Source organism: Carassius gibelio, chromosome A6 (genome assembly GCF_023724105.1).
Source record: "Carassius gibelio isolate Cgi1373 ecotype wild population from Czech Republic chromosome A6, carGib1.2-hapl.c, whole genome shotgun sequence".
Taxonomy (NCBI): domain Eukaryota; kingdom Metazoa; phylum Chordata; class Actinopteri; order Cypriniformes; family Cyprinidae; genus Carassius; species Carassius gibelio.
In genome coordinates this window covers 17,889,073-17,961,161 of record NC_068376.1, presented here as the reverse complement: position 1 = coordinate 17,961,161, position 72,089 = coordinate 17,889,073, and the positions used below count along the sequence as shown (strand labels likewise).

Below are 72,089 nucleotides of genomic sequence, written 5' to 3'. Positions count from 1 at the left end.
ATTATTATTGCAGTAAGTGCCTCGGTTTACAAGGTTTTCTGAGTGGTAAAACTAAAATGGCGAGAGCCTTCTAAAAGTCTTCTGAAGCCTGATTAGTTTCTCACCCATCATGCTCCTCTCTCACATTATTCCCCCGTCAAAGCAGCTCACAGTGAAATACCCATCGCCTTCACAAAAGCTCTTGACACTTCTTCAGAGAAACCATGATCCATTGCTCTAACGAGCAGGGTGCCCTGGAGTCAGGCAAGTGATTTTTGAAGAACCCTTTAATGCATCGTGGCCTTTTGACTCTTTTCATTAAACACATCAGTGAAACTCCGTTAATCAAAACAGGTCCTGAAGAAAAACAAGGCCTTGTTCTAGAAAATGTTTTTTTTGTTACTGTACTTGAAATACAAAGTCATATTCTAAATATTAAATATGATTAATTACATTTGATAATCATTAATGATCTTTATCACATGAAAGATTTGTATGTTCATTTCTGACATTTACCTTCACGCTGTTCAGTGCATATCAAGACATGACACATCACATGACACTACAGTCATTTCCAGTATTATGCAATGGAGCTGAGTATTCAGAAACACGAGACTGTGAAGTGGCCAAAACCTTGATTGTGCCAGGCAGAAATCAGATTATTTACTTACATTCTTGAAGTTGATCATTCCTCATTAAACAAGTTATTGTATAATATGACAAATTTTAGCATTTGGTGGTGTCATGATAATATTTCCCAAAGTGATTGCTTTGAAAATGTTATCAGAAAAGATCTTCACTGAAGCAGACGGGTGTAATTCTGGTCTGCCATTTTAAAATAAAGGAAGCTGGGTCATGGAAGCATTAGTTAAGGTCAGAATTCAGTATGTGTTGAAAGAATGATACAGTAATGAGCCCTGGTGCATGTAACTGGATGGGAAGAAGTCTCTTATGCCTGCCAAAAGGCAGCCATTACTCCAGTGTCATGTGATCCTTCAGAAATCATTCTGATAGGCTGATTTGATGCTCAAGAAACTTGTTTTATTATTCTAATTGTTGAATACTGTCATGCTGCTGAATATTTTTGTGGAAACCATGATATATTCGTTTCAGGACTCTGATGAATAAAATGTTCAGTGTTTATTTGAAATGGAATTTTAGTAAAAGTCACTTTTGACATTTTTTAACATACTAAATCTATAAACATACACACACACAAAGATAAACTGAGGGAAGGAAGCATGTAAGCAGAAGCAGTGCTGGTATGTATTTGGGTCAAAGGGGTGGAGATGATTGTGTGCAGCCACATTAGGGGGGAAGCACTGCCGTTTTCTCTTCCTGAAAGTGCTTCACTTAAAAGAGAGCCGTGTAACGTATTAAAACCACAAACACTCACTCGTGCAAAATGGCTTTCCGCAGCCACATGTACCCTACTTGCAAACCTATTGTGGCTTATAATGTCATTTGTCAATTTTTCAATGCTGTCAGTAGCCAAAGCAAAGCCAAAAGAAATGACGCTTCAGTTGTGTTGTAGTGCAGATTATGATTTGCAGGACTACAAATACATCTCTCTAATGCTTTGCTGTGACTAAACAATTATATTAAAAAAAAAAACTGTGCGAGTACAGGACACACGCTATTTTGACACTGCAAACTCTAAAAAATTCATCACTATGACACTGAAAGGATTTGGCTTATTATATATTTAGTTGTATTAATTTCATTTATAGAGTAGCAAGACGACACAACAGAGAAAGAATCACACAAGCTTTAAAACAGTTTTAATGTAACTGAGCATAGCTAATAGTTCCTTGTTCTTCTCTGATTGTTCACCACCAGATCTCTTCAGTTGTAGAGTAGCCCTTGCACCTTTGGTTTGTAAATTATATGTCTCAGTTGTGCCAACCCAATCTCACGGCAATTCGTACATTTTTCACAAGGTGGCTTATTCGTACAAATTCGTACAACCACACTCATACAAATTCATACGATTGTTGCCAAATCGTACGTATTTTACGAGTTGCACAATTCTTATGACCTACACCTAACCCCGCCCCTAAACCTAACCGTCACTGAGGTCGTATAAAATCGTACGAGTGAGGTCGTACGAGTGGGGTCATACAAATTCGTACGAATTGGTCGTGAGATAGCGTTGGTTGTGCGGGTAAGTAGAGAAACTAAATCTTGATCCATTAACAGCTTTTTAGGCTAATGTTCCATTCAGGGCCTATATTTTTGCTCCTCTGCAATACTCAAGACATTATGTTCACACATCAATCCATTGTAAAAACTATGCAGCGTGATATAAAGAGTGATCAGTCCTTCTCCATTATAGAATACCGGATTCTTATTATACAACACAGAAATCCATTTTTTTAACACTTTATTATGGGGACAAATTAGTTGCTTAATAGCATGCCTATTATAAATACACTGGCTGTTTATTAGTACTTATAGAGCACATATTCTGTATGTCCATATTCTACATCCCTACCCAATGCCTAAACCTAACAACCACCTTACTAATTATTAATAAACAACAAATTATGAGTTTATTGAGGCAAAATTAATAGTTAATGGTTTGTTAAATACAAGAATTGGACCTTAAAATAAAGTGTCAAGTCAAGTCACCTTTATTTATATAGTGCTTTCAACCTGGTCTCACAGAATTCCGTGAAATGTCCACGGGCCCTTAACTCAAAATCCGTGAAGCCATCACGGAATTGCCCCAAATTCCGTGACCCGGCCACGGATATTTCTCCAACGCAAGTCAATGACACTGACCTCCCGTGGGCCACACACGGATACCCGTTTCAATGACGGAGTACAGAACTCGCTGAACGGATGTGCTTTCTCATTTGGAAACGCAACATTTGAAGTATTTGTTTATTTTCCAACATTAAATGCCATATGTAGTTGTTGTAAATGTAGTTATTGCATTGTCCTGTCATCATACAAATTACGTTTGTTTCAGTTAGATAACCAAAGTCCCGTGATGGCACGGACCTCAACAACCTGACCTCACTCACTTGTTTAGGAACTTGTAAGCTTTTCGTCGACTCTGTTGCAATGGCATGTAATTAACTTGGCATTTTTTTCTCGTCCTGTCATCATAAAATCCATTTTGATGTCGTTTTACACACATTTTGGCTATAGTCAGAGCTAAAATCTGATACGAGCACGGAGTGAGTCTGTGCTGAGATCACGGATAACTCTAACGCAAGTCAATGACACTCTTCTTCCGTGGTCCACACACGGAAAGGCAGTTCGTGATTTTGTCACGTAATTTAATCTATTTATTCGTGGCAGGCACACGTTTATTTCGTTATTTTCGTGATTGCAGCACGTTTTTTTAAACTAATGCATTTCAACTGGAGGCATATTTCGTGCATCAGCACGATATTTTCTGATTAATTATTATTATTTTTTTTTTTATTTTCCACAAGACAACAGAAGAAACTCACTGAAACTTGAAAAAAAAAAAATCGGAGCTTAACTTACTGTAACAAAACTGAGCAACATACTGTATTGCTGGTGACAAAAACACATTAAAACTTTTTTAGCTGTAAAATGCGCAATGGTTCTTTTTTTACTTTTTCATTGATTTTTTTTTTTTTCATAGGCCTAGATTTTTTTTTTTTTATTACAGAAATCAAGTCCTTGACACATAACTGTAACACATTTTCACATTAAGAAACAATTTAGTTTAAATAAAAAGAACAACAATAAATAAATAAATAAATAAATAAAGAATTTATTTATTAGAGATAGGCCTACTGATTTTTTTTTTTTTTTTTTTTTTTTTTTTTTTACTCTAGACTCTAAAGTTAAAAGTTTTTATTAAGGTTATTGTAAAGGCTTCTTAAAAATGCTGTCGCTGATGAGCCGCTGATCGCTGTCAGATTCTGTGATATGAATGTCCGCTAATGGGCTTAGAATGAGCCCCGCTCGGCCCGTGTTCTGGCTTAATGTAATATTTCACCGGTAATAAGACCGAAATAATATAATTAAAATAAAGAAATGAATGAATACATGATAACATCTAAATAAATGTTGATAGATTTAGCGTTATAGTTTTAAAAATATTAATAAACAGCAAATCAACACAGCTTCGAAATAATAACCGAGAAAGACCTAAATAATAATAATACATAATTAATAAACAGCGCCGCCCCCCCCCCCCCCACCACTCTTTACTTTTTATTAGTAAATGCTCTTGTCTTTGGTCAGGAAAAAAAAAAATTATCTTTTAAATTGAATGAAATTAATCTTTTGGTTAGATAAGATAAAACTGTGACTGTGCAGTTCACATCACGTGTTACACACACATGTACACATCGATATTGCCAAATTGTTGTCTGAATAACAATAATAATTCTGTATTTGCATTATTGTTGGAAGAAGGTGTAGACGTTAATAAAACACTATCTAATAGGTGGCAAATTTAATTTATTGTTAACCAATCTATCCCTTTCGCCGAAAAACGGAAAACAGCGTTCCTGAATGACAATAAATGGTTAAGGAAGTGTGATGACGCTGCTCAGCTTTGATGTCATTGGCTGTGAATGTCCCTTGTCATCGCAGGACTGTCTGTGGTTGGATTATCTTTTAACCCATATTAAACAGCGGATCGTGTTACAAAAGTATGTTTTGCTGCTATTATCACATTAGTAAATATATTAAGTCAATGTTGGGTGTTTCTATGTTGAGAAAAATCACCTTTTTATCGAGATCCTAACACTAACCCTAAGAATAACTTCAATGAACTACAAAAAACAGCGCCTAGTATTCCCTTTCCATAGATAGAAAGATGGAGGCTTATGGGTAATGTAGTTTAAAAAGTTTTATTAACGAAATGAAATAAATAATATATTTAATGGTAAACTGGACATATAAATATGTTCACTGTGTAAACCACTATGATATATTTGAGAGGCATGGTGAAATTTAGTATTTTAGAGTATGCAATATGTAAAATGCCTTTATGCCACCTTTCCATTTATTTCTGAAAACTGTGCCCAACATTATTTTATCAGCATAGCATAAGTAGTAATCATGCTGATTTTCGCTTTGATACGTTAATTGGACTCTGATTTACAGCCATTTGAATTGTACAGTTTTGGGCTCTTCCGGGGGGTGCTACTGGGCCCCTGGGGGTAGAAGGGCAGTAAAACCTACATATATGTATTCTCCTCATCATGGACAACAAACTGAGCTGAGTCACATTTATATCTGACAGTTTTCACAGTCCTCTGTTTTCTAATTCTTACATCATTGCTATTATACCTTTTGACAGGACATTGTGAGGCCATCTGATGAAACATGGAAAAATTATAAAGAAATGATTTAGTAATGAAAATAATAGATTATTTATTTGATTTTTGAAGTAAACATCAATAAATATAATGGATGAACCCAACATGCCATTATCTATTCCCCACTGTTAAGCAGTAATCAAGGACAATGTATACACATTGTGATACTTTCATGCAGTGCTAAGAATATTAATTTATATATATAGAGATATATATATATATATATATATATATATATATATATATATATATATATATATATATATATATAACTAATTAGCAAAAATCAGTGTAAAAATGTCCTCTCACCCCTGTATCTTGCTCCTCATGTGCTGGACATCAGTAATGTGTGTGCTCTTGGTTTTAATGCAGTACAAGATCCACGTTGATCATTCCTGCTACATTCTCAGTTATCCCTCAAGTGTTTGTAACTATAAAGCCCATGGCACCATCTTGTAATGCAAAATAATTAATCTCGTAACTCCCTTTCTTTCACAAAACAATTGGCATTTGTTACTAAATATAAACAATAATAAATTTCTGGTGTATTGATGTCCCAGATGTCATTAATCTGATCAAATATTTTTATGTCTTAAGTAAAAAATAATCCCAATAATGATTATGTCGTTTTTCCAAGTCTAAAATAAACACATATGAGCCTACCTAGTAAAATGATGTATTTACCAAGAATCTTCACAATATTCATCATATTCATTTTATTGAAGCATAGACTATAAAGATGATAAAGTACCATCAATACAAATAAGATTCAATGAAAATAATTATTCATCATCAAAAATACATTAACCTCATATATTAATCAGTTCACACAGATGAGTGATGAAATGTCCTTAAAAGTCACAGTCCCATCCAGTCAGCTGTGATACAGATCATGTGATACATATAAGACATTGGATACTGTTTCAGAAAATAATGATTCCTTATCAACACATCTAAACTGGTTTCATCGTGATCTTCTCTCGTGTCTGGAAACAGTTTGTGGTTGATATCCAGCACTGATGTGGTGTAGCTTGTTCTCAGCCAGAAGATTAGATTAGATTAGATTAGATTCAACTTTATTGTCATTATGCAGAGTACAAGTACAGAGCTAATGAAATGCAGTTAGCATCTAACCAGAAGTCCCAGAATATAGGGTTTTATATACATAAAATTGCAGAGTAAGTAAAGCTTATGATATACAGAATGTACAGTGGAGTTGCTATATACAGTATTGATCAGAGTATACAGAATATAAATATGAATTTAATGTAGGGATTGTATGTACATTATGAACAAAGAAGAATTATATATACACATTATGAATAGCAGGAACTTGAGAACAGTGGTAATAAATACAGTTGAATGAGTGTGCAAAAGTATAGTTTAACAATTTATTATATGCAAAATAACAGTAGTGCAATGGTATTTTTTGTAGAAATAGTTTACTGTGCTTGTACAGTAACAGCTTTAGACAGTTTATAGTGTAATAGATTTAACCATGTGCAGTCTGTGCAAAATATGAGTAGTGCAATACATGTATGTAAAGTACTGTGACCAGTGCAGTAAAAGAGCAGGTGCAGGTTAGATTGGTGGTGCGGCATTCAGAAGTGTCACAGCCTCAGGAAAGAAGCTCTTCCTGAGCCTACTTGTTCGAGAGCGTAGGCTCCTGTAACGCCTGCCGGATGGAAGGAGGGTGAAAAGTCCATGGTTAGGGTGAGAGGCATCCTTGATGATGTTTCTTGCCCTACCCAGACAGCGCTTCTGATAAATGTTCTCTATGGAGGTTAACTGGGTGCCAGTGAGATCTCTCAGTCCTAAGATCCTAGACCTGGTCAAAGTGAAACAAACAATCCAGATGAAGTTGTTTAATGACAGAGAGCTCAGCTTATGTTCTGTGTGATTTTACCCTTGTAGTACTGTACACTTACCATTCTTCAAGCTGTTTTAAGATCTTTTGAGAAGCTTTTTCTCTGAAGACAATTTACCACATCCTCTTCTTTCACTCCTTTCAAGAGCAACACTTGGTCAAAACCCCTCATTTGGCTGATGAGATCATCTGTACAAAGTAAAATTGTTAAAATACTGCAATAAACAATTTCATTATGCAAGAATTTAGAAAAAGTTACAGAGGCTTGCTCATGAGACTGCATTAGCATGTGTACTTCTCAGAGACTCTAGAATTCATCTTTTGTTGCAGTAAATGTGTTTTCTTCTTCTAGAGTCTTTCTCCAGAGCTAATGACTTCTCTCACAAATGTGTTTAAATGTGTGACAATGCAATAACTACATTTACAACAACTACATATGGCATTTGATGTTGGAAAATAAACAAATACTTCAAATGTTGCGTTTCCAAATGAGAAAGCACGTCCGTTCAGCGAGTTCTGTACTCCGTCATTGAAACGGGTATCCGTGTGTGGATCACGGGAGGTCAGTGTCATTGACTTGCGTTGGGGAAATATCCGTGGCCGGGTCACGGAATTTGGGGCAATTCCGTGATGGCTTCACGGATTTTGAGTTAAGGGCCCGTGGACATTTCACGGAATTCTGTGAGACCAGGTTGAGTGCTTTATACAAAAAATATTGCGTCAAAGCAACTGAACAACATTAATTAGGAAAACAGTGTGTCAATAATGCAATACACAGTTAAAGGCAGTTCATCGTTGAATTCATGGATGTCATCATCTCAGTTCAGTTTAAGTGTGACCTGTTTTTTATGTTTGTACATATTTGTGCAAAACCTGATCAGATATAAAGTGCATTTTGTGTAAATATCTGCACTGCAAAAGCCTGTGTTTATATATGGTGGCTGAATGATAATCTGTGAAAAAAGAAGGGCTAATAGCAGCATGCTATTACAATTCTGTTATTATTGATAGACTGATATTGTCTTTAATTTAATGCTAAATAAAAAATGCTCTGTTCCACTAATGGATTTTGGGTCCTGTATAAATAAATAATAAAAAAAAAACCTTTATTCCTATAAACAAGGGAAAATTAGTTCATAGCCATGTTGCTTCAGTGATGCCCAAATAAAAAGCAGATGTGAACTATCTTGGTTCCTTTACTTTAGTGTAGCAGAAAAAATTATGGTTTGGTGGTGTTATTGTTGAGCTTGGATTCGCTGCAATGTTTTCATTAATTACCTTTCAGCTTATTACGCATTGAACTGTAAGTTACATACAAGTGCTCAGCAAAACTACAGGACAAAACAGCAGAAGAGAATCAGTGAATGAATACTCACAAGATTGTATCCCGTTGTCCCAAATAAAGGTGCTTTTTATGGAATAATCAATCTAAAAATACACATCTCTGTGATCTGCTCCATTTAAACTGATAAGAAACTCCACAAGATGACTCACACACTATTTCTGAACATTATTAGCTATTTATTATTTTACTCTTTGAGAGTGGCACTCCTCCAAGCAGATCAAAGTTACTGTGCAAGATGAGGACAGACAGAATTAATCTCTGCAACGCAGATTTGAAGTGAAACATAGTCCAAACTGTGGAGAAATTTTTAATACAAATTTTTGCATGCAAGATGTCTCCACATATCACTGTAATTTTTTTATTATTATGATTTTAATACTTACACCAAAAAAAAAAAAAAAAATTGGTTAAATGTAGGCTACCTTAGTATATAGGGTAAAAATTCATACTATATGTAACAGATGTTAAATATCACTGTAAAAAAAGATGTTCTTTTAAAAAAAAAGATAACATCATTAAAGTTGACAAATGTAAAAGTATACAAAATATCAAACAGCAACAACACAGTACTTCTACTATTATATATAATATCCATGAAAAATTATTAATAGCCAATGACCTCTATTTTTATTTCTTGAATTGCAGCTTTTTAATCAAGTTACATTGCAGATACCTGCAAACATACTTTCATGCCATTCAGTGCATCAATACATAGGAAGCACCCTGATAATCTTGTTTGGATTATTAAATGTTTCTGAGGATTTTGCTGTAGCGAGAGGCCCTACACTTTATCTTATTATTTGTAACTTGAATTGGACTTTACATCCAAGCTACTGTAGCAGCAAGTATGTATGCACCATAGGGGTGTAACGGTTCACAAAATTCACGGTTCGGTTCGATACGATACACTGATGTCACGGTTCGGTTCGGTTCGGTTCGATACGTTTTAGATACAGCAAAATGTAAAAACATCTCAACTTTTCAGAATGCCGCAAGCGCACCGCGGGTCATGTGACAAGAACCAACCAATCAGCTTCATCCTTTCCCGTAACAAGGTTGAGAGCTCAGCCAAGATGAAGGAACAGCTGATCATAGTTGTATATGGATTGCAATTTTGAAATAAATTTAGTAGCAGAGCTACTGCAAGCGATTTTTAGAGCTGCAAATCCATTTATCCTTCGCTGAAATTTCCGCGTCTCATGGAGAGAGCACGTCATTGTTGCTTAGCAAAGACAGACGCCTCATGAGCGCTTCTGCCCAAGCGCTTTGGAAAGGAGGAGAAAGACGTGCTTAGCGTTTTCCACGCGTTTTTAGGAGCGATATGTGAACGGCCCCTAAGGCGCTCGCTCACTCAGCACGCGCTGAAGGCTCGTTGCAAAATGTCTAATGCATTTAACAGACCAGAAATATAAGATCCTAAAATAACCAACAGGTCTGGTGTTTGGGTTGGATTCCCTGTAAGCTATAGTGTCTAAATGCTGCAGGGATAGTTTGCTGCGTGCATGTTTCTCCTTTTTTTCGTCTTTTCCCAGATAGTACTGACGCATATATCCCAGATATTCCCGCTGGTGTTTTTTTTTTTTTTTTTTTTTTTTTTTGTATTCCTGCTGGTGTACCCTGTCATGTTGCAGATGCGACATACCGTTGTTTTTTTATCCACCACTCTCTTGCCATCACCATTATAGCTTAAAGGGAATCCAAAGTGCACCCAAACACCAGACCTGTTGGTTATTGGGGGATCTTCTCATTTCTAGTCTGTTAAACGCATTGGCTATTTTGCAACGAGCCTTCAGCGCGTACTGAGTGAGCGAGCGCCTGCTGAGTAGCCTAACATAAACATATAAGATGGTGTTTTTTTCTTCTTCGGGGGTGTCAGGGGCGTTGCCTGTTACGTTGTTTGGGTTATTGGGCTACCTTGTTGAACGCATATCATTATATTTCTATCTCTCTCTTTTTTTTTTTTTTTTCCAAATATAATTAATTACTCCAACGAACCGTTCGGTATGCATAATGCGTACCGCGTACCGAACCGAAAGCGTCGTACCGAACGGTTCAATACGAATACGCGTATCGTTACACCCCTAATGCACCAGTATGGATGATATAGAAGTCAAAATTATAATGACCCAAATTATAAAAACCTTTGTTTTCCTATTGTTTTCCTACTTGCTGAAGGTAATGACTGAGAAGTAGTTTGAGGTGGGATCCACAGAGAACGCTCAAAACGATGCAATTATGTGTACATATAATGCATGTAGACTATTGAGAGCATGTCAATAGGAAAAGACAGCCAAAAGTGGACATTTATGGCAGTTTAGAAATCAGAAATTCGGGGGTACAAAAAAAGAAAATCATTACCATCAAAAAAATAAAAATAACACAAAACAAACCTAATTGACTATTCATTATTTCATAAAAATAGTTTTGAAAATGTAAAAAAAAAAAAAAAAAAAAAATACTACAGCAATGAACAGAAAAAATACTAGAGAAAACCCAATTCTATACTGTTATTAGTTCTCCATTGTATAATAATAAAATATATAATAATAATATTTTGTTCTGATATGCAATATTGTACAGCTCTATAAATAAAGTGATATACTTTAAAGCAATATGCAATATAACATTTAGCACATCTTGGATAAGTAGCTGTTTATATCATCACAAAATGTTATATAATTTAATTAAAAAGTTGGTTCTCTTCACTACGACCCATTTCCACCATGTATACATTGTATATATTGTGTATACAGTTTTGCAACAGTATATTTATACTGTCAATATTTGTTGTAATAACTTGTGCCATTCTTCATGTAACTCTTTTAAGTTACATGACTGCTTTAGGTGCCACCTTAAATGTTTGCACAATGGTTTATATGAAAAAGCTCCATGTAGTTTCCTGCTGTACAGTGTAAATATATCGACTTTAACTTTGGCTTCGTCAAATGTTTAATGACTCAACTTGCCACATTATGGCTTTGTAGCTCTATTAGTCGTTATGCTAGCGCAAAGTTTGCTTGGCATCCAATCATTGATAAGACAAGTTAATGTATAAACAGAATGCTATGATAATTCAAAGAACCCTGCAGAAGCCATAAACACTGATTGTTATCTGGGCTCCAGAGATAAATGTTTGTGTTTTACAAGACTCTGCCTAAGTCTTATCACTGAGATAAAGTTGTAGGGGATCAAAGGCTTACAGCATCTGATGTGGCCTGACAGACTAAATTATCTGTTTTTATTGTTACTAAATATATCCCATAGTAATACATTTGGATTTGAAAGTAATGATGAGGATGAAATGGAATGAAACCGATTAAGTCAATAAATCAGCAGCTGATTAAGAGGAAGAAAATTATGTAATCAGTACAGACACATGCATAACACAATGTACCTCTAACATTACCCAGATAACATACATTTGTTATAAAAACATTCCCCAAATATTCAGTGTTGGTTCTGGGAACATAATTTTTTTTCCCATGTTTTTAAAAGGTATGATGTTCCTCAAACGTTCTTTCAACTTAATTTGATTTAAAATTCAACATTCTAGGAACAATGATTTGTAACATTCCAAGAACATAAAAATGTCAAGTTTCCTTAATGTTAGTAGAATATTGTTCCTGAAATATTCTTGCAATCATTCAAACACCTGCTGTGAACAAGCACTGAAAGAAAGAGAAATATGGACACAAACTACAACTTTCTTCAGCCTTAGATGAACTGAAGATAAAATCGCTCAAGATCTGATTAAACAACTCCACAAACAGCATCACCAGCTTCAGTTATTACCACCCAGATTGACTTTATATCTGTTAGACGTCTACATAAGTTCTTATTGAGAATCAATAGAGGTTTAGATGTTGACCTCTTGTTGAAAATGTTTCATTTGACATCACCATAATGGAGATCAGTGTTTGATTTAGTTGGGCTCTTTTTTTCTGAGTTGTTTAATCAGATCTTGTGAGATTTAAAGTCTTTTATCTTTAGTTCATCTAAGGCTGTGGCTGAAGAAAGTCATAGTTTGTGTTCTTATTTCTCTTTCTTTCAGTGCTTGTACACAGCAGGTGTTTGAATGATTGAAAGAATATTTCAGGAACATTCTACTAACATTAAGAAAACTGGATATTTTATGTTCTTGGAATGTTCATTCATTCATTTCATTTAGTCATTTATCAGACGCTTTTATACAAAGCGACTTACAAATGAGGACAACAGAAGCAATCAACTGTAGTATTAAAATAATGAAAAACAGATCCAAAACTAAAAGCTAGAACTTTATAAATACTACCTATACAATGGAATGTTACAAATCAGTTTTCCTAGAATGTTGAATTTTAAATCAAACTTAAGTTGACAGAACGTTTGAGGAACATCATACCTATTTAAAACTTTTTTTATGTTTTAGGAACCACGAGAACATTCTTGTAACAAAATTCTGTTAGCTGTGAGTTAGAGGTCACAACAAATACTCCTCTTTCTGAAGGGTTATTACAATTTAATATTAACATACTTTGTTTTGCCAGGTAACTCAAAAATCTTTCCATTTAGTTTTGCTGATGTAACTTAATGTAGGTTGTAAGTCACAAATGTTATTTAACATCTAAGAATCAACCTATTTAATATGACTTACTACATTAGGTTGTTTATTAAGTAAACAAATCAATGCAGTAAGTATTATTACATATTTTTGGGGAAGAATAGGTTATCTTTTATGATTGTGTAAAACTGTTTCATTTTGTAACATCTAAATTAACTGGGTCATTTTAACGGTTAAATGAGGTAAAAATAGCTCCATAAGAGGTCAGAGATATTTCCTCAGTGGGTAGCACTGTGGCCTCGCAGTAAGAAGGTCCCTGGTTTGAAGCCATGAGATCTTTCTGGGAAGAGTTTACATGTTTTTTAAGGGGGTTCCTATGCATTCCCTGTTTTACCATTTAACAGAATTGCTTGATTGTCTATATTGTGACAATATGTTAATTATAATATCAACCCAGCCATATATGCATATATTTACATTGACAATATAGTACATCTAACGTTATACACATACGTACATAACCTCATAATGTGTGAATGTTATATATATAGATGTATGTAGGTGGAGTTTTTTGTGTCTCTCATCAGCACTGATCGTTTTATGTGAGCGTCTCCGTTAATTGTTCATCAGCCACAGCTGCCACTCATTACCTGCTCCCTTCTTATTGCCCTGTCTTTCGTCTTGTGTTTGTCAGATCGTTGTTGGAAGCTCCCTGTTGTATGCCTGGTTTCTCGTTCCTGTTTCTTCCCTGTTCGTCTCTTCACTGGATCTTCTCACCACTGGAACCACATCCACTCCACTCCACATCGGATGGCTCATCTCAGTTCTTGCGTCACGCTCTCCTGCTGCCTCACCTCATCGCCACTTCCTGGATTCCTGTGATATCAACTCTCTACATTCCTGTTGTCCCTGCTGTTCATCTCTGTTCACTTGCATTTCCTAATAAATCTACTATCATTAACTTGCACTTGCTTCCTCACCCTCATTGCCGTTACAATAAATTTACAAGTTTCAGAATAAAGAATAAAAATTCTGCTCAGAATTGGACTTTTAATTATTTTGTACATGAATGTTTAGAGCCAATTTTATTATTATTACTTTTATTTATCATCAACTTTATTATCAGAATCACTCAAATGTGTATTAATACATCTTATGTAATAGAAATGCTTGTGCTAAATTCTTCTCATAAAATGTTGTTCTCGGCAGCAAAATATCTTGCAAGTCAAAGGGTTGAAAAATTGAATAATAATAAAATTATATATAAGTATATGTTCATATAATTTTCATGAAAAGTTTGGCTAAACTACTTTGACATAAATACATATTAATTTGAATTAATTAGATGGAAATACTTCTTAAGAGTCAGATCAGCTATAAAATTTTGCTGTAACAACTAGCTGTATTCACATTTTGCAGTGTGTTTCATTAAAAATAACTGTTTTTCTCACTCCAAATGTTATTTCCTGTGAAAGTTCCTCATTCCATCACACTGTTTAACACAATGAAAGACAGACTGAAAATAAACCCATTCTGTTTAAATAAAAGTTTGGCCTTAAAGTGAGATTTCTCTTTAAAAAAAAATTAGCTCAGGATCTACGGCACAGTCTGGGAGGAGGATTGGAGGATTGACAATGCAAAAAAGTTCAATCCCTGGCCACAACTATCTACTTATCTACTTGGATCCGGATGCAGAACATCTGGACAACACATCCCGGAGAGCCTTTAAGACGGAGGAAACATTGGGAAGTTCCACAGAGTTTGACTTCAGGATGAGCTCAGCACATGTTCTGCAGGCTCTGTGCCTGCTGATGGTTTTCTCCACAGTCAGAGCTCAGCACGGCTACACTTATGAAACCGGTGAGGAGTGGGTGAATACCTGGCGCCAGGGCTTCAACTTTCAGTGTCCCCATGGTGAAGTCTTAGTAGCAATCAGGAGTTACTTCAGTGAGAAAGAGGGCTCGGACCGCCTGTGGAACTTTGAGTGCCAGAGGACTCCCTACGACTGGGGAGAGCCCAACGAATGCTGGTGGGACGATATCAACAGAGCCGGGCTGGAATGGTATGTCTGTATGTATGCGGGTAACAGTGTGCTGTCAAACACATAATATGTCTTGCTATAATACAAAACACATTTGCAAGTATGTTTTATATGATAACATTCACTGTTGCAGAAAGGATCATCACACCCTGACGTTCCACTCTCTCTCTCTCTTTATATATATATTTTTAAAGTGTGTTACATAGAGAGTATACTATAGATGGAATAAACTAAATATTTTTCCTCATAATTTGCCAAACGTTGCAAGAATCTTTTCATAATTACAATTTTAGAACTTTGCCGTTTCAAGTGTCAATAGACATAGCCAATACACATACATGAATGAAAGACAGATTTGGAATATCATCTTTTTGGACGGATATATGGAAATTATTTTTGACATTACACAGACATCCCTTGTGTTGCAAATATTTTTCTGACCTTTTCTGAAAAAGGTTTGGTGTTTGCATTCTGGGTTTACACTAACTAAAATAGAGAGCTCCCTTGCATGTATGATTAGACTCAGATGTGAATGATTACTGAAAGCACTAGCTAACACTAGCTTTCAGAGTTGAATGCTTGCTTTGACAACATCATGATCATTTGTCTGTCAAGGGGAAAACAATGAAAGTTTCTTAAATAGGACTGGAGAAACACAAGCAGATGTTTGGACCAATCCAGATTTTATAAGTGTCATTTATTCCTTGCCTCAGGTCGGCCGTTCTCAGTAAGCCACAGCCACAGAAGAGATATAATGGCAACCCTTAAGTTTAAGAGCCTTGTTTACTACCAAAATGAAACTTTAACAAGCCTCCACAAATGTACCTCAGACATGTTTGATTGCACATTTGTGAATCACTTCAGTTCTCTGACATCTTATTAAGAACAGCACTATGACACTTTAAATTGAAGTTGTGTTATATGTTGTACTGAATGTTGTACTTCAGTCTTCGATAAAAGGTTTCTTTCAAGGTTTGCAGTGTTCATTCCAATTACAGCAGAACATCTTGGACCCATTACGTAGGTCTGACATGGTATTATTTCTTCTTCTCTTCTAATGAACAGTCATGTGGTCCTGGATACACGCTTTCGCAGTTACAGTTGCAATATCCAACACATTTCTGAGATGATCTATAGTTATCACAATAGTGATGAATCAGCCAGATAAACGCAATGAACAACTAACTTGGAAAAGAAGGCAAAAAAGTAAAAAACATATTAAAATGTGTTTTTTTTTATACAAAAACAGATCACTTAATGAGTGTGCAAAAATCTGTCCACTTAGACAATCCAAGTCTGATGAGTCACCCCAGCTTAAGAATGTTGTTCAACCGGGCTACCAGCCAGTCTCTCCTGGAGATTCTGCAAAAGAACTTTTAACCAAACAAATTCATTTATTTTATTTATTTATTTATTTTTACCTGCTATCAAAAGTTTTAACAGTCTGTCTAGTTGCATCAAGAGCAAGTATACATTGTAATGACTTGAGTGCTACAGGCCCTATATAAAACATTATCATAATCTAACCACATCTGCAGTGCTGGGAAGTTTTATAGAAAGAAGAGGAAACTGAGGAATCAGTTAAAATAACCTAATAGAAGTTTTTTTTTGCGGGGGGAAGGGTCGGTTTGGTTTCCTAATATCTAAACAACAAAAACGACATACGCATTCCAAAGGAATCTGAATGACTGTAACCATTATTAAAGATCATTGTGATAATAAATAGTAATTTTTACATTCCTGTTGTATAAAACACTGCACATTGCTTCATGTCTTTGTAACATTCATACTGAAATAATATTGAGGATATTGCAAACATAACAGTGTCTCATAGTACATTCCTTCTGACTGTCAGTTACAACTAATTCATTCAAATGACTGCATGCACTATTCTCTCATTTTTGCCAGTTTTACACAGACTCCCGAGGACTCTGAGATTTGCTTGAATGGCATTGAACAGTATAAGCTTTGTTGTTTTGAACACATTCAGGATTAAACTTTTCCTGGAATAACAAGCTCATTCTAGTGCTGCAGTGTCAGGAGGACACTCTATGAATGGATATTTTGATAATTAATTTCTCCTTGATATAAAAACATAAAGTTCAAACTGAAGGTAAACACAAGCAGCTACAATAAGCAAAAGCATACTGTGCACTGGTTTAAACATTATACTGGCTGCTTTCTTTGTCATGCTCAGCTTTGAAATGATCACTCAGGACTACTAAGGCACTATTTTTTTTTTTTTTTGCAAAGCTGCTTTGAAACAATAAGTATTATGAAAAGAGCTATTCATCCAAAACCGACTTTCTTGTTCAACAATGAAACCTTCTTTCCAGCATCTAGACTCTGGTTGTCCACAGGAACTTGAATGTTTTGCCTGGAATGGTCTGACATGAAAAATGATTCATAGCCCTCTGATGATTTTCCCCTCTACAATAACTGTAATGTCTTAAAGTAAGATGATTGCCTTCTTTCCTTCCTTCATTTTTTTAATGATGTGATGTGTTGTAACACCACAAAGGTAACTATAACTTTTTGTGATTTTTTATTTGGCTCAGGCTCTTCATATCGTGCTTAGTAAGACCATTGAGATGACTTACAATCTGTGTGATTCTCATGACAAAAGTGACCTTATTTTACTATTTCTCCAGTTTGTTAGAACAGGAAATGTCTGGTTTCTGTGATCAGTCTCTGAAGGCATAAGAAACAGCGCCAAGAGCCATTCAGTGCTCCATCCAGGTTTCTCCACCCACTCCAGCAGCATTGGGGGAGCTTTTCCAGTGGGTTTATTGGACTCATAGTTTTCCCTGATCTATGCCCACTCTGTATGATTTCCTCAGAGCCAGTGCCCTGTCTGTCTGAATACTGTCTGTCAGTCTTACTGCATGCTGGGAACTTACAATAAATTTTAGATCAGTTTCACAATTTGTGGATTGATGTAAAATAATTAGATAACATATTTTGAGATACATTTTATATCCAGGAAGCTTTAGCTACTTATATTTCTTCATATAGTTTCGCCCATTTTTGGTCATACTTTAGTTTGGGGATCAATACTATTAATTTTCTTTAGCTTCAATAAAATACATAATTTGCTGCTTATTAATGGTTAGTAAGATGGCTGTTAAGTTTAGGTATTGGGTAGGATTAGGGATGAGGATTATAGTCATGCATAATATGTGCTTTATAATTACTAATAAACAGCCAATATGATAATAAGCAACTAGTTAAAAGTGAGAATTGGTCCATATACTAAAATGTAAAAAAAAATGGATTTTCCCGCTACCCAAGAGGTATTTTCTTGCCCCCTGATGTATATTTTTATAAATATTTTGGCTTAAATATTTTGTTTACCAAATATATTTAGAATATAATTCAGAATATATATATATAAAAAAAAAATATATATATATATATATATATATATATATATATATATATATATATATATATATATTCACATTGTTTTAGAATCAGTTGTTTACATCATTGCATAATTTGAAAATATGCCCCACATATATCAATTGCTGATGGCTGTCATTTAAGAGGATCTTCATTTTGTCTCGGAGTTGCACTAAGACATAGATGACATTCCACTGGGAGAAGGCTCTGGCCTACTTCCTATTGGTGGAACCGTTGCCCATAGCGTCAGTGTTGCTATGACAAAAGTCTGGCACTGCTGGTGGCTGGGGAACAGTGCAGAACTCATGATTGTGTCCCTGTTGGGATGACAACTGTTTGTATGGGCCGTAAACAAGCAGAAACCCTAAATAAACCTGTATTTACAGAAAACTACTCCTCGTCTCACAGCCATCTCAGAGGTAACATTTGCTGGCTTCTCAGTCTTATAATTATTGCCTAGTTAAATCAGTTTAGAATTATTGCAATTACATGTAAAAACTTGTTTTACACACATGTCATATTGGGTAAACATGTTCCTGCTGTAACAAACATTTTTCTATTATGGTCAAATGGGTTAAATATGCTAAAACTACTGTGGATTATGCATATTACAGTTAGTTCCAGTTCTTGTTAAATCTGATTGGACAAGCGGCATACCAAGGGTGTCAAAATAGCAAAATAACATTTAGAAAATCTAAGTTACTCAATAGTAACGTCTTTTTATTTAAAAGGATGCTCCAGCCTAAAATGAAAATTGTGTCATTAATCACTTGCCCCCATGTCGTTCCAAACCCATAAAAGCTCAGTTCATCTTCTGAACACAATTTGTGATATTTTGGATGAAAACCTGGAGGCTTGAGATTGTCCCATAGACTCCCAAGTAGCGGTGCTCCGATCACGTTTGGCCGATCGCTAATGCGCATCTTGTCAGTAAAGCCGGTTCTCTAATCAGCGGTTAATTCCATCAGGTGCGTGATTTCACATAGAGCAGCTTTACTGATTAGAGAACCAGCTTTACTGACGAGATGTGCATAACGATTGGCCGATCGTGATCGGAGCAGCCCAACTCCCAAGTAAATAACAGTGTCAAGATCCTTAACAGGTATGAAAAGTCATCGTCAGAATACTCCATCTGCCATCAGACGTGCAATCTGGGTCATATGAAGCAAAGGGAAGACTTTTTGTAAGCGAGGAAAACAAAAATAATGACTTTATTCATTAATTCCTTTGTCAACAGTCTCCTCTGTGTCTCTCCATATCACCGTGCTGCTTATGCTCTTCTGTATCCTCCGCACCACAAGGATGTGCTGTTTCTTTTTGAAATAAAACAGCACCAACATCCTTGTGGCATGGAGGACACAGAAGAGCATACGGAGCACATAACCAAGATTGCACGGGGTGGATTTGGAGTGGAGTCACCCTTTAACTACTGTTCAATAGCAATATCTTATTCTCACTTGTGCTAGTTTTCTGAATATCGGTTGTAACAACTTGTGAAAAAATCCAAAAGATTAATTTCACGGTCTTCATTTAAAGCCCTGCAATGGCAAAATGGAACTAATGGCACCTGACAAAAAAGTCAGACCTAATGCTGTGTTCACGAATGTTTGTTAAGCACACATTCCCTCTTGCAGTTTTAGTCAGCCCTTCAGTATAAACAGGAAGATGCACACAATTATAGCTCAATAGCTAAAGTCAGGCACACCTCACACAACCATATGCCACATGTGCAACCTCGGAACACACCAATATTCCAAAGCTTTGTTTTTAAGGAGTCACATTCATTTAAAAAATAACAAATGTCTGTTGTCCAGCCTCTTCACTCTATTTAAAATCAATATTTGTTCTGTCTACAGGTCCTCAGTTTGCACCAACAATGGGCTGGTTGCTGGTGTGCAAAGTAAGTACTTTGAAGCGGTTTTGGATCGAGAATGGCAATTCTACTGCTGTCGATATGCCCGCAGGTGCCCTTATTCCTGCTGGTGAGTCTTGGAATAACAATTGGTGACCTAATGTACTCATACAGATACTTAACAACCTCTATACATCACAAGTTATATGCTGTTATAGATTTTAGGATTATGTGTCCTCTGATAATTGTTCAATAGGATGTTTTTCACATAACTTATAACCTTTCTTTTAAATGAATTTTCATGATTTGTGCACAGGAAGACGAGTGATGTTCCAGAGTACTACAAAGAAGAGGGGGAGATGGTAATCCCCAGTTATGGCTACTTCATAAGGGGGGCTCAGACTACTTTCAGTGGTGTACTGAGGTCTGTATGAACACTTCCTCTTCCTTTGCACTTAGTAGTTTTAGTGGTCAAAATAACCACCTGTTTTATTACACATGGATGTTTTATTACAGATGGATGCATTAGCATAATAGTTTTAGTTGCTGTTAATGGCAACAACAAAAAATTCCTTTGGAGGGAGATAACAGTTTTTTTTTATGATTTTGCAGGGATCGGCAGTGGAAGTACATCTTGTGCCGAATGACAGACTTTGATTGTCAGTTTGAAAACTTCTAGGACATGCATGCATCACTTAATGTAACCTAAAAGAGCACATGTACGTCACCACATAAGCACTTAGAATAGCACTCACAGAAAATATATGCCATACTCCATTTTTAAATTAGCTTAACAACTTACAAATGTTTGGTTTGCTCTGTATAAACATGCATGGATTGCCATGTTCTCATATTTTGCAGTCATTTATGCCATTTCCATCTTTACAAATATTTTGTAATCATTTTTAAAATGTAAAGGACAAAAAAGGGATAAAATATTTTTATATTTTTGTGTATTATTAATAAGCTGCACATGCATTTATGTAATAAACAATGTAATAAACAGCATGAAGTTAACAATAGTTTGAACACTTTGAGTATCACTCAACACTTAAAGTATATAGCAGCATTTTTACCAATATGAATTTAACTATGATCTCCAATGCCTTTTTGAATGGTTTTTGAAAAAGTCTAAAATCTTTATTTTGGTGTATTTCTTTTTTATCTAAGTCTCAAATACTCAGATGGAGTAAAAAAAAATGCATTCTTTGGAAAAATGGGTAGAACTAATAAAGCAAAGATTTCTCCCACATCTGCTTGTTTTTATTTTTTTATTTTATTTTTATTTCTTTGCATTGTGCAACACACAATGGCTGTTTACCTCTTCATAATTTCTCCATCTGTTTTCTGCTTTGCTTTAACAAGTGACTTATTTCATAGACCTTATTGAGTGGACATGGCCAGATAACATCTGATCTCTATGTATGTGTGTACAGATATGTTTTTGGGTGTTCATAAATACTGATTACATCATAAGAGTCATTAATTCAGGAATCAGACAACTTAGGTTGTGCTGTTTTTGAAGAAGAACCTACTCATAAGGGTGATTTGTTAGTGAATCCGATAACACTGTTTGTGCTGTATGTGTTTGCATGAAGTCCTCAGGAAAAAGTAGAAATGTCCTGCTGTTTTGTCATAGTATGTGATATGTTTTGCTTCACATCCAATCCAGACTGCACATTCACAATTAAAATACACAAATATGACTTTTCTTTTCCTGTGTGAAGGTTTCCACTCTGTTAAAAAGTGATGCAGGAAGCACTCGTGTGTGTTTGTGCTTGTTCTGGGTGTGTCTTTCCCAATGAGTGAGGCAATTATAGGTTGGATAAGGGTGTTGGGGAATGAGACAGTTTAAATATAGAAAATGCATTTCTCTTAAAGCTGAATGGGAATTTAATACAAGACATTGTTTTTTCAAACATTTTGAATTGCAGTAGATTTATAAAAAATGGTGTACTGTGGTCTTTGCAATCCTGTTTTGATAGAGACTTGGGCCGTTTATGATAAAGAATAGATGAATAGAACTTTTGGATTTCTTTATGTTTATTTATTCAATTTTATTTTGCTTTTACGTAGCATTTTGCATCCTTTTTTTGTTAAGCACTTAAATGAATGGGGTTAAGGAGAAGGCCACTACCTCCAGTGCAGAGTCAGATTCTGTCTAGTTGTCTTTCTAACTCCCTTGAGTTTGGTCGAGGTTGGATGTAAGCCAGTGGCTCTCAACGCAGTTTATTCATGGCAGCTGCTGACTTGAGGCATGGAGCCAAGCATCACAAAATGACATGGCTGTATCCAAGTCAAGCCTTCTCTCTGGGGACAGCCGACACTGTCCTTGACTTACTGCGCACTTCTGCTGGAACTGACCACTGCAGAGGGTTCAGCAGGTCAGGGCAGACCACACGTTCATTCAGCTGCTCTGCCGTTTTCTTCCGCTTTCTTCTTTTGTGAGTTTCAATTATGCAGGCTTACATACATGTATTATCAATAGCCAAATGTGCAATGTTGTAATTATGGTTGTTTGCAGGAACGAGAATAAAACTTTGTTAGCGTGGTGAGGGTTTTGGAACCTGTGCTCAGCTGTAATTATGGGATAAATACAATGAGACGCCACATTTAAGAGGAGGAGAAAACAGACAGATGCTAAATCCAATGAAAGCTCTTTAAAAATGCAGACTGAGAGGGTTTAACGAAGACAAACAGATTTAGCCAATAGCATGTTTCAGAAGAAGTTAGGCTAACATTTAGTGTATTTGCTTTTGTGTACTGTAAATTGAAATGCAGGTTCTGAAAGAAATTAAAAAAAAAGAAAAGAAAGGAACTTTCTGTCCCTCTTTTTATTATGCCATAAACTTCAGTATATAAAAAAAAAAAGAAAAAAACTTGAAACCAAATAGGTGAGCCCATGATTGATTGGAGCACTTGTAACTTTTTGTTAAATATTTCAGGTGTAAAAAAAAAGTTACATTAAAATCCTGTTACTTGGTTAACGGTACATTAAGTTACATCGAAAATTTGATGGTGAATAATTGTAAATGGTTTAACATCACATGTCATTTTACTTTAAAATACTGTCAGTAATCACACCCACCTGCTCCTCATCCACCTGCAATCAATCCCTCCTACAAAAGTCACACACACTCAATCACCGTCTGGTCTCGTTCGCAACTAGGTCAATACCTACCTGCTTACTCTAAAGGACTAACCTTTTACCCTGCTTACCTCTCTCCAGCGATCTCCAACGTATTCCTGTCTCCATCGTGTGTGTGTGTGTGTCATCTGCCTCCATCGCCTTGTGTTACTACCCTCCGGATCAACTCATTACTCCAACCGCCACCATATCCTCACCATTCACTACCTGCTCCTCTGCTTGTGCCTTAATAAACCATGTTCTCCTGTTATTCCAGTCTCCTGTCCCTGATTAGTGTAACAGAAGACCGGACCAAGATCTTCGGCACAAGCATGAGCCTCACGGACCCTTTCCAAGACCTCGTTGCCGCTTTGCGTCGAACCCCCACCAACCTTCCGTCATCTCCATCACCAGCGAGCACTTCTGGTAACAACACCACCGCTTCTTCACCCTGCCTAGATCTGCTTCCAGGGTGAGCCAGTGCCCAGAGGAAGTATCTATCCCCTCTCCATCCTGGAAGAGAAGGCCATGGAGGACTACATCAAGGAGGCGCTGGTGCAAGGCTACATCTGTCCATTTATTTTTCCTGCTTCTTCAAGTTTCTTCTTCGTGGAGAAAAAGGACGGAGGCTTGTGGCCCTGTATTGATTACGGGTCACTCAATAACATCAACGTAAAATTCTGTTATCCTCTTCCTCTCTTCCCAGCTGCCCTGGAACATCTCCGTGGTGCCACTGTCTTCACCAATACGTGAGGGGGACGAGTGGAAGACAGCTTTTATCACCCCTACTGGTCACTATCAGTATCTTGTCATGCCGTATGGTCTAGTCAATGCCCCCGGGAGTTTCTCCACAAGTTCGTCCTCGTCTACATCGATGATAACCTCATCTACTCCCAGAGCCTAGTGGAACATCGTCGCCACGTTGCAGAGGTCCTGCAATGACTGAGGGCATTCCAGCTGTATCTCAAGGCAGCTTTGTATCTGTATCAAGGCATCCTTCCATCGGCCTTCAGTGCAGTTCCTTGGATATTACAACGATAGCAGTGGCATCCGGATGGACAAGGGGAAGGTAGACGCCATCTGGAACTGGCCCACTCCTACCACCATAAAAGAACTACAGTGATTCCTCGGCTTTGCCATTTTCTACCGCAGATTCATTCAAGGTTACAGCTCCATCACCAACCCACTCACCAATCTTTTCCGAAACAAGACCAAGTCTCTGTCCTGGACCCCAGCCGCCATGGAGGCATTCAATTCCATTAAGGAGGCCTTCACCACCGCTCCTCTCCTAGTCCATCCCGATCCCAATAGGCCCTTCATCATGGAAGTCGACGCCTCCTTCCTAGTACTCACAGACCATAAAAACCTTGAATTTCTGTGCATAGCCAAGAGGTTAAACCCCAGACAGGCCTGCTGGGCTCTATTCTTCACTCGTTTCAATTTCTCCATCTCCTACCGGCCAGGGGCCAAAAATGTCAAAGCTGATGCTTTATCCCATTGTTACACTCCCAAAGAAAACCTGGGGGAACCCGAAACCATACTCCCTGACAAGGTAATCGTCAGCCCCATCACCTGGTCAGCCGAAACTCTGCCCTCCTCCAATTCCTCTACCAACGCCCCCCCGGGTTGTCCACCGGGCTTGCAGTACATCACCAGGACACAGCGCACTCCACTCATCCACTTGGCTCACACATCACTTGGCACTAGCCATCTGGGGGTCAATGAAACCCTCTTGCTGCTGAGGGAGCGCTTCTGGTGGCACAACATGGCTTCTGACATCAGAAGGTATGTGCAGTGATATAAGGAATCTCAAAGAGCCCACGTCACCTACCATCTGGCAAACTCCTCCCTCTGCCCGTTCCTAACCGTCCATGGTCGCACCTAGGGGTGGTCTTCATCACTGACCTACCACCCTCAGATAATCATACATGCATTCTCGTAATTGTTGATAGATTCTCTAAATCTTGTCTTCTTATTCCCCTAAAAGGACTGCCCATGGCCATGGAGACCGCCGGACTGATGTTTAACCACGTCTCAGATACTTTGGCATCCCTGATGACATCGTCTCCGACAGAGGCCCCCAGTTCATCTCCTGAGTTTGGAGGGCTTTCCATTCCCTCCTAGGTGTGGCCGATAATTTTTGTTATGAGTAAAGGACATATGTGTTACCGTGATGGTGTCTTTGTTTAACTGGCCTTGTGCACATCTATACATTATTATTGTCCATGTTTTGTCAACGCCTGCACGCTTTTACCGTAAATGTAACATAATATAGCTTCTTTTTATGTGTTGCATGTAAGAAAAAATAACTACAGTATGGAATGCCATGAGGGTGAGCAAACAATGACAGAATGTGAACAATCCCTTTTAAGTGATCCTTCCTCTATTTCCTATGCTGTTCAGGAGGACAAAAAGATCTAAATGGCTGAACAGAAAACAGGACCTTTCCTAACTCCTAATGTGGTATAAGTCAGTGTAAATATCCCCAACCCATTTTTTCTTCTGCAGGAGTATATATCTTCTTACAACTCTGAGTGTCTAGGTTACCTATTAAAAATACACCTCTAACCACTTCACTCTGTGAACACTTGCATAAACACACAGACTTCTGAAGTGTAAGTGGCTTCTACTCAAAAAATGTGACCACGACCCCTGCCTGGACAACAATCAGTTTCAAAAATAAAATAAAAACAACAACAACAAACACAAATAGCATTATTGAGATTCATTGGAGACAGGGATTTGACCTTTGTGACCTCTTTGTTAACCTCTGTGGTTAACCGTGGGAGCAAACTGGACGCCTGAGTCACTTGCGTTAATGGTTATAAAGCAGGAACCTGACTCTTCTGACCTTACATACTCCACAACCTGCTTGTTCCCTCCTCTTTCCTTCTTTCTGTCCTCCCTCCTTCCTCTGCTCACCTCCTTACTACATTGTTCTTTGTCTCCAGTCATAAGACAAGTCAGAAGTACAGGAAAGGTGAAAGCCGGAATCCCGCCTGATAGTATCTCATTTCCAAACTGTCATCAAATTTTCATTGCATTACCCTCATACCCAGTGGCGTAGCAAGCTTTTCAAAAGTGTGGGGGATGGATGTGATTTGTTTATAAACAATAAAAATGATAAATACATTGACAAAGGGGTACGAAATGCAGGGCTTAAAGTTCTCCGGTGTCGTGCCGGATTTTCGGCTTGCAGCGTTTGGCTGAAAAAAAAAAAAAAAACTCAGAAAAGGGGAGAGAAAAAAAACGCCCACACAAAGCTTTTTCTCTGGTGGTATAAATAATTTAACAATTTACTGTTTTTAAACATTAAAATAATATAAAATTTTCTTTCATAGTTCTTCAACAGGTATGCAAACAATAGCTGCTGAACAATATCCCAATAATAGCAATTAGCATTAGTCTAAAAAACTACATATAATACCGAAAACACTTGACATGTCAACAAAACGATAACAGAACATCTTCCCAAAAAACCTCGAAAGCATAAACACTCATTCAAAGTACCTTGAAAAGGGAGATGTAAATAACCATAACCATAAGTTCCCGCCTCCTCAGCACGAGCTAACCAATAACACCCCAAGAGAGGCGGGACTTAAGGCAGAACAGCCAATCATCAGCCGGTCACACTCAAAGCCGGTGTCCTTTGAGAGGGAGGGAGGAGCAAGCAGCCGCGGCGAGCGCAGACAGACACACAGCGGTTAGAGAAACGGAGGAGAGACTGTAGTAAGGCGTTTGTGCAAAACTGCGGGAAAAACTGCAGAAAAAGTGCGGGTGTTGAACCCTCTCACCGGGAAAAGTGTGGGTGTAAAACCCCCACATCCCCCACGGGTGCGACGCCCCTGCTCATACCTGTACAAAAACACAACGATACTGAGTACACAAGAACACGCCACACACCAGACGGTGACATTTCAAGGTTGAATTATGAGTTGCTATTTTTTTTATACTAAATTTTGTATTTTTGATCACATCAGTGAGCTAGACCGTGGCAAAGTTAATTGACTTAAAGAAACGTTCTGTACTTCAAGGTGTGTTTTCACAAGAGTAGCACAGGACTAAAGGTGAATGAACCATTTCTGAGAAATCTGTCCCCAGTTCTTTTCATCATTACTAGTAAAATACAGTAGGAGTCTCCAGGAATTGTCTTCTCCTTTAATGCAAGGCTATTTTCCATGAACAGCATGTTTGAAAATTGTATTGCAGCCTATTTACGATGTTTTAAAGGGACAGGAATGCTCAAAGTATGTTGATTTCAGCCTCTGATAGAGCTTTGCATATCAATAGCTTGTTTCCAAATGAGTGGTTTGTGAATGTTTTATCTAAGCAAAGTCAGCATTAGGTCACATCTAATGTGGTCCTTCAGGAAGCAGCCTTCTGGTGCATTCTGGGTAACAGAGAGGCCCCTAGTTTTAAGATGAACCAAAACCGCCTGTTTGCTTTCAGTGTGATTTGAGAGTCAGCTGACAAAGGGCTTATTATTAGAGGACTGCATTGTGCAGTAGTGACTGCATGGTTGCTAGATTGAAGTGCATGAATCACAGTTTAACAGCCTGTGATGACACTACCCAATGAGATGCTGTGATGGGCCCCAAACTAATCTTTATTACCCCAGTTTAGGTATTGTGTTTGCACTGAACAAAATAACTGGAGAAGACTGGGAAACCCCATGATTCATGTTGTTTAATTTAAATAGCATTCATTCATTCATTCATTCATTTATGTTTGGTGTAGTAATAAAATGTTTGTATTTATACTGCATGTGAAAAATAGGAAGCATTATATGATAAAGACAACATCAAAACACCTGTATATTAGATATGAAAGTCAATGGAAACAGTGGCAGTACTTTGATCCTACAACACTTTATTAAATCCCCACTCTCAAGGCATGGGAGTCCATGACTGGTTTGCGTAATGGAGTAGGGGAGTGTGGGGGAATTTCAGGGTGTTACTAATCCTATGCTTTGGCTGGGAGCCCATGGAAAGACAGCATCTCATTTTTTCCCAGCATGGTCTTTAACTAAACTCATCCATGTTATCTTATCATCTCTCCCTGTTTCGCAAAGCAACAGAAATCATTCCTGACCAAAGCACCAACAATAGATCCCAACAATTGAGACCATGTATCTGTTTTAGTTTGATCATATCTTTAGTTCTGTTATAGAAGTATTAGGTAACACAAAGGCACTTTATTTTCCAATATAAAATTTATATTTAATGCAAAATTAAAAACTAGTTATTTGTGCTAATGATTAGATTTTAGGTTGAATATCATAAACATGTTCTCAGGAGGACTTGCTGGTCTTTCAAGGTTACTCACAGGCTCGTAAACTCCTGGTGCCTCTGGGATTTTTCCAGCAGTGCAGAAAGTCACCTTGTAGCATACATCGTCCTCTCCTGGACACAGTTTGAACAAGACACTTCATCCTCGAGTCGGACATTCCATCCTCTTTAATACTTCACATTGTGTCCCCTTATGTAACTCTTTAAATGCAGGTCTGAGAGAGACAAATTATGTTATCACTTTAAGTTTTGGAGCAACTTTCTGCATTGCCAGCATGCTTTTATCCTATTCAAGAACTCCAAGTTTAGATCATTTGACATATCAAGACAGCTATATAATTTAAAAAAGCCTATCTTTTATAAGCTGGGTCCACATTATCATGAACTTCTGGTGAACATCAGGATGGGATGTGTTGATTCAAGACCACAGTTCAGTCTGTACTTCCTCTGAAACAGTTTAAACAGTTTATCTTCCTGTGTGAACTCAGGGAAACCTTTTACTTCCTCGGAATTAAAGGAATATTCTGTATTTATTTATTGCAAGTTAAACTCAATTTAAAGGTTCATTACAAAAAAAGTCCTTATTTTCTAAAACAAAAAACACTATTTTACAGTACTGTTCCATGATACTACTTACTAATTATATCAAGTACACTGTAAAGAAAAGTAGTAGTGCATTATAGTGTACTCTCAGTACAAACGCTGTCACTGGTCTGGTACTCTTCCAAAAAGTACTAATATGTACCATTTAAGTATAATATGCACACTTGTAAATGTGGTGTATCAGTATGCTCTTGCACTCATACACTGTCTGCAGCACTGGATAGAATAGCAAACAGACATATTTAAGCAAACTTTAAACTGCTATATACAGTTCATGTATATTTGTCCCTGAATGACATAATAGTCCATGACGTACTCTTCCACAAACTGCTTGTCTGCCCATGAGAGAATACACGCATGTCTGATAACAAAGAGAGAAATCTAAGCAGATGCAGTCTCTCTCTCCCAGGTGACTCCTGATGGAAAACTTTGTCTGCTCAGCCAGACATTCTCTGCCTTGTATATGATCCCATAGGTAAGAGATGTGACAAATGAGATCCCTCACATGACAAATGGATAATCTCACGTGTCTCTTAGTTTGTCGTGTCACGTACTTGCCCTCCTGCCGCTTCAAACCATGACTTTCTTTTTTTTCTGCTTGAAACAACTGAAGATATTTTGAAATGACATTCAATCCCCTTCACTTTCATTGTACAGAAAATAAAAACACACTTTTGAGAAGAAAGAAAATCAGACATGTTTGGAATAACATGAGAATTTAGATTTTGGGGTGAACTAACCCTTTAAATGAAATTGAACTCCACTCAGTCTCCCAAGCTATGAAAAAACAACTTCTAAGCAATAATATTTTCGTCTGTTGTGGCCCAGATTTAGTTTTCCCTTTCTTATGTCTAAATCCATTCATTCATCCCTGTCAGTGCTCAGTCTTTCATTTGTGTTCAGTGCAGCTCTTCTCTGGCATCTTACGCATGTATTTGGCTCGCTGAAGCTGTGTTGAAGCTGAGGAAATATAAAGGACTGAGCCTGATCCAGCAAACCAGGTCATTCCAGTGAAAGGAAGTGTTCACATACTGTACCCGGCATTTATTGCAAGCCACTTCACTTGACAAACAAATAAAAAAGTGCTCTGGCTTTGGCTAATTTAAAGGGAAAAAGTGTATGCCACTAACATTGCCAAAAGGTATTACAAAAACAACCACTCTTTATAACCACTCTTTTTTTTAAAGCTGGGATAGGAGAAAGTATTTCATCTTAAAAACGTGATACTACTGAGCTTTAACATTGCTACATACAACATTATTATTTCTCACAGTGCACAGTGCATCATAGGGTATGATGAATTTTGCTCTAGCTGTCCAGAAACTGTGAAAGAACAAGAGCATTTCCTTTCATGCAATAAACGTACAAGTATTACATTACAAATTGTTAATAACATGATATCATGATAAAAAAAAAATATGTGGTGGTCATAGATGGACATAGCTTATTTAACAAATTACATCATTATTACTATTATTATCAACTTTCCATGCACCCACAGTTGTGTGTGAGAAAGACAGAGAAACATTTTCCCAGCTCAATTATTGTCGGTTATTTATAATTTGGAGCAAGCGTGACAAAGTAGAGTCTGTTTTTAAGAGAACATGGAGGATTTCCCACTACACACAACCGCTGTGAATTGGCCTTGGGTGTTGTTTTTCTACAGTAAAGTCACATTTTGCTGTAAATATATGCATTCTGTAAATTAGGAAAGGCTGGTGTAAATAGTCATAAATATTCATATATGTAAATACATATAGTGAAACCCCTGAATCCATCCATATAGGGGAGTGTGTGACATTGTACATTTACATTATAAATCCTAATGTCATCCTTGTGACTTCCAGGTGCCAAATCAATGACAGGTGCTGACCCTTCCTTCATCTACCTTCCAACGTTTATCTTTGAGAAGAATTTATAATGTACTTCTACTCTTTTTCTTCTGACTTCTCTCTGCTCCGTTTCTGCACTCCAGGTTTGACTGTTTATATCAGTGCAGCGGAACTATAAATCCAGAGCAAATATGCTTTATATTTCACAGCCCTGTATATTACTAGAATGACCTTTCAAGGTCCATAATGTCAGAATTGTAGGTAATAAAAAATTCCGAACATGCATTATTAATAAAAGTGCACAGGAAGCCAGTGGTGAAAGATTAGTCAATATCTCATTTTCCAGTGTCAAGGTAATATTTCATACACAGAACACAATATATGTTGATAAGAGAGAGCTCGGGTGTTCTAGGTGGTTAAACTGTTGCAGTGGTTTTGTGGATAGCTAGCTAGATAGATAAAGATTACTAAGTGAGAACAAACAACAGGTTATTCTATGAATTCACAGTTAGTCTATTGTTATTTTCATTACTTTATGTTTACATGATTCACAGGAAAACAGCTTCCCATGTGAATGTGTGCACACGTGTATGTGTATTTCGGTCAGTATGAAGTGATCAGTTCAGCAGCTCAGAAGTGTTCAGGGGACTAAATGGGTCTTCCCAATGGAAGGAATGTATTAATGATAAGGACGGATGGGTCGCAGACAAACTGATGCTGCTAACAAGCCTTCACCGAAGAGGAGCTGACGAGTCATTTGAGTAGCCTGGTAACCCACTCCAGAGACGTGTTCCAGCATACGTTGAGGAATAAAACACATCTCACAATCATTGTCAAGGGAAATTAAAGCTTTGCTCAATGCAGCCACCTGTAAAGATGAAAAATATTCAAATTTGGTAGTGTCTATTTACATCAAATGCAAATACCCAAACGTGTTGACAGCGGGTGTTTTTTCTAACCATCCATTACTTATTAGACAATTTACCCACATAACAAATAACAATAGTTTTATTAAAATTTTTATGTGCTTAGCATCTATTACTTAAGTGTAAACTAGATGCTGTTGGTTGCTGTTTACATAAACAGTAGCCTATTATTTCCCACTATATATGATTTATATAATTTAGAATATAGAAACTTTATGTTTATCTTCAGTAATTCTGTACACAGAAAACCTGAAGGGGTTCATATATCATTTGAGATAAAGAAAACAACAAATGTTAGTAAATGTAAATTAAATCCTCATTTGGTTCATAGTAGGCTATGTAGGTCAGTGAATAACTTTGCCTAGCTATTGCTATCAATAAATAAATAAATAGATAAATAAAATGTGTTGTTAAATAAAATAAAACGTGATAAATAAGGATACTTTAATATATCTATATTTTTATTTTAAATGTAGGCCTACATTTTAATTTATTAGGCCTATTTATTATGGAATTACGTCATTTATTTGTATTAATTCATTTAGGATTAGAACATAGTTAAATTGTTTCTTTAAGTATATTCTATTGTTATATATGTATATATTCATATATTTGTTTTTACATTTTAGAACAATTCTCCATGACGCGGAATCTACAGTGAAATGGTCTTGCTGGTTAACAGCGCCCTCTGCTGTTACCATTACTTTTTATTTTTAATTTTCCTCAAACAGAATTCAAATACAAACATTTATGGCATATGCCATCTCAACTACCATTCATATGTTTTTCGTGTTGATACAGCATTTTAACAAGCAAATGAGATTTTGGGCAAACGGTCATTTCTCTCCATTAATGCACTGAAGATATTTTAATACCATACCCTTAGAGTTTATCCAACTTTGAAATGAAACAAAATTCCTGTATGAATTCGTATTGAAAGAAAATACATTCTATCATTTTAATTTATTTTTCACAAAAACCACACAAGTTGTTCCCCCAATTAAAAATTTAATGTAAAAAGCAATTGGGCACTGAAAGTTACATTTATCACAAAAATCTCTATAATACAACAAATTACCAAAATGATCCATCAAATGTGTTACTGCCCATATTACTTTTTCCATCCAAGTCCCTAAAAATAAAGATTTTCTAGAACTCAGAATATACCTGTTGTTGCATAGAGTTGTTATGTGGTGTGAAATTGTAGACTATAAAATAACTTCAGATGATTTTACAGGTAATTTATATAAATCATAGTCAGCGCAGCAGAATATCTATATATATTTCTTTATTTCATGTAACCGTAATGACCAAATATTTGACTTATTTATATAGCCTATTATTAATTAGGCGAAGCTGGTTGATCATGCAGAGCAAGAATTTCACTTTTGTTAATATTTAATGTAACACAGGATGATTGCTGTTACTGTGGATGTCCTACACATTGATATTATACCATAGACAGTAAAATAAGTTATTATACAAATCTATGGTCCTACACGTGAAGTGCTCTTCGTTGTTTCCGCCATTTCAAACGCAACATCCGGTTGTGCAGCAGCCATTTTGTCTGTTCAGGCAAGTCCGCCGCACAAAGTCAAGAACTGACGTTCCCCTTTGGAAAACATTTCAGAAATATCACACTTGATACTTTTCCGAGTCATCTGTGCAAGTGGAAACGGGCTGAAAAATTACCTCATTGAATTCTACGCTCGGGAATACCTCTCAACGGCCGATGTGTGTTGTTTTTGTTGAGTGAGCTTCGTTAATTGGGGTTATGTCGAGCGAGGAGAGTTACTTGGCAATCCACCGCTACCTGACTGATGAACGAGAGCCTTACGCGCCGGGCACGCACGGAAACACCAAGAGAAAGATCCGGAAAGCAGCTGCTTGTTACATAGTGCGCAATGGGATTCTGTATTATCAGAGGCGTCAGAAAGGCCTGGATGAATTCACGGAGCTGGAAGTGGTGCTGCAGGCCGAGAGACGGAAGGAACTGATCACGGAGGCGCACATCACGTCCGGAGGGGAACACCTCAACCAGCAGCAGACATGGGACATCATCTCCCAGAAATACTGGTGGAGAGGTACACGAATCACAGCGTCCAGACTCATGTCACGCTGTTTGAGCGCTGGGGTCGATGTGATGTTTCTGTCAGTGTATGTCAAGCATGTGACAAGAACCTACAGCTGGAAAGCGTCTTTGACAGAGACAGGACAAACACACACACATACACAGAGAGAGAAACAGACAGACAGACACACACACATTCCTGTTCATAAGATTGGGATCAGTAAGATTTCGTTTGTTGTGGAGAAGTCTCTTCTGTTCATGATTTCTAGTGCATTTTAAAATATGTTATTTCTGTGATGCAAAGGTGATTTTTCAACATCATTACTCCAGTCTTCAACTTCACATGATCCTTAAGAATTCATTGACATATGCTAATTTATTATTAATATTGGAAATAGTTGTGCTGCTTATATATATAATTTTGATTTATCAAAGAATTGCGGAAAAAATATAAGGTTCCAAAAAATATTAAGCAGCACACTGATAACTCTCTAACACTGATAATAAATCAGCATATTAGAATGAATTCTGAAGGATCATGTGACGCTGAAGACTGGAGTAATGATTATGAAAAATCAGCATCGCATCACAGAAAGAAATTATATTTAAAAGTATAATAAAACAGAAAACCATTATTTTAAATGGTAATAATGGTAATTAAATTATTATTGATAACAAAAGTCCCTATCATTGACTTTCGGTTTTCACCTACTGTTCTTATCTGTCGATGACGTCTTTGTGTGCACACTGCACAGTCATAATCACAAAGACAGCTGTTTTTAAGGTTACAGATGCTCTTTCTAAATGGGCTCCCATGATTTGTGGTTTTTGGAAGTGTGATAAGTCACCCGTTTCACCCGTTTTCGATAACTAAAAGATAATCGCAGTGTTTTTTAATATATATATATATATATATATATATATATATATATATATATATATATATTAACCCTTAGTGTTCACTTTATTTTGTCTAACCCATGTATATATAATGTAGATCATACTCTTAAAAGCTTTTTATTGTCCATATACGATTGTGTATGAATTTAACATGGCATTTTCTTGAATCCCATTGAAAAAAATAGATGTAATTTATAGTTTTTATTGAGATGACAATGTTATTATATGTAGCCTAAACCCAATGGTCTTATGACAGGTGTGCTGAAGCAGGTGAAGGATTGCATCAGAGAGTGCAGACACTGCCAAAACAAGCAGGAGAAGGGGAGAGGCCATGCTGAAGATCCCACAAAACAAAGCACTGTGCTACAAGCAAGACGAAAGACCTCCGCATATGCCAGTGAGGACGAGGACGATGAGACCAATGATGATTTGGATCTGGAGCAGGCCAGTGCACCTGATAAACACGAAGTGGTGTTCGTAAGTATACTATGCCATTTGTGAAACTGAATCGAAATGAGTTTCCTGAAATTTAATCGAAACTATTCTGGGTAAAATAGTGTCTTGACATTAACAGATGAGGATATTGAAATCCCTTTCAGTTATGTTGATAATTATAATTTATACTATTATTACATTTGATGTTTTTAATGTATTTTAAATTGATATTTTATAGAGAAGTTTTAAAAGTGAATGCATATGATAATGAGATAACATTAGTGTTCCTGTAGCTTAATTTGTAGAGCACTCCACTATTAAGCGCAAGGTTGGGGGTTCGAATCCCCGGGAACACATGATAGGTAAAACTTGATAGCCTGAATGCACTGTAAGTCGCTTTGGATAAAAGCGTCTGCTAAATGCATAAATTGAATTTAATTAAATTATATTACTCCTTCGTGCATTGTTATAGGTGGACAGTAAGGGAATTGTGAAGCAGTTCTTACCGAAGCATGGGCAGACGATGCTGGACAAGTTGAACCAGCAGCGACTGAATAATGATTTCTGTGATGTCACGCTGCTCATTGAGGGTGAGGAGTATCGCGCACATAAAGCTGTCCTGGCCTCCTGCAGCGAATATTTCTACGAGCTCTTTGTGGAAAAGGGTGCTGTGGCCAGTCATGAAGCTGTCGTTGACCTCTCTGGTGAGAAGAATCCAGCATGCTGTTTGAATCTCTATTGAAAAAGCGATTTCTTATTGAAATAATGAAACTAACTGAAAGACGAATCGATTTAAGGGTTTGTGTTTAAAGATATGAAGTATTTAAAGGTATAGTTCACCCACAATTGAAACTTCTGTCATTATTTCCTCACTCTCATGTTGTTCCAGAGCTGTATGACTGACTTTCCTCTTCTCCTGTGGAATATAAAAGAAGAAATTTGAGGGAAATTATTTATTTACCGTATTTTTCGGACTATATGTCGCGCCTGAGTATAATTCACATCAGTCCAAAAATACGTCATGACGAGGAAAAAAAAACATATAAGTCGCACTGGACTATAAGTCGCATTTATTTAGAACTAAGAACCAATTGAAAACATTACCGTCTACAACCACGAGATGGCGCTCTATGTTTTCAGTGTAGACTACAGGAGCACAGAGCAGCATAGAGCGCCCTCTCGCGGCTGGAGACGGTAATGTTTTCTCTTAGTTCATTTCTCTTGGTTCATGTCAAATTAATTTCGATAAATAAGTCGCACCTGACTATAAGTTGCAGGACCAGCCAAACTATGAAAAAAAGTGCGACTTATAGTCCGGAAAATACGGAATTTATTTATTGTCCATACATTGGAAGTCAATGGTACCTAACTTGCACCTAAATGTACCAACATTCATCTTTTATGTTCCACAGAAGAAAGTCATTACAGATTTGACACATCATGAGGATGGGTAAATTATAACACACTGTGTAAAACATTGGCTAGATATGGAGCTCCCTAGCTAGTTTTGTAATTAGTGTGAAAACGGTAGCACTTTATTTTACAGTCCTGTTCCTCATGTACATACTATGTACATATTATAGTAATTACAATAACTATGTAATAACTAGGTACTAACCCTGAACCTACCCCTAAACCTAACCCTACCCCATTGTAGTTACCTTGTGTTACCAGAACTTTCTTAGATAAATACAATGTAAGTACACTATAAGTAAATGTTAGTACACGTACTGTAAAATAAAGTGCAACCGTGAAAACAGTAACTATTTAATTTATTGATGTGATATTTGAGAATATTATATGTTTTTGAAATGCCATTGTTTCTTTTGTTCTGTTTTACCTGACAGGATTCAGCAAGGCCAGTTTTCTACCATTACTGGATTTTGCCTACACTTCCGATCTGACCTTCAACTTTTGTGTGATGGCAGAGGTCGCCACTCTGGCACGGCATTTACTGATGGCCGAAGTGCTTGAGATCTGCGAGTCGGTGCATAAGAAAGTGGAAGAGCAGAAGCTGATGGTCTACCAGAGGGGAGACATTCACACGGTGGTATCCAGCCAACCTGCGCCCCCTCAGCCAGTAACACCCGTCGCTTCTGAAACCTATGTTGTGACTATGCAGAGTGATGGCATGCCTCAAGAAGGACAGTCCTTGGCTGTAATCACAAGTGAAATCGGGACGGCTGAATCGCTGGCGTTGCTTGCTGGTGCGACCATAGATGGCGAAACGATGACTGTAGTCACTCATAGTGGACAGGCTGGCTCAGCCGAGTCTCTTGCAATGGTGGCCCACAGCGGCCATGCAGAGGAGGGCGAGACCATGACTCTGGTCACTCACTCTGGCCAGGCATGTTCAGGTGAGTCCCTGGCTGTAGTACAGGCCTGTTGGTCTGTAGAGGAGCCACAGGTTGGTGACACACCTGTCGCAGAGAGCATGCAGACGGGAGCCTTTCTCATTAGTGTGGATCCCTGCAAAACAGATGCTTCTGAGATTGTGCATTTAGCTGCAGCAGCGCCACCTGCTGTGCAGGATGAGCCCCTGGCGGCTGAACCAACACGCCAACCTGAGCCAGCAGCTGCACCAGTGAGAAGGAGACCAGGAAGACCACCTAAAGTGAAGCAACAGGAACCACCTCCTCCTCTTCCTTTGGAGGAGGAGCCCAAGGAGATGGAGGGTGTTGAGGATGGATCCGCTGCAGATGGAGTGGAAAAAGAAGAGGAATGCACGGATCCCAACAAGAGATATTTGAGAAAACGGTCTGTGAAGGAAGGAGGGTATGTTCGTCTTCATATGGGACTTGAGACGGAGGAGGAAGAGAAAAGCACCTCACCTCCTGCGAAGGTATGCAACTCCCATTCACTCGACATATGATTCATTTCTAAATGTGATGAGGGCCCTGTCCCAAACGGTGCCCTTTTGGACTTGGCATATATGTGAGGTCCACAAAAGTCCCCATCTATCATTTAATGGCTTAAAAGGGTGCTCTGGAGTGCATCCAATGCAGCCTTGATTCACCCTTTTGCAGAGCCTGGTGTCCTGACATCATGTCAAGGAAACGGTCTTCATTAAAAGAATGACATTCTTAAAATGAAAACCTTCAGTAATTAATAAATGAACAATAAATAATAATAAAACAATAGCATAATCAAATTTATCACTTTATGTGTTGTGCCAAAATGCAGAAACTTTTATTTTTAAGGCAAAAAAAGGTTTTACCTTGAAAAAATAATTTAAATCATTAAAGTACAAGAATGCAGCAAAAAAACCTGTCATCATAATCATAGCCACACTATTATTTGTAATTGACTCCAATATTATGATATTGTTCAATGAGTCAAGGATTAGGATAGGGAAAAATAATTCACAAATGCAGTCAGCCAAGATTGTCTTATTAGAATCACGTCGTGTCCCCAGATACCTCCGAGATTTGTCAGGAGAGGCAGACCGGTTCAGTTTGCGAAGAAGAATCCTGATGAGTTTTCAGAGACAAACCTGGAGGCTTCTTCTGATGCCGTAGCTGCTTTAGCAGAGGAACCTGAGCCTGTCGCAGACCAGCCAGAGACTGTGGAGGAGGATGTACTGCTGGGAGACCCAGTAGAAGCTTCGGAGAGAGAACACGCGTGTAACGAGTGCGGTTTGGTGTTCCAGAGGCGCTACGCCCTCATCATGCACGCTCTGAGACACGAGAAGACTCGCAGCTTCAAGTGCAGTGTATGTACCCTTGGGCTCAATAAAAAGTCATAGTAATTTCTAGCCTGATCTTTATGCATTTAGGATATTTTTCTGAGTTTTCTTTTGACCTCACAGATTTGCAATAAGGAGTTCCAGTACGCAGCTTCGCTCCGTGCACATTTGGCCCGTCACAAGCATCAGAAGACCCAGAGAGCCAGCATTACACGAGCCATGGCCGCAGAAGATTCTCAGGGGTCAGAAGATCAGATGAGGTACCGCACCAAACGGGAGTTTGTGTGCGACATCTGTGGCAAGACTCTGCCCAAGTTGTACTCCCTGCGCATTCATATGCTGAACCACACCGGGGTGAGGCCACACACCTGCAAGGTTTGCGGGAAGAGCTTTGCCACCAAGCACAGCCTGAAGATGCACCGGGCGCTGCACGACTCCATCAAGAGATTTCAGTGCACTGTCTGCGAGAAATCTTTTGTCACCAAGAGAAGCTTGGAGGAGCATACAAGCATTCACACAGGTACACACACTCCTTTAACTTGTGTCAGATGAATACGTAAAAATGCAAGCATCTAATGGAGCACTGTTATTAAGTGATTAGAATTAACAATTTCTCAAAAGATGCATTTATCTAATTCTAATAAAAAAAAACAATGCGTTTTAATTTATATTCACTTACATAATTGATATCTGATTATTTCCACATTACTCATAGAAAGCTTGTAAGGTGTTTTTTGTTTCTGTTTTTTAAGAAAATTGCATTAAATTAATCAAAAGTGACAGTAAATACATTTATAACGTTTTCTATTTGAAATAAATGCTGTTCTTGATTTTCATTAAAGAATCCTGAAAAAAGTAAAGCATGGTTTCTAGAAAAGTATCTAGAAGCATAACCATTTTCAAAATTGATAATAATAAGAAATGTTTCTTGAGCACCAAATCAGAATATTAGATCATGTGACACTGAAGACGGGAGTAATGGATGCTGAAAATTCAGCTTTGCATCACAGGAAAAACAGTACTTTATTTTAAACTGTTAAAATTAATTAAATGTATTAAAAATTATTATTATTTTGAACTGTAATAATATTTCACAGTATTACAGTTTTTTACTGTATTTTTATACAGTTAAATACAGTGATGATGGGGAGCATAAGAGACTTTTTTTTCAGAAACATTAAAACAATCTTACCAACCCCAAATGTTTTGAATGGTAGTACACATTAAGCAAATCAAGTTTATTTCTATAACATTTCTTACACAATAGTAATTAAAAGTGCTTTACATTGTAATATAAGCAAAAAACTTAATTAAAATAAAAATAAAACTGAAATACAGATTAAAAAAATAAATAAAAATAAATCATTAACTGGTTAAAAGACATGGCAAAAATCAAAATAAATTCTGTTAATTAAAAATGTAGAATTAGTGTGCTGTTTTTAAATCACAGATTGTGCAAGTAAACGTATGTCTGCGGAAACCATTGTATGTGCATGACATATTTGTCTTTATGTGTTCGAAATTAACTCTATATATTTCTAGCTGACTCCGTCCTAATGATCTAAGAGGTCTGTCAGGTTTATGTTCAATAAAATGTTTTTATTTGTAAAATTCCACTAGCCCCAGATTCCAGCATGGACTCCTTTAGTTGCTGTTCGAATTCAGCATGTTTTCAGATGTATGAACCAAATTATTGAATTATACCTAAACCCAAAATTAAGGTTTAGTAAAAGGTTGTCAAATTATTGTCTGAGCAAAAACTTACACTCTTAGTTTGAATATAGTTAATACACTGTTTGTAACATTAAGAGAAATGCAAATCATAATAGCAGTTTGTTTAACAGGTGAATCAAAATACTTATGCACAATCTGCGGAGCATCATTTCACCGTGCGTCCGGACTGAGCAAACACCTCAAGAAACATCAGCCCAAACCAGAGGTCCGCTCATTCCACTGTTCTCAGTGAGTTGCCTTACCCCTCGACTCTAACCGTTTTCTTAGAACAGCCCAATAGATTTTTATTCACACATCTTTCCTATATAACAAATTTGTTCCCTAATTTGTTTGTTTTGTTTCTTCATAATAGCTGTGACAAGAGTTTCTTTGAGGCAAAAGACCTGCAGCAGCACATGAATAAGCACTTAGGCCTAAAGCCCTTCCAGTGCCAGGTCTGCGGCAAATGCTACAGCTGGAAGAAGGACTGGTACTCGCACGTCAAATCACACACCGTTGCAGAGCCCTTCAGGTGAGAGTAAAAAAGTTCATCTCTTAGAGGTGTGTTTTGAAAGTCTCCATTGTTTTGAGAGAAGAAGAAATTGCAATAGCTTTTTATGATGTCATTTGAGTTTATTATTACTCCTAATGAATTCTTTTTTAGACTGAAAGAAAAACATGACCTTAAATCTGAAAAGGGCCTTTCTTGAAAACCTGTATTGTATAATATCTGAACTCTAGAGAGACTCGAGCACTTGTTAGAGGTAGATGTCGAGCTAAATTGTGTGTGTTGTCCTTTTGGCAGGTGTAATGTGTGTGGGAAGGAGTTCTTTGAGAAGGCCCTCTTCCGACGGCATGTCAAGAAAGCCACGCATGGAAAGAAGGGCAGAGTGAAGCAGAACTTGGAGAGAGAGTGTGAACACTGTGGGAGGAGGTTCACCCAGCTCAGGGAGTACCGGCGCCACATGAATAATCACCAGGGTGAGTGGAGAATAAATACATAAACACATGTTTTGTAGAATGATGGTAAATAATTTACATAATGCAGATTTAGGAACTGTCTCATGCAAAACAATAATATGTATAGTGAGAGAGAGAGTAGGGGTTGAATGACTACTGATTCCTGCTTGTCGACTTCTTATTAAAAAAAAAAAAATACTTGAGTTACTTGTAAATAAAGACATGAAATAGTTCTTATCAATAAACGCGGCCAAGTAAAAAATGTACCTGTATCTAAGTTGATTATTAGCCTACTCTTGAGAGACCGAGACGCGCAACGCGGCTGTTTGATTGGTGAGTTCACTGTGCTTATTCCATTCATTTGTCACAGCCTAAGGTTTAAATCATTGCCTTTTAAATATATAAAAATAATACAACATGTATGATTTATTATTATAGGTGATATTACTCTTGCCAATCTCTGATGTATGAGAGATACGTGGAAAGGCAACAACAATGCGGTGTTTGATTTGCGCTCTTTTCATTCATAAAGTTTACATTCATTCACTTCAGACTCTATTGCATGACTTTAGAGGTCTGTGTATAATATTGCGCTGATCCCCTGACTTAACTGTTATCTAGCAAACACCAGACTGTGCCAGCCTCAGCCGAATGTTCCGTTATTCGTTTTTGAAGCCATTATCTATGTCATTTCAAATAAGGTATTCGGCTTCAGGCACACCCCTAATTATTACGTTACGTATTTTAATTTTACAATTTAACATAAAGTCATAGAAAGTAACATCTAAATGCAATATAGTAATCGTAATATTCACGTCATAAGCCAACTTGGAAACTATGTGCATGCATTATGGTTAACGCATTAGTAGTCGATTGTTTCTGACAGCGCCAACTAGTGTTTGAAGTAGTCAATCACTCGATTACTCAACTAGTCAGTGCAAGCCCTAAGAGAGAGTTGTAATTGATTTAAAAAGGGAGTTAGTTTTTCTGCAATAATTCTGTTAACACCAACGATGTTGGTGTTGGTTTTTATTTTTTGCTTTTTGATGAACATTCAGGAGCAAAGCAAAAAATTGATATTTTTTTGTGAATAATAATAATAATAATAAATGTTTTCTTATTTCCAAAAAACTGTATTTCATTTCTTCACTAATAATAATTTACATATATAAACTATATATAAACTGTCTCTCTCTCTCTCTCTATATATATATATATATATATATATATATATATATATATAATATATAATATATATATATATATATATATATATATATATATATATATATATATATATATATATATACACAGTCAGGTCCATAAATATTGGGACAGCAACACAATTATAATCTTTTTGGCTCTATACACCACCACAATGGATTTGTAATGAAACGAACAAGATGTGCTTTAACTGCAGACTTGCAGCTTTAATTTGAGGGTATTTACATCCAAATCAGGTGAACAGTGTAGGAATTACAACAGTTTGTATATGTGCCTCCCACTTTTTAAGGGATCAAAAGTAATGGGACAATTGGCTGCTCAGCTGTTCCTTGGCCAGGTGTGTGTTATTCTTTCATTATCCCATTTACAGGGAGCAGATAAAAGGTCCAGAGTTAATTTCAAATGTGATATTTGCATTTGGAATCTGTTGCTGTCAACTCTCAATATGAGATCCAAAGAGCTGTCACTATCAGTGAAGCATGCCATCATTAGGCTGAAAAAACAAAACAAACCCATCAGAGAGATAGCAAAAACATTAGGTGTGGCCAAATCAACCGTATGGAACATTATTAAAAAGAAAGAACGCACAGGTGAGCTCAGCAACACCAAAAGACCTGGAAGACCACGGAAAACAACTGTGGTGGATGACCGAAGAATTCTTTCCCTGGTGAAGAAAACCCCCTTCACAACAATTGGCCAGATCAAGAACACTCAACAGGAGGTAGGTGTATGTTTGTCAAAGTCAACAATCAAAAGAAGACTTCACCAAAATGAATACAGAGGGTTCAACACAAGATGTAAACCATTGGTGAGCCTCAAAAACAGGAAGGCCAGATTAGAGTTTGCCAAACAACATCTTAAAAAGCCTTCACAGTTCTTCTACAGAATTCTGAAGTGTTTCGGACAATATTATCTGCTCATATTCAGCCAAATGCCTCAGAACTCATTGGACGGCGCTTCACAGTGCAGATGGACAATGACCCGAAGCATACTGCGAAAGCAACCAAAGAGTTTTTTAAGGGAAAGAAGTGGAATGTTATGCAATGGCCAAGTCAATCACTTGACCTGAATCCGATTGAGCATGCATTTCACTTGCTGAAGACAAAACTGAAGGGAAAATGCCCCAAGAACAAGCAGGAACTGAAGACCGTTGCAGTAGAGGCCTGGCAGAGCATCACCAGGGATGAAACCCAGCGTCTGGTGATGTCTATGCGTTCCAGACTTCAGGCTGTAATTGACTGCAAAGGATTTGCAACCAAGTATTAAAAAGTGAAAGTTTGATTTATGATTGTTAATCTGTCCCATTACTTTTGGTCCCTTAAAATGGGGGAGACACATATACAAACTGTTGTAATTACTACACCATTCACCTGATGTGGATGTAAATACCCTCAAATTAAAGCTGAATGTCTGCCGTTAAAGCACATCTTGTTTGTTTCATTTCAAGTCCATTGTGGTGGTGTATAGAGCCAAAAAGATTAAAATTGTGTCGCTGTCCCAATATTTATGGACCTGACTGTATATACATATAGTTTACATGTTATCCGAAGAACCCCCCGCCCATATATATTTTCTTTTTAATAGGTTTTCTTAGTTCTCCACAAAAATACCCTTTAGTTTTGCCACTATGCATAGTACTAAATGCTAGAAAAAAATCTCTCCAAACATATGCATTGTTTAAAGCATGCCACTCAAAGCAAATTATGATTTGCATTTAATGAAAAGATTCTCTAATCTGCACAACTGTAATGCAGCTGTAGGTGGCACTGCATGCCTCTGTACAGACCAGCAAACAGGAAATAATCAACACAAGTCATTATTGGGATTCAGTCATCATCCTGTTGAGAAGTTCAATCTAATCAGACATCCTACACACTTTTATGCTTCTTTGTAGCAATTTGAAATGCTTATATAAATAGCTGAGTACAACAGATGTCATGCTGCTCTTTTTTTTTTTTTAGGTGTAAAGCCCTTTGAGTGTCTGACCTGTGGGGTTGCATGGGCTGATGCTCGTTCACTGAAGCGCCATGTTCGCACTCACACAGGCGAGCGCCCTTACGTGTGCCCGTTGTGCCAAGAGGCCCACATAGATGCCAGAACATTGCGGAAGCACATAACCAAGTTCCACGGTGATCAGTTGCCCGGTAAGATCATGCTGGAGAAGGACACTCTGCAGTTTCACAACCAAGGCACGCAGGTGGAGCACGCCGTCAGCATCCTCGGTTCAGAGCTGCCCCCTGAACTCCAACCTCCACAGCCTCCCACCACAGAGGAGATCGAGACCGTTCTCATCACAGAAGAGACCGTGGAGGCCGTGCAGGCTGTGAGTGAGGGATCCGTGTCCACATTGTCCGATCAGAATATTATGCAGGTTGTGAACTACGTCCTGGCACAACAGGCTGTAGTAAAAGTGGAAGAGGCACCAGAAATCATCCAGACCATGGAAGTGGAGGTGGCCCATGTGGCAGAAGTGGAGTGAGACACAAGTCTTCAGATGTGACTTCTCAGTGACCACCTCAACAGAAACTGACCTGGCAGTAAAACATATGACTATGGGCAGGTTTATTCTTTTTTTGTTGTTGTTGCATATAAACCCTGTGTGATAAAGTAAAATGTGCTCATTTATTTTTGGTGAAAAACATAAATTAAAATAAGCTCAAAGGACTTGAGTTTGCTGACATCAGCCTATCCACAGCTGGATTGTGAGTGAATGAGTGTGTGTGTGTGTGTGTCTAAATATGCTTGATTTGCATTATAGGAAACTTTTGTGTACATGTGTACATAAACAGAATAATTTTCATTGTAATACAGTCACAATCAAGCATACAACCAACAAATGAATCCCAATATAAACATTTGGCTTTTTTTGTAACTACGTACATTTTCTCATTATTAAGGCTGTTTTTTCTTTCTGATTATTTGTAAAGCTGAGATATAAGCTCTGACAGTCTTAACGAAAGGGCCATAGGCTCTTGTCTGTTGTATGATGCGGTGCCTCTCAGTCTCAGCGGAGCACTATGTATAGCAGCAGAAATGACAACCAAATAAAATACTCCCTGTCTGCAGGGATGCACTATGTGCTATATTTATTTTCAGTTTTTCATTTAATGTGTCTTGAAGTGTGAAAATGTGTTAAGCCTAAAATGCCCCACGCCCAGCATCTTAAGATTTGTGAGAGCTGATAGTAATAACGTGTTCTAGTTTTTATTACAGTGTTTGCTGTTGGCGGGCATTTTGTAGAATAAGATTAAATCTATTGGTTTCCATCTGGCAGGAATTTTTCCAAATGTGTTCTGGCTATTTATTTATTTTTTAACATTGTTACAATAGAAATATGTGTAACATTGTGCACTGTTTTGTATATAATTTTTTTTATTTTATTTTATTTTTTTACAGTGTATAGTAAAATAGTTTTAGCCACCAATGATTTTAGCTGTGCACTGTAAAAAAAAATTTTTTGTTTTGAATTAAATGTTTAATTTATGGTAAATGCTATGGCCAACACTTCATGTTATATGATGATACAAGTATTACCAGTTTATTTTAATCATTATACTATATTAATGTACTAGCATAAGATATTATTGTAGTAAATATATCGCTAATACAATTTTAAAAGGTGTATATATATATATATATATATATATATATATATATATATATATATATAAACACTGTAGTATTTTTACTTTATATATTTTTATGTAAAGTTCTTATGTGATTTTGGTTAGTTACTAACGTATTTTACACTAGGATGATTTGGTTATTTAATAGTGTGTGATAAACTAGTGCAAACCCTAATACATTATATTTCTCGTAGTCTTTTAAGTGTTATTTCAGTTCGTGTTTATTCATTGTTAAATGATTAAAAAGGCGAGATTTTTGTGCATCAGAGTTTGAGACGCCGACCTGACCTTAATTGGAGAAAAACTGTGGTGACCACTCTCATTAATTTTAATTATTTTTATTTTTTTTGGTCAAGCGTCACTATATCACTAAAGCAGCATAAACGTGCACAAACTTCCTCAGACTTTATCACATAGTCATAAAATGTTCGAGCAGATCGCGTGGACTCTCGTGCTGGTGAACGCGAGCGCAGATGTTGTTCATCGCGCGTGAGGTGCGAAGCCTGAGGAGCCTCGCGTGCTCTTCATCATCCTCTTACTCCTTGGCTTGGTAAAGGAGATTGGTCGCTGGGTAGTTTGTGTTTTGTCATTATAGAAATGGATTTCACCGTGCACTCATGATGTATTTGTGGTAGGTTAGTGCTGTGAAATGTGGTGTTTCAATCATGGCACGGGGGCTGATTCCGTGGATCTGGCTGAAGCGACCCGTTTATATCCAGGTAAGACGCGAAATAAGCATCGCATGCAACTTCTTGATAAATCGTGCCTAGTGTTTCGCTTTAATAGGCATCTGTGTTGTCGTAATCGTTTGTGTGTGAGATTTGAATGGGGACGCTGTCATCCCGTTTGGACTCGGAAGTTTCTGAAGGGTTCATCTCTTCCTAAAGCTTCACTCCATGTTACTAGCTTTAAAACGACTGAATGCATTTTTGCTCTTTTCAACCATTTTTTTCGACCCATGCATGAGCCTCAAATTAATATCTTCCTAAAAATACTGACATGCCACCTTTCGCAACTGTATCCGTTGCTTTTCTCCTGTGGGTTTCATGGCTGTGATGGATGAAGCTGATGTTGCTGCGTTTTATCCATCGTCGGTCAGTCGTTGCTGTAGCAACCCGCACTGCTGTAAAACATTTTTATAGTCCTGCTGAAAATATTTCCCCTACCTGTCAAGAATGAAATGCAAAATATAAACCATGAATTCCCAAACTCACTGGGGCGCTGTGTTCATGTGCGTCAAAGATCGACGACCTAATTTTACACTTCTATTAATACTGAACAACGTCAATCCAGCTCACTTGTGTTTAACTAGATATAGAATAATAAACCTAGTTGCACCGCCACAGACTTTTAGCCTACTTGTGCAAGTCTTAGGCTTCTGCGAAGTGTTTGCTAATTATCTTATGTCACATTCAGTGAAATATTCAAATGAAATATTAAACGAATAGGCTAATTAAAAATGCATGAATACACAATACTGTAACAGTAGTGAAAATGCAGACTGATGTTATTACAGAATTGATGTGATATTCAGAGCTTTATTATTTCCACCCTTAATGTGGAAAGTTTGAGGACTGACAAAACCACAACACCTTCATTTTTTTAAGGTGAGCAGAAAGCACTATACACATTTTTTTTACCAGTACTTGTGAAATGTTATAAAATCATATTCACATAATCATAAGAACCAACTTGTGTATGTGTGTGCATGTAAATATATTTTCAATTTTATTGAATATTTATTTAATATTTGTATAATTTATTGGCAGCAAAGTATTAAGGCTTTTAAACCATATAGGTTTGAAATATGAGCAGGACCTACACTAATAATCAAAACAAACTGAATACAAACTTATTTGGTTCTTGCATTCACAGCACACACACACACACTCACACACACCTATCTATCTACTCACCCATCCATCCATCCATCCATGTATTTATTTATTTGTTCCTTTCTCAATCTTTGGTTTCCTCCCTGTTCACTGTGTGACTATAGCTCATAATTCACTCAGCTGTTCTACACTGTGGAAATAAAAATGACAAAAAAAGGGACATTATCCATTAATTTTACTGACATTCCTATAAACTCTAAAACACAACGCAATGAAGTGCAAAATTCACAATACAGGTAAAAAATAATAATAATAATAATAATAAAATGTAGTACATTGTGCCCTATTTTTACAGCATTATTCAGTGTGTGACTGTGTTGTCTGTGTAAAATAAAATAAATAAATAATTCTCAGACTAGGACAGCAGCCCTCCTTTAAACATTTAGTTTTTTTTCTGAAGAGCGTAATCCTGCCTGCTTTCAGCAGCTTACTGAGACTTCCTCGGCTCTGACTGTGCTCACACCCAGAGTCTGGCTTACTGTCTGCTGTTTGCTTGCTCAAAAGAAAGAATCATGAAGACAGTGAACATGAATCTGAGATGTGTGCTTTTTCTTGAGCATCTCAGAGGCAGATAATCACTGCTTTGAAGTTTGCGCTGGTCCTTGCACACTATTTTAGTTTGAAGCAATGGCTAATTCCTATGAATAGGACTTCACATACATTTTTTACCACTTACATACAAATCTTGTTCAAATTGCAGCCTCTCTCTTAAATCCTTTTGCTCCCTGATTGCAGATTTCAGATAGAAAATGTAGGAGCCATATTATATTATAAATCTGTTAATATGTCCAAAGCATCTGCTGTGATCCTTTGGCCTCTTGATCTGTACTGTCCTCTCTAAATGGATGAACTACATATGGCATACTGTTTAGAGATCTTGTGTTTATTATAAAATAACATAGCTTAATGCTCTCAAACATTACATGGAAGGAATTAGCTTCCTAGGTTATGGAGACTAAATGCTTCAGGACACAATAGTCTTTGTTCAGGAGGTCAGTTTTTTTGTTGTTGTACATTTCTCTCAGTCAGAGGCATGATTCACATATTTCAGATACAGCGTCCACACAAAGTAGCAGTGAGAACCAGCTAAAATGTGGGGGGAAGATAACAACAGCTTAAGTGTGATATACTGTCATGAGGTTGAGGAATAAACAACTGTGACCACCCAGCCATGAGGAAAAGAGGACATTCACCTTCACACAACAAGTCCAGACAAACTGTTGGACAAATAGTTGATGTATATGAGCAGCCCTATACAAAATGACACAGTTACCCCATTGCAGTGTATTGTAGAGTTCTTGACCACTGGATGATACATTTCTTCACTCAGTTTGTCACCCTGGATCAGTTTCATTACACTTTTCATACACAATTGCATGACAAAATATCAGCTTGTTTTGGTGTGCGTCAAGTCCAAATATGCTGCATTGCAGTTCCATGTATTGCAAGCAGTGATTTGGTGAGAGTTTTATCAAGCCACACCAGAGAAATGCCTGAAGATATGTCCATGTTTCTTATTCGGCTGAATCATCATGACCCAAAATCCATACATTGCTCTTTTACCCAACAGCATTCAATGATTTTGGACAAAACCTTATGATATCATGGTGTGGTATGAGCAGAGGAATGCTACATCTAGATACATCACTTGATGAAACAAGATCATGGATGCATAGATTTTATAAGAGAGTGCTTCTAGCCTTAAAGGATTTTAGTGCATCACAAAAGAACTTAAAAATTTCATGGCCTCCAGAGTGCCTACTTAGATTTGTGCCTACGTTGTTCCTGTTTAAATCCCTCCGTTGTCCTACCTAGATGTTTCTTGTGTAGATAGCCTTCTGTCCAGGATTTTTTTTTTTTTACTTAGTATGAGAGACCATTTTTCTCATAAACAAGAAACGTCCTCATTTCAGTTTAGGGTTCTGTCACAGTCGGAGGACCATTCTCACATTCTCATTTTGTTCCAGTGCATGGGAATAATAAACCAGGTCTCCTACTGTATTTACTATAAGTTTCAGGCTGGCCCTCTTTGTGCCCAGTGCAGCCCAGAGGTACTGTGTCACATGCTAAATGACGTTATATTTAAATATATCAAATATATGTTATGAGAACAGCAGGAAGATGGCTTGAGTGCGTAATACACTATTATAGTGATTTTAGGGTGTTAAAGATCATTAATCATTCATATTTTTTTTCTTTAATATGATATTTAATTTGACAGTATTTCACACTGAAATTGTTGTTATCTTCCCCCCACAATTAAAAAAATTACAATCATTAAAAAATATGTTCATTATAGTATAGGTGTGTCAAAAATGATCCTTTATATAAAAAAATATGCTCTGCTTTTCTCACTGCTGCTTTGTGGGGACACTGTATCTGAAATATGTGAATCATGCCTCTGACTGAGAGAAATGTACAACAACAAAAAAACTGGCCTCCTGAACAAGTACTATTGTGTCCTGAAGCTATGTTATTTTATAATAAATTCTCTGAGCACATGATCTCTAAACAGTATGCCATATGTAGATATACTTCGAAACTCTTTTTTAGATTTTTAGATGAATTTCGCAAAATATCACCTGAAAACCAAATCTCTGATTCTCTCTGAAGATCAAATAATTTGAAATAATACTTATCTAATTGCATTTATTCATATTCAAATGATATATATTTTTAAATATATAAACATTCAATACATATATATATATATATATATATATAGTCACGGGAGGAGCACAAGACAGACACAGTGGGCGTGGCGTCAGGCCTCGGAGAGGCTTTTATTAACAGAAATCATAAAACAAAGGGAATAAAAGTGGCCAGAGGGGGAAAGTGTCCAAAATAACAGGGAATCTGGTGTCCTCGTTGTGCTGCGGGGTTTGTGTAGGTCGGGCAGTGTTCATCGAGGAAGGGTCCAGGTAAGGGGCGGAGTCCGGCGGCCGCACGCGATCCCCTCCTAGGTCCGGGGCGCGAGGGGCGGCGGCTTCATCTAGCGGCCACATCTCTCTCGTCGGCCGCGGCGCTGGTAGGGGATGGACGGCCCGGCATCCTGGCCCGTCGGCCGTGTATACGGGTGCGGTTCCCTTCCGGATCGCGGGTCCGGCAGCTCACGTCTTGGTGGCGCGGGAGTCCCTCAACGCACCCTTCCTGGACCCACGAGGACACCAGTGTGCATGCACGGGGAAGAGACCGGTCTCCTGAGGAGAGGCGCGTTGGGCTTTTAAACAGCGGCGGTAATGAGGCTCCACTTCCTTCAGGTGTGCCCCATCACACGCCGCCAGCCCTGACTCGTCCAGCGCCCCTCCTCTCACACACCCACTCCAGTCGGGAGCCTGGTGAAGGGCGGCGATTTAGGACGGGGTGCCGGTGACAATCAGGGAGGAGGCAGCTGACTCGTCACATTCCCCCTCCCAAGCGACATCCCCGTCCCCAGGGCGCCACCCACACGGGAGTGCTACCATCCTCAACCAGGCTCCAAACGGTCGGAGTGGGCGGGGCTTCCTCTCCGGGCGGTCCTCCCTCTCGCAGCGCACCAGAACAGGGACAGAGAAACCGGGTTTTAGTGACAGCCTCAACCAACCACAGGGTAAAATGACAATGGAAAAGTCACTTACCCCTTGTGTGGCTGGGAGGCTGTCCCCAGTTTTCCTCCGTCCCAGTCTGGGTTCTCACGAACGTTTGCAAGCGAGAGGGGGTGACGTCACCAGACGTTTCCCAACTGCGCTGTCTAGGCTCCGCCTGCCCGCATTCTCCACCAGTGTCACGGGAGGAGCACAAGACAGACACAGTGGGCGTGGCGTCAGGCCTCGGAGAGGCTTTTATTAACAGAAATCATAAAACAAAGGGAATAAAAGTGGCCAGAGGGGGAAAGTGTCCAAAATAACAGGGAATCTGGTGTCCTCGTTGTGCTGCGGGGTTTGTGTAGGTCGGGCAGTGTTCATCGAGGAAGGGTCCAGGTAAGGGGCGGAGTCCGGCGGCCGCACGCGATCCCCTCCTAGGTCCGGGGCGCGAGGGGCGGCGGCTTCATCTAGCGGCCACATCTCTCTCGTCGGCCGCGGCGCTGGTAGGGGATGGACGGCCCGGCATCCTGGCCCGTCGGCCGTGTATACGGGTGCGGTTCCCTTCCGGATCGCGGGTCCGGCAGCTCACGTCTTGGTGGCGCGGGAGTCCCTCAACGCACCCTTCCTGGACCCACGAGGACACCAGTGTGCATGCACGGGGAAGAGACCGGTCTCCTGAGGAGAGGCGCGTTGGGCTTTTAAACAGCGGCGGTAATGAGGCTCCACTTCCTTCAGGTGTGCCCCATCACACGCCGCCAGCCCTGACTCGTCCAGCGCCCCTCCTCTCACACACCCACTCCAGTCGGGAGCCTGGTGAAGGGCGGCGATTTAGGACGGGGTGCCGGTGACAATCAGGGAGGAGGCAGCTGACTCGTCACAATATATATATATATATATATATATATATATATATATAGGGCCAGCCTGAAACTTAGGGCCAGCCTGAAACTTATAGTAAATACAGTAGGAGACCTGGTTTGCCAAGGGTGGAGGACTGTGATATCCTGTGACCTGCCAATTAAGCCATACCATGTGCTGCAATGTTGGAGGGGGGTTTGGGTTTAGTTTGTTGGCTCTGTGATTGTTTGTACTTGTCTCCCATTTTTAATTTTCCCCTTTTTGTGTAAATTGGTTTGGTCAAGCCACTATATATGTTCTTGGTGTCTCATTCTGTTAGGTGAGGTTGTTAAGTTCATATTCTGTTTTGTTGTATGCTGTTTTGAGTATAGTTATATTTTGTTGACCTCTTTTATAGGCCTAGTTGTTAATTTTTTGGTTTCTATTGTTCAGTATTTTTTTGGGGTGTAATAAAATAACCCATTTTCTAAAGAAACTTCTGTTTTCCTCATGGCCGGTCTGTTTGGTCCATGACAATATATATATATATATATATATATATATATATATATATATATATATATATATATATGCACTTTGTTTTCTTTATATGTGACTATAATACAATAGAAAACATGACCTAAAGCAGTCAAATCTTTTCTAAAATAATGCTTACGATTACATTTTTAAATGAATAATGTCTTGTTTTCTTGTATACATGAAAATTATAAGTTTGATCATTATTAGGATTTAAAATGAGTTTAATATGCAATATCAATTGATCGAATAATTGGAAGAAAAAAAAACAGTACAAACATTTAGTGACGCAATGCTTTTTATCTCATAAAAGAGCAGCTGCTTTGAAATGACAGCTTGTGATACAGTGAATAAGATGATGCTATGTCTAGATTATTTGTTGCTCTTGGAGTCACACATCACTGCTCAAGGAGCAACTGATCGTCATTGCACATTAATCATCAATTTTTACATGTTTTTTTTTTTTCTTGTAAATCCGTGTTGGACTGTTTTAGTCGCCCTGAATCACAACCTTCCTGAGCTCCATGCAGTGGTTAGTTGATGTAAACATTTTGGACAGTTGCAGTGTTGAGTCAGTGTGTAGATGGATGTGTCCCATGGGGCAACAGGACTGAGAGAAACGGGATGGGGTGCCTGATTGTTGGTTGTTCTCACACAGATGAGTCAAATTAGACCTGCAGTGCCTGAGTGACGTCTGCTTCCATCAGAACGCTGCCGCTTGGGAGCAGAGAAACAGAGAGAGGAAGAGAGAGAGGGAGAACGGGAACTAACACTGTCCCCCATCACACTTAGATTGCACCAGAGAAGCCTTTTCTTGTTCTTCATGCCATATACTTCCTTTAGAGAGAGAATAGTCTTGTAAATGTTTTCTCTACAGTTCAGGTCATTAAAAACCTTTTTTTATTGAGGTCATGCGTGACAGAAGCCCTTTTCTCTCACTCTCTATCTGTCTTTGTCATTGTTCCTTGCTCTTTTTTTTTTATTATTGGTCTTTCTCATTCATTGGTTTGAAGGGGAGGGGGGCATCAGAGAGAAGGCAGCAAGAAATCGCTTTATGATCATGAATTATGAATGAGTAGAGAGCAAGCTATAAAAACAAGTATCAGTGCAAAAATTCTCCCCTATTTGATCCGCTACTTCCGTCCTATATTCTCTCACAAGCCACTGAGGGGTTTAAAGATTAAAAGCAACAGACATCTATATGTTCTATATTCCTATTATGTATGGCACACATAGTTCTGATTAAAACGTTAGATGAATGCCTTTGAGGGTCATTGGGATACCACTATTTCTGGCCAACTTTTCCACAGCCACTGGTCTTCACTCCCTCAGCCACTAATGAAAAGCAGACACAAAGCTTTAATCAATAACTTCTCATTACCTACTTCTCTTCGCCTCTCCCTTTGGTGATGGCCGATGTGGTCCTAAGGATGAACATGCCACATTAGCTGAGTTGAAATAAATAACTCTGTAAATTGACTGAAAAGGTCATGTAAGGAGCAGGGATACAGTAGTTACTGAAGGATCAATCTGGAATACAATACATTTTAGCAGTGAGCATTACAGCATGTCTGAATGAACCAAACGATTGGACTACTTACTGGTTTAAACAGACCTGTGCGCTGCACGCTTGAGTGCATAGGTGCAGACTTAACCTAATGCAAGGTTAGACATTTGAGTTCAGTTGTACATTTAATGCTGAAGTGTGTAATTTCTTTTTTATTTCAAAATATAATCCCCTATCCCAGTTAAATATACAGAGACAACTATAAGTAAGTAAATTTTCCCTGAAAAAAAAAGTTTTGTAGGCCTAGTATTGTGACAAAATATTTTAGATCGTAGATTAATCTTAGATTAGTTTGTTATACTTCACTTAATGCCATGGCACAATTTTTTTGATCTGAATCTGTTACGTCAAGTCAAGTGAAGTCACCTTTATTTGTATAGCACTTTATACAATACTGGTTGTGTCATTGCAGCTTTATAGTGTCAAACAGGAAAACAGTTTGTCACTGATGCAAGATGATAATAAAAGAATGAATGAATATAAATGTAGCATTACATCACTTGCTCACCAATGGATCCTCTTCAGTGAACGGGTGCTGTGACGAGTGGGGCGGGGCCGAGAGCCGTGGGAACGGAGCGAGGCCGGTGGAGTGATTGGAAATGAGCGACACCTGCACCACTCACCGGTCTCGAGTCCCATGGAGGAGACTGAAGGATATAAAACAGGAGCGACGACAGTGACGGAAGAGAGAGGACCAGGCCTGGGTTTTAGTTGTGTTTTGATTTTTATTTGTGTGCGACAGCCGTCCGTGAGGGGCTGTCACTCTGTTTTGTGTTTATTTTGTTGTTGAAGTTTCTATTTGATTGTCCGCCGGTTCCCACCTCCTTCTTCCCGATGATTATGAAGTTTTAATGCGTTACAGGTGCCATCAGAAATAGAGTTTAAAAGCTGATTGGAGATATCTGGCATATGTCGACAGATAAAAGTCAAAAATCATTTTACACTGATATTTTGATTAAAAATTATTAGGTCAAAAAACAATATTAAAATGAAAAATATAATAATTCACAATAAGATCAATAATATGAATTTAGAAAATAGATATGGTGAATTGTAATTTTATCCTGACTTCTTGTAATTTGGTGAAATCTGTTAATTAATATTTTTTTTTTTTTTTTTTTTTTTGCAAAACTGCTTATTCTATAAGTGGTGTGAACAAGTCATGTGGTGCAAAAAAACAGGAAATGATATGATAGGGAAAATGCCTGCAGACCCTCATTACTGTGTGACAAGGTTATTATTTTAAAATACCAGATAATACAATCTATTAATGACATGGCAAAATTAGCTCAGCTCTTAAAACGTCATATGGAGCAAATCTATGTAATGATGTTTATTCATTTATAATTCTTCACATTTGTAAAAATGCTTTTTATTGTGAAAATTATATTTAAAGTTTCTGATGTGTACATTTATGTATTAAAATGTTATCCAAGGTGTATTCAAGTTAGATTACGTTAAGTCTTTAAATTGTAACAAAACAAATACAAAAAAGTCAATTTCTAGGAAAGATTTTTCCTTTTTTTATTGTGGACACTCGCCATTGACCCATTTCTGTGATGATGACCCGCTAATCATCAATAGCGACCTAATTAAGACTCTTAGCTCAGAACGCCAGTCAAAGTGCCAACAGACAGAACCATGTTCCTAAAGCCCATAATTATTAGAAGAGCTGATAGAGCTTTCCCAAGTATTAAATGAAAGTTCTAATGAAATGCATTGGCACAAATGTGGCTCTCATCCTCAGCTCATGCATAATAAAGTCTGTAGAAACTCCAAAAACTATTTATGCATATGCCTTATCTACTTCCCCATAAAAGGCTGAGCCAAAGGCTTATGTTGTGCAGAGCCTTATGTGGACATTTCCCTCTGTCTTGTGATTGATATTCCATGCAGTCTTCAGTTCGGCTTCTTCAGAGAGCAGAGAGTGATGTGGGGGTCGGCCTCTGTCACATCTCCTGTGAGTTCACAGCAGCAGAGCATCCAAATGCTGTGTGACACATATAGACACATGTCCACTGATCAGCTTGATCTCAGTGTACTAAATGATGAGAGCTTTCGGTTTCATTTAAAGAGCCAGTAAGATGAAAATTCTAAGCTTCCTATCACTGTTTATAAGTCTTGTACAATAGGTTTAAATCCAAGGTTAAAAAACATTGTCATTTTGTCAAAATATCATTATAAAATTACCTCAATTCTCAGAGATCCCCAAACGGTTCGTGCGAAGCTGTTCAAAAGATTCAGTTTCCTTAAACCCCACCTTTCGGTAGCATACTGTGTTCTGATTGGTCAACTAACATAGCCAGGTTTGATTGGTTGTTCCGCACACAACTTCACGGTAAACAATGCGTTAGCATCTTTTTGGAGTGAATTATGTCTTATTCCTCTCATCGCGAAGCAAACATTAAAATAAAAAACTTGAACAGTTAGCCATTGGTTCTTCTGATCTTCATTCTTTGGCAGTGAAAATAAAACAAACTTGCCTTTACAATTAAAAACACACTGTCTCCTGGACATGATGCTCTCACACCAACCACTAACCAGAGCGTCTGTGTGTGGGTGGGGCAGGTCAGAGTTTTGTTTCTCCCATGATGGTAGGCGGAGATTATTATGCAAAGTGCTCCTAGTGACGTACATAGAGATGGGCAAAAGATTTGAAATCTATAACGACTCGTTTCAGCGATTCAGAGTCGACTCCTTACTTTAGAAGCCAATAACTTTATAAATCGTGTACTTTTTGGTTTAGTTATTTGCACATTGTTTACACTGATGGACAGCTACATCATACACTGTAATACAGGTAATTTTTGATTTCCCATCTGTGTGGCTCTTTAAAGTGCTACCATGGAAACACTTCCTGTCATAAGGGGAAGACCTGTCATCCAGAGTGACAAACTATAAAGCTATTGAAGTCAAACTCCCTCAGTTTGATATATGAGCTACTGCTCGATACACAAGAAGATTGGGTACAGAGATATTGGGTACAGTTTACTGTGTTTTTCATAGCAACAGGACTGTATTCCTGGAACAACGAGGCTGTGTATTCCTGGAGGATAAGTCTTGATCAGATTAATTGTTTTAATTATGTTTGTGGACTGACTGATTTGATCATCTCTTATTATCTTTGGAAAGTCTTTGTCCGGCTTTCTTAGCTTCTTTCTCATTATACAAGACGTGATTTGCAGTTTACGGTTATATGTGAAAACAGTGAACAATGATGAGAAAAATAGAAATAGGCATAGTGCTAACTGGAGACATTAACCTAATTGCAAGCAGCTGCAGCAGAGCTTTGTGAATCATCCTGGAGAGAAAGGGGACATTCTGAGGAAATGGTGCCTTTTGAGGCTGAATTTTGTTATATGAAAAATGAAATTGGGGGACTACCATGGAGTGGTGTGACTTGCTGTTATTAATGACTAATTCTTAAAGGGTTAGTTCAGCCAGAAATCATTTAATCACCCTCAAGCTGTTCTAAACCTGCATACATTTCTTTCTTCTGCTTGTAACAGAATTTTTTATTTGTTAATAATGAACTGATGTTCAAGCCTTGAGAAATATTGATCACTATTTATTATGTGCTATTCATTTATATACTCCAATCAATGATAAAGGGATGGAGATATTGTATTATAATTTAATTTAAAATATTTATACAAAATTTTCTAGTGTGTGTGTGTGTATATATAATATATAAATACATATATGTGTGTGTGTGTGTGTATGTATGTATGTATGTATGTGTGTGTGTGTGTGTGTGTGTGTGTATTTTAAAGTAACACTTTTATGTAGCAAGAATTCAATTGATCAAAGGTGACAGTAAACCTTGACTTTGGGCTCAGGGAAACGCTGCCTACAAAAATGAGCATTCTGACAAACTATACAAAAACATTGTTACAAAAGATTTCTGTTTGAAATCAATGGAGATATTTTGAACTTTCTATTCAGCAACAGAATCCTGAAAAACATCATCACAGTTTCAACTGTTTCTTGAGCACCAAATCAGCGAGATCATGTGACAATACACTCTGGAGTAATTCCTGCTGGAGATTTAGCTTTGCCATCACAGAAACTAATTATTTCAAAGCACATTCAAGTAGAAAATAGCTGGAATACTATTTCACAATATAAAATTTTTCTTTTCTTTTTTGTGGGGGTGTCTTTTCATAAGCAGCCTTGAGCATAAAGGACTTCTTTCAAAATCATTAAAACATTGTATCAGCCAAGTTTGAATGGTACTTTACATATAGAAATAAATACTTAAAAAAAAAAAAAAAAAAGATTTAAAAAGATAAAAAAAAAAAAAAAAATATATATATATATATATATATATATATATATATAAATATTTGTAGTGTGCTGGTTGCTGGTCTCTGTATAGCTACAGATTAATCTGTAAAATATCAGTAGGAAGTCATGGTGACCATTAAGACAAAAGACAAACAGCACCAGATACGGTTTAGGTATCAGAATGGTAAAGTTTTAAATCATTAAGCCGACAGACATCAACCAATAAGAAGTATGGGTGATAAGAGACTGTGAAAGCAGAAAACTGATTTAGGTTTGATGAATGAACCTCTTCTCCCAAACCTTGACTTTGGGCTCAGAGACACGCTGCTTTACAAAACGGAGCTTTCTGTCAGCCCGTGGCCATGGCGACAGCTCGTCTGGGCCCTAAGAGGTATGAAAGGATGTACAGGACACTGGCCTGCCACAACTCTCCAACGCCTGTCATCCTGGCTTAGTGAGGCAGTGAGTTTAAGATGGTGGGGGGGGTTGAGACCCTGAAGGGCATGAGATTTAAAGAGGAGCGTAAGATGGATTCTCAGATGGGAATGGCAGAATTGCATCTCACTGAGTGCCTGTAGCAAAGAGGGAGTGATGGCCTGTCATTAGGGGAGCCTCCGAAGAAAGAGACAGTGTGTGTGTGTGTGTGTGTGTGTGTGAGAGAGAGAGAGATCAGATTAAATTATACAATCAGATGAGACCAATGATAGAGTGTCTAAGAACCTCATTTCAAAATGTGCCGGAAAAAACACTTGTATCATCTCAGTTCTAGTGACTGTGGCCACACCAGGCTTTCTGGACCTGAACAAATATTACATTGGAAGCTAAAGGGGCAGTTCTGAGATTAAGTTGTAGTCCAACCAGTTGGGACTTGAAATCAATCTACTTTACATTATTGGCATTTTGGTTATTGGTTTAGATCAGCTCAGGGGAGGATATTGGAGTTTGTACATCTCCAGGCTCTGATAATAACTGGATTTGCTTTATCAAAATAAAATACAGATTCAATCTTACTCAGGCTTGTACCGTGAAATAGGAGGCTGATTAAAAGAGGCTTTCTGTCAGTTAGAAAATGTGGATGTTCTCTGAGATAAAACGTCATTGCAGGAAGAGCTGAATCCGTGCCATAAGAAAAACAGACTGGAAAAGAAGAAAGTCCATCACTGTCCAACTCATGTCTCATCATCATTAAGAGAGAGAAGAGGCTCCATCAGTTCTGTTATTTGTCAGCTAATCTCTTGTAGTATGCATAATTGGCAACTATTATAGATATGATATGAGATTATTCACTCTAGAGCAATTAAAGGTTCCAGGGCAAATGGAAGCATAACAACAAAATATTATGATTAACTGCGTGCCTTTATTATATGCAATCACTACAATCTCTCCCTCTATATCATGTACAGATAAATGTACTATGTACTGTATATAGTATTTTATAAGTTTATAGTATTTTAAGTTTAATGATAGCAAATTTATTTAGAATTAATACTTAATTTAGACAATATTATCTGCAATTCCAAAACATTAATTTTGTTCTTCTTTAACCATTCTTTGGTAGAACAACTTGTGTGCTTGAGGTTGTTGTCTTGCTGCATGATCCATGTTATCGGCTAATGCAATTTTTGACCAGTTTGAAATGATGATTTATCGGTCCACTACAAATCCACAATTCAGTGTTTACACTGGATTAAATGACAAAATACCATTGTCCAACTGTATAGTGATATTCAGTGATTTTTAAAGAAGTGAGCAAATACTATTAGCAATGTTGACCTCATTCACACTCAAGTACAGAATAAATAAGTTTTAAAATGTGAGAACATCTGTGCTTGGGACTGAACCTAAAAACTAATTCGGTATGTTCATACCCATGCAATCATGTGACCCTACTCCATTTCATGATTTTATTGTGCAGGTCAGGACTATCATACACACAGCATTTAAGCACTAGCTACACTGATACAGAGATGCATGGCTGCAATCGCTGTGATTAATAATTTAGCATTTCTTATAAATTTTGCAGGCTGTATAGCTGTTTGCACTGAGCCAAGCGAAGTTCGGCAAACTGTTCCTCTGAGGTTTGGTTCGGATGTGTGCTTTCCAGATCAATCCAAATAAGAGTCAGATATTATCACCTTTACATTATATTTGACCTCCTTCACTGCTTGGCTTCAATTTGGGCATTGAACTGTCACACTGGTATCTAAATGGTACTCCAATTTGGTACAATGTCAAAAACAACACACTATTATTATGGTACTATTTTTTTTATAGATTAGTTTTGTTAGCGGAGATGTTGTTCTTCATGTTATGTTACCATACTGGAATCTTCTTCCTGTTGGTTTTTGCTCCTGCTGTTCTGGGTGAATGTGTTTGCATGAAGATCAACTTAAACAAACTCTCTATACATGTGGCAAAGCACTCGGCAAACAACTTCAGGATTCACACAAAGTGCCTCCTAAAATACAAAACACTAGACACCAGGTCTACACTGTTTTTCAGGGAGCTACTGCAGGCCATCACGCTCAGCTACATGAAACATTCCTCCTCCTCATGCCAGAGGAAAGCTTCTGTCAGCTCAGATTTTGCAGATAAAGAAATGTCAGTCCAGGGAGAGCCACGATGGTGCTGAAATTAGCTGGCTGTGTGCTACCCCGTTCACTCAAATGTTTGCTTGTAGTTTCAGGCGAGCAATGACTCCAGCTCTCAAACATTAACAATGATTTTGAAGATGAAGCCGTAACGTGCATTGGACGCTTCTGTTTCTCATGTCCCATGGAAATTATGCCTGTGGGAAATAAGAAAAGTCACCCGATAAGACCCAAGCACGCTGTCGGAGAAGCATGCATCTGGGAAATGGTCGGGATTTAAAAAAAATTTAAAAATCTTGTTGCATCTTAAGTTAGAGATCAAACTGACCTCTATTGTTGCTAGAAATTAGGTGAAAATGATATTTCATAAAGTGCCCACAGTCTTTGAAGTGAGAGGGCTATTTATAGTGGATCACACATCCCGTGTAGCTGTCAAGATGATAGTTCCCCACTGTTCTGAGCTTTAAAAGGTCACACATAAATAAAAGATGATAGGATTTTCCTGGGTTTAATCCCTCATAGGTTAAACGAATTAAATTATATTGTTCGCTCATGTTATAAATACATTTTAGCATTGTCCTTAATTGTAGAAAACTAGAAAGCCATGATTATTAAATGTAATTTTCCGTGCAGTCTTTATTACAGAAACTGCACCGAATGTGGAACTTAAACCTAGATTTGTGAAACATCTTTTCTCTGAGCTACAGTATGTTCTTTTCATCTTGTTTTTAGAAGTCCTCCTTTATTACCACCATTGCAGAAGAACCTCGAGTGAACTGTATCGGCTCATAATCAGTGCACATCAGCACACAAGCACCTTCAAAACTGCCTTGACTGCATCGTCTGTAACAGTCAAAGTGTTCAGCAAATGTAGCATCTATTAAAAATTGTTTTAGAATGAGGAATGATTGCTATCTGAATATCGACAAACCCCTTTTTTAATGTTTTCAGTTAACATTTGGAGATATTTTGTGAAAGGAAAGTGTTTTTTGCATGGTTACATTGTTTATCTGTTTGTGCACAGGCCCGGTTCTCCTACCTACACATGAAGTACCTGTTTTTTTCCTGGTTGGCTGTTTTCGTGGGAAGCTGGGTGGTGTATGTGGAATACTCTTCATACACAGAGCTGTGCCGTGGACATGAGTGCAAGAACTCTATTGTGAGTTTTCAGTTCTTAGCTAGAGTTGAAGTATTTGCTGAACAACATGGCACAACATTTTGATTCTGATTCAATACTGTGGAAAATCACTTGGTGCACCTCTACAGCTGTTATGTTTTTTTTGCGAAGATTATTTTCTAAAGAGAGCCATCTAGTGGAGAGTGACTACATAAGAGACACTGACTATAGAAATGGATCACACAATCTTTGGGGAGTACTGTATCATGGAATAAAATGAATAATACAGTATAGGCTCTGACGTATGTGTTTCTCCATGTATTTCCAGTGCAGTAAATTCCAGAAGGGGGTGATCGATGGGTCAGCATGCAACAGCTTGTGCGAGAAGGAGACTATTTACTTGGGAAAGTGTCTCTCTGCCAAACCCAGCAATCAGGTCAGACACAACAGACTCTAGGTGCTCCTTAACACTAGAAGTCTTCTAATCTGATTAAGCTGTTATCTACTGAAACATGCTTTTGGTTATCTGGGTCTATATTTATTTGCATGCACAGTATCAAGAGAATAAGGATGAATAAAATCCACCCACCCTCTCTTTCTTGTAGTTGAGTATTGTTTTGGTGTAACTGCATGCTGTTACACTTACCACCTTCTTTGTCTAGGTATATTATGGCAGTTGGGGGGATATGGAAGGAATCATAAAGTGCCAGATGGAGGAGGACCCTCATTATGATCTGGGTAAAGAACTGGAGCCCCCAAAAGAATCCGCCTCCTTTAACAGGCCAACCAAAGGGACATCCATGGAGAAGTTCAAAGAGATGGTCTTCAGCCATCTAAAGGTGCCAAATCCCATGCTATATTGAAATACAATATTAATGTAATCATATATTTTATCTATCCATTTGCATTGCTTTAACATGATATACTTTTAAAAGGGACACCAGATGAACATTTTTCTAAAATTTCCTCAGAAAATCAAAACAGCTTCATAATTGAGACTTGAAGAAAAATACTCCCACACTGCTAAGACATATTTATATGCAAACACCATGTAAAAGTGAATTTTGCATTCGATGTCCCCTTTAAAAACATGTAAATAAAGCATGCTCAGCCCAGCTCCTAACAGGTTTAGTTCTAACTCTGTCTGTAATTGAAATAATCTAGGCTGCAGGAATGATTAAGCATAATCACAAATTTTTATGGACCTTATGATCGTGCAAATGTATTCTATTAAAAAAAGGTATCAAATCATCTATTTATTTGTACTTTTTCTCATTTTGAACTAGTAAGCATTTGATTGAACGTTATAAATAATAATGATCTAAAATATAATATCATTAGTTGTATAAATATAATTATTTAAAATTTGAATAAAGGAAAACCTCGAAAATCGAAACCTCTGCAATAATGTATATGCACTGACGACCTAAGGTCTGAAGCTATTGAAAATCATTTGTTTACACCTTTAACCCATTTTAAATAATAAATTTATGTAAAATGTCCATTACTTATTCTCCACGAATTTGGCATGAAGAAAGATATTTTGACAGCCTGGAAGACCTTCTATATACAGACAGAGACGAACTGAATCTCTTCCAGACATCTGTTATTAACTCCTAACAATGCCTCTTTCCCCCCTTGCAGGCTAAAGTAGGAGACCAAGCCAATTTAGCAGATTTGGTGAACCTTGTGCTTGGAGTTGCAGACAGCAGCAAGGATGGCCAGATCTCGCTGTCCGAAGCACATTCAGCTTGGGCTTTACTGCAGCTGAATGAATTCCTTCTGTCCATCGTGCTACAGGACCGAGAGCACACTCCCAGACTGCTGGGCTTCTGTGGGGACTTGTATGTGATGGAAAAGGTGCCTTATGTACCACTCTATGGCGTCAGTCTTCCGTGGATGGTAGAGCTGTGGATTCCATCCGGCCTGCGACGGAGCATCGACCAGTGGGCCGCCCCCTCCTGGCCCCGCAAGGCTAAGATTGGCATCGGCCTGTTTGAGCTCGTTGAGGACGTCTTCCACGGCACATTTGGTAGTTTTCTTATGTGTGATGTAAGTGCTGCGGGGTTTGGGTACACAGAGCGCCATGATATAAAGGTGATAGATGCAAGGCGTATTGTCCCCGAGGCTGCTTTTCAGGAAGTGATGCGTGAAAGGCGGTGCGAAGAGGACAGTGACTGTATGTATGGCCGGGACTGCCTCACTTCCTGTGATCTCACTAAACACCGCTGCACTACGGAGGTCACACAGCCCAATCTGGCTAAAGTATGTAGCACACTGAAGGACTATCTTCTGCATGGTGCACCATCAGATATTAAAGACGAACTGGAGAAACAGCTGTACGCCTGCATCGCTCTCAAAGGCGCCAGCGAACAGATGGAAATGGAACATTCCTTGATTCTCAACAACCTCAAAACTCTGCTTTGGAAGAAGATATCACATACAAAGGACTCGTAATGATGCTTAGAACTGTTACTGTTTTTATGAACCGAACAAAAGATGAACAAGAGACTGGGAATGATTGATATTGGAAGACTCCAATGCAAAAAAAAATTGTTGCATACTTTTATTTTTGGCCTGAATTTGCAAAGTACCATCATATAGCCTTCGTGGCACTTTGTTGTGTAACATTACCCAGTCTTGACTCAATCCCAAATGATAAAAGCTTAGGCTGCAGAGATACTGCCTCTGCTAATGCATGTCCTCCAATGCCAAGAGAAAATGCCAAATTTTTAATTCTTCATGCAGGTTATTTTTCAGAGAACTGAGACAATCAAATTGTGTCTAGTCCAGAGGTTTTCAAACGGAGACGAGGATCCCCGATTTGACAGAATAAAACAGATTTTTACTAAATCTATTTTTAAGGACAGTCTAAGATAACTTGAGAAATAGGCTTAATTTATTTTTATTTGATTAAAATTTTCTATGATGACTTCTAAAGAATGGTCAGAAAATACAACATTATTCTATTTTACTGACAGTCCAGATTTTAATTCTGGCTTTTACTTTAAATATATGTATGCATATACAGTATTGTTCAAAATAATAGCAGTACAATGTGACTAACCAGAATAATCAAGGTTTTTAGTATATTTTTTATTGCTACGTGGCAAACAAGTTACCAGTAGGTTCAGTAGATTGTCAGAAAACAAACAAGACCCAGCATTCATGATATGCACGCTCTTAAGGCTGTGCAATTGGGCAATTAGTTGAAAGGGGTGTGTTCAAAAAAATAGCAGTGTCTACCTTTGACTGTACAAACTCAAAACTATTTTGTACAAACATTTTTTTTTTCTGGGATTTAGCAATCCTGTGAATCACTAAACTAATATTTAGTTGTATGACCACAGTTTTTTAAAACTGCTTGACATCTGTGTGGCATGGAGTCAACCAACTTGTGGCACCTCTCAGCTGTTATTCCACTCCATGATTCTTTAACAACATTCCACAATTCATTCACATTTCTTGGTTTTGCTTCAGAAACAGCATTTTTGATATCACCCCACAAGTTCTCAATTGGATTAAGGTCTGGAGATTGGGCTGGCCACTCCATAACATTAATTTTGTTGGTTTGGAACCAAGACTTTGCCCGTTTACTAGTGTGTTTTGGGTCATTGTCTTGTTGAAACAACCATTTCAAGGGCATGTCCTCTTCAGCATAGGGCAACATGACCTCTTCAAGTATTTTAACATATGCAAACTGATCCATGATCCCTGGTATGCGATAAATAGGCCCAACACCATAGTAGGAGAAACATGCCCATATCATGATGCTTGCACCTCCATGCTTCACTGTCTTCACTGTGTACTGTGGCTTGAATTCAGAGTTTGGGGGTCGTCTCACAAACTGCCTGTGGCCCTTGGACACAAAAAGAACAACTTTACTCTCATCAGTCCACAAAATGTTCCTCCATTTCTCTTTAGGCCAGTTGATGTGTTCTTTGGCAAATTGTAACCTCTTCTGCACATGCCTTTTTTTTAACAGAGGGACTTTGCGGGGGATTCTTGAAAATAGATTAGCTTCACACAGACGTCTTCTAACTGTCACAGTACTTACTGGTAACTCCAGACTGTCTTTGATCATCCTGGATGTGATCATTGGCTGAGCCTTTGCCATTCTGGTTATTCTTCTATCAATTTTGATGGTTGTCTTCCGTTTTCTTCCACGTCTCTCTGGTTTTGCTCTCCATTTTAAGGCATTGGAGATCATTTTAGCTGAACAGCCTATCATTTTTTGCACCTCTTTATAGGTTTTCCCCTCTCTAATCAACTTTTTAAGTACGCTGTTCTTCTGAACAATGTCTTGAACGACCCATTTTCCTCAGCTTTCAAATGCATGTTCAACAAGTGTTGGCTTCATCCTTAAATAGGGGCCACCTGATTCACACCTGTTTCTTCACAAAATTGATGACCTCAGTGATTGAATGCCACACTGCTATTTTTTTTAACACACCCCTTTCAACTAATTCAACTAATTGCCCAATTGCACAGCCTTAAGAGCGTGCATATCATGAATGCTGGGTCTCATTTGTTTTCTGAGAATCTACTGAACCTACTGGTAACTTGTTTGCCACGTAGCAATAAAAAAAATATACGAAAAACCTTGATTATTCTGGTTAGTCACATTGTACTGCTATTATTTTGAACAATACTGTAGTTAGGGCTGGGCGACAATTTCGATAAAGAGAATTGTGATATAATTTTCCTCGATAAAACGATATGAAGAGTTCAATAAAGGTTCGATTAAAATGTTTTGGCCAAAAGCGGAACGAAACAGCACAACTAATTTGAGATCCAGGTGTGAAGCGCTTGATTTTAACGATGAACACAAATGACTCGGTGATTTAAACTAGTTTAAAGGCAAACAAGAGAACAGACAGGCTTTTCAATCTACACAACGCCATCATTTACCATGGATTTACTGTAGTAACACTCACTGCACCATGGTATTGTGGCAGAAATATGGGACATTCACTCAATTTTATTACAGGAGTAATGGTATATAATTGTAGTATGTATTTTTGATTAAGCTATAGCATGTGTGCATTAATGCTGAATGTTTTTAGACTACTGTTTTCATACAGATAGGCTACCTGAAAACCATATAGTTAATATTTTTAGCATGGTATTGAGGTGCTACATGTGTGGTTTTTAACAGTGTTTATCATGATTTAAATGTATGCTACTATGGGAGACCAATGCTTAATAAAAAAAAATAAAAAAAACCTTGGTCAGAATAAATTTAACCATATAAAACAGGTTGCTGTAATTTTTACATTTGTTACAGATTTTGATAATGAACAAAAATTTACCTCTGCATCCGAACTCAAGCTACTGTCAAATGTGCATTAAATGACATTATTATTATTAGGCAATGCTAATCTGTTTCTTGATTTGAAACAATATCACTCATTAGAACATGCAGAAACTAAGATATAAATGTTTCTACTTGAGGAAAATGGTCTGGGTTCTACTACTTTCATTTTGGAGCAAAAATCTGGCTTTAAAACAGAAAGAAATAAAGATTTGACATTTATCATGAAAATTTCTTTGCGATAATGTTTTTGCCCATATCGCCCAGCCATACATATATTGATAAGAGTGGGGAAAAAAAACTATTAACCTAATACAAATACCTTTCATATAATCTTCTATCCTGCTTTGGCTTTAGAACAATGATAAGATTTATTTATATGAGAAAATATACAATGATGTCATTATATAACGCCAATTAAGAGAGGACTTGGCAACATACATTTTGAAAACCCCTGCTCTAGTCTACAGAAAATACACAATTCAGATTTCAGGACATTTCTATCCTTCCAATTTGACTACGAAGGATCAGAAAATTATTTGCATGAATTATAATTTTCGGACTGAACACTTACTCTGTACAATAGGTTAGAAAAATTATGCTATCAGTTTTTTCAATTGAAGACAAACTGCCACAAATAAACTTCATGTTTTAAAGAAGCAACATGTTTGCAGAAGTTTGAATGTTACTGTTGATGGCCCATTTTCAGTTAATGTCAAGTGTGTCCTTCGTTTTTACATTTCATCTTTGTTTTAAATGCATTGTTATATACACTAATACACTTATCTATGTTAGGACTCGGGGCCCTTTACAACAATTAAAAGTATATTTTGAACTTCACCTCTGACTGTTTATTCATGCATTCCAAGAACAGGGTTGAAGCATAATAGTCAGAAAGAAAAGATTTTGCCATAGTTTAGTTCCGTAAACTATGGAAAATGTGCATAAATTATCCTAAACATTTGCAAACCATGCATAGCCTCCTAATCAATACAAGCAATCAGACACACACAATAGTCTTTTTTGATATATTTATTAGAACAAAGGATTTCTGCACAAATGAGGAGAAAAGATCAAGCTTTAGTCCTCCTCTGCAGCTTGAGCCCGAAGGAAGCTGGCCTTCTTCTGGGCAATACGGTCTTTTCTCTGAGCCAGTGTGAGTTTGGCGCGGTTCCATCTACAAAAAGAACCATTGGATTTCAGGAAACAAGTAGCAAGCAATTTCTCCCAAGACCTTTAACCATAGCACTACATTTCAACGAAACAGTCATTTAATAGGTGAAACTAGGGCTGTGCCATTAATCACATTCGATTGTCATGCACACCTCGTCAGTAAAGCTGGTCCCGTGATTAGTAGTAAATCACCATCATATTCACTACACAGAGCTGTAGTTCCCTGACAAGCTAGGTGATAGGTTCAAAATCAAATGCAATTCATCTGCAATTATGAACGTGATATTGTCAGTGAACGGTCTGTGTAGTGAATCAATCTGAAAGGAGGAGATGGATTTTATACCATACTAATCACGGGACCGGTTTTACTGATGAGATGCGAATGACAATCAAATGCGATTAACTGCACAGCCCTAGGTGAGACTACCCATCTTTTCCCCTAACCAAACAAAAATTAATCAAATGTGCGCCTGACAAAAAAAAACTCCACAGTAGACAGTTTAAAACAATAAAAGCTCCTATGATGGTTCTCCTAATGCTAAATGCCCAACAATTAACCAAAGCTGCTCTCAGATCCGTCTTGAAACATGCCTGCATCAACTGTGCAAATGAAGGACCAACTACAGTTTGCTCAGTCTGAAAGAGTATCATCATCAAGCAGCAGAACAGTTATTGTGGACATCTAATGTCAGTTCTAAACAGTTGAAATGTCAAAAACATGCCTCCAAGTCTGTAATATGGTTATGAACATTTCCAGAGAGCACAAGACAGGAAGCAACCAAAGAAAAGATTTATACCTCTTCTTCTTGACTTCCCGCTTGGGCTTCTTTTCGTGCACTGGGTTCTCCCGGATGGCTGCGTGTGCCTTTTTGTACATTTCCTCCATCTGAGGAAGAAATATATTAGAATATAGTAAAACTGTCATGATGTTATTGAAATATTAAAATTTCAAGTAATCGTGAAAAGGAAACCCATGAATATTTGCAAGTCTTCAGAGATACTCCACCCCTCCTGAAAATTTAACCTGTGTGAGAGACACTAATATCTGAAACTATAAGCCATTGCTCTTTTGTCAGCTGTTATACAAGAGTTCATGCTTGATGCATGGTGCAAGCAGGTTGTGAAACATACGTGAAAGTGACATCCTCTGTGCTGCCACAAAGCCAATTTGTTTTGTAAAGTTAAAAATAATAGCATTATTCTGATAACCATCACTCTGCTTAAGATGCTGAGATTTCTCCGCTGGGGTCATATGGATTACCATCATGTTCTTTCTGCATGGTTTTTGAAGGGACCACAATGAGGGTCTCATTTACTTACATTCCATGGACTCAAAGTGATGGTTTCATTCTCTATAAATCTTTGGTGGTCCACAGAAGAAAGTCATACACACCTAGGATGGCATGAGAGTGGGAGACATACCGAATCAGGGGTAACGCCGTTCTTGATGAAGCGAGAGAACTGTTTCTTGTATGCTTCCTCATCCTCCTCCATCAAGTTTGTCATGTATTCGGAGATGTTCAGGCCAAGGATGTGCTTGCGGTGGACCTCTGCATTGAACTCCTTGCTCTCAGTGTCATAGCCAGGGAAACGCTTGGTGCTAAGGCAAAAATTGTAAACTTGTATGCAAGACAAGATTCCAATTACACTCAGTATTAATGAACAGAGCTCATGAACATTCTAATGTAAACAAGTCTAGAAAACATTCCCATCTTGAAATGCTATGATATTAGTTGAGCAACTGAAGGAACCACTACAAACTGCGGAGTTTTAAATAGTGTCATCAAGCAGACAGAAATAGGAAAACTAGATGTTTTGGGCACATTTGGATATAAACAGCAAGGAGGAAGATCTACCTGTGAGGAATGGAGAGACCTCCATCCACTGCTCCCTTCAGGGCTCCGAACACCTTATTGCCAGTGGTGGTTCTGGCCAGGCCTGCGTCCAGGTAGCAGGTGAAAGCTCCTGGCTGCCCATCAATGCTCTCCACATTAAACTCATCCCCCGTGATCTCCACCTGTCCCTCATACACCTTGTCAAGGCCAAATTTGTTCAGCAGCTGGAAGAGAGCACACCATGGACCAGTTATAACCAGAAGCTTTGACTTTGTATGAATTATGCTGGATTAATTCGTTCAAGTGTTTCAGAATTGCTTAGGGACCCATTTACTCCTGGTAGTTACAGTTACGGATGAATGGATTGTAAGGGGGCTCAGTGGAAAGTGTAAATGGGCTGCAAAATATTTAGAGTTGACCAAGCCACATTTGGATGACGTTAAAATCATGTGACCACATTCTATTTGTATATCAAAGCTAATGTGTCCCGAATAGTTCTACACAACTGCAAAGCAGTATCTAAAACAATCATGGTGCTAATGCAAATATTTTAAACTTTGCCTGCTATAAATTACTCAAACACAATCCAATCAAAAGTTAAAAATAGCTAGCACATACAGTTGCAAAAGACCTCGTTATAAC

General features: G+C 37.9%; 4 protein-coding genes across 5 annotated transcripts in view; 3 read left to right on the top strand and 1 right to left on the bottom strand.

The window, feature by feature from the left end:
• The first annotated feature begins 14,673 nt into the window (after positions 1-14,673).
• LOC128015585 (dermatopontin) lies at positions 14,674-21,593 on the top strand. Its single transcript, XM_052599526.1, has 4 exons — positions 14,674-15,108; positions 20,346-20,471; positions 20,658-20,765; positions 20,954-21,593. Exons 1-4 carry the CDS (start codon positions 14,681-14,683, stop codon positions 21,018-21,020), a joined length of 729 nt encoding a protein of 242 aa, XP_052455486.1. The 5' UTR covers positions 14,674-14,680; the 3' UTR covers positions 21,021-21,593.
• A 12,037-nt stretch (positions 21,594-33,630) lies between these two features.
• LOC128015584 (zinc finger and BTB domain-containing protein 11-like) lies at positions 33,631-46,188 on the top strand. The gene is made up of 10 exons (XM_052599525.1): positions 33,631-34,201; positions 35,345-35,565; positions 35,996-36,227; positions 37,371-38,365; positions 38,939-39,235; positions 39,332-39,728; positions 41,053-41,170; positions 41,295-41,453; positions 41,727-41,902; positions 45,067-46,188. The coding sequence occupies exons 1-10, from the start codon at positions 33,892-33,894 to the stop codon at positions 45,582-45,584; spliced, it is 3,423 nt and encodes a 1,140-aa protein (XP_052455485.1). The 5' UTR covers positions 33,631-33,891; the 3' UTR covers positions 45,585-46,188.
• A 969-nt stretch (positions 46,189-47,157) lies between these two features.
• LOC128015583 (divergent protein kinase domain 1A) lies at positions 47,158-66,163 on the top strand. Of its 2 annotated transcripts, XM_052599523.1 has the most exons (6): positions 47,158-47,281; positions 47,367-47,450; positions 63,033-63,167; positions 63,454-63,561; positions 63,788-63,964; positions 64,770-66,163. In XM_052599523.1, the coding sequence occupies exons 2-6, from the start codon at positions 47,397-47,399 to the stop codon at positions 65,580-65,582; spliced, it is 1,287 nt and encodes a 428-aa protein (XP_052455483.1). In that variant the 5' UTR covers positions 47,158-47,281; positions 47,367-47,396; the 3' UTR covers positions 65,583-66,163. The 2 variants fall into 2 exon arrangements, with proteins under 2 accessions (XP_052455483.1, XP_052455484.1); XM_052599524.1 differs by lacking the exon at positions 47,158-47,281 and having other exon boundaries at positions 47,288-47,450.
• A 3,293-nt stretch (positions 66,164-69,456) lies between these two features.
• LOC128015582 (60S ribosomal protein L5-like) overlaps positions 69,457-72,089 on the bottom strand; it is a 7,329-nt gene continuing 4,696 nt past the window's right edge. Inside the window, exons 5-8 of the mRNA XM_052599522.1 lie at positions 71,469-71,671; positions 71,035-71,212; positions 70,410-70,498; positions 69,457-69,616 (exon numbers count right to left, since the gene is read on the bottom strand). Of these exons, the coding sequence (XP_052455482.1) occupies positions 69,520-69,616; positions 70,410-70,498; positions 71,035-71,212; positions 71,469-71,671 (567 nt within the window). The 3' untranslated portion in view covers positions 69,457-69,519. The remainder of the gene's footprint in view (positions 69,617-70,409; positions 70,499-71,034; positions 71,213-71,468; positions 71,672-72,089) is intronic.

Excerpts from the sequence above, each read along its gene's own strand:
- LOC128015585 (XM_052599526.1), top strand. The coding sequence starts at position 14,681 with ATGCAAAAAAGTTCAATCCCTGGCCACAACTATCTACTTATCTACTTG. Across the intron at positions 15,109-20,345 it reads AACAGAGCCGGGCTGGAATG|GTCCTCAGTTTGCACCAACA; the intron begins GTATGTCTGTAT and ends TTCTGTCTACAG. Across the intron at positions 20,472-20,657 it reads AGGTGCCCTTATTCCTGCTG|GAAGACGAGTGATGTTCCAG; the intron begins GTGAGTCTTGGA and ends ATTTGTGCACAG.
- LOC128015583 (XM_052599523.1), top strand. The coding sequence starts at position 47,397 with ATGGCACGGGGGCTGATTCCGTGGATCTGGCTGAAGCGACCCGTTTAT. Across the intron at positions 47,451-63,032 it reads AGCGACCCGTTTATATCCAG|GCCCGGTTCTCCTACCTACA; the intron begins GTAAGACGCGAA and ends GTTTGTGCACAG. Across the intron at positions 63,562-63,787 it reads CTGCCAAACCCAGCAATCAG|GTATATTATGGCAGTTGGGG; the intron begins GTCAGACACAAC and ends TTCTTTGTCTAG.
- LOC128015584 (XM_052599525.1), top strand. The coding sequence starts at position 33,892 with ATGTCGAGCGAGGAGAGTTACTTGGCAATCCACCGCTACCTGACTGAT. Across the intron at positions 36,228-37,370 it reads AGCTGTCGTTGACCTCTCTG|GATTCAGCAAGGCCAGTTTT; the intron begins GTGAGAAGAATC and ends TTTACCTGACAG. Across the intron at positions 38,366-38,938 it reads GCACCTCACCTCCTGCGAAG|ATACCTCCGAGATTTGTCAG; the intron begins GTATGCAACTCC and ends TCGTGTCCCCAG.